Genomic DNA, 72,089 nt, shown 5'->3' with positions numbered 1-72,089 from the left:
GATGGTCGCGATGGTCTTGACCATCGCGACCATCAACCTGGTCGGTCGCTAAAGCTGTGGGTGTTAACCGACAGCTTAGCTAGTGATCAGGAGGCCGCACTAAAAACTACTAGCGGCCGTCCTCATTCAGAACGAGCGGTCGCTTCTTGCGACTGCCTCTGAATGAGGGCCATTATGTCTCTCCACTTTATCTCTCTCCAAGCCCCGTTGTTCCTGAAATATAATTCTCACAGTTACAGTGATTCTCCTTTGCACCACTGAAAGCAATATAACACTTAGGCCCTCATTCAGAGCCGCACTCAAAAAAGGGAGCGGTCGCTCTGAATGAGGGCGGGCGCTTTTGTTTTGAAAGCCGGCCTCCTGGCCACTCGCTAAGCTGTGGGTTACCACCCACAGCTGTAGCAAGTGACCATGTGATGGTCGCGATGGTCGAGACCTTCGCGACCACCTGGGCTTGCGACGAGACCCTTGCAGTAGGGTCTCGTCTACCACAAGCTCCAGGTAGCTTCCTGCTCTAGCAGAGCAGGAAGCTCCCTACTGACAACACTGGTGATGTCAGGAACGCCTCCGTTGTCCGGCCACCCCCCCACCCCGCCTACAAAACGGGACGAACTGTCGATCAACATAAATGGCTGCAGTCCATAATGGAGTTTTGGGTTGTCCCGGGGGTGCTCTCTCAATCAGGCGTGCCCTGCCCCAGTGTAAAAAAAATAAAATTTTCTTTTTTTTTCTTTTTGTGTGTGTGCGTTAGCAACTTAGCTGCGCTATTATTGTTTGGTGACACTGCTGGCCAGATCACAGTTTATCATCCACATATTTATGACTCTGCATTGCAAGTGGTCTGTCCGCACAAGGCAGCGGTGCTTTGTTGTCCATAAAGGAGATGTGCTGTCTGTGTTGTTTATCAAGGGGCTGCTGCCTCGTTCAGGGGTCCTCTACCCAGTGTAAAAAAAAAAAAAAAATTATCATTCCTCATAAAATAAAAAAAGATCTTTTTTTTCTTTTTTTTTGTATGTCTGAGCAACTTAGCTGCGCTGTTGTTGTTCAGTGACACTGCCGGCCAGACCGCAGTTTATCATCCATGTGTTGTGACACTATGAGTCGTAGTGCAGTGTATTTTTCTTATTCATAAAAAATCTTGTGACACTGTAAGTGGTAGCGCAGTGCAATATTCAACTTTTCACTTCTTTCCTCAATCATGAAGAAATTAATAGTCCACATGCTGACTACAAGACCACAACAAAGTTATAAATAACATGCATTATATATAAAACATAATGACATCACTATAAGTGGCAGCGCAGTGTGTTACTCTTTTCTTATTCATAAGAAATCTTGTGACACTGTAAGTGGCAGCGCAGTGTGTTTATTCTTTTTTTCTTCATAAAAAATCTTGTGACACTATGTGGTAGTGCAGTGTGTTATTCTTTTCTTATTCTTAAAAAATTTAGTTACACTGTGGCCTTCATTCAGAGGTGGCCGTACGGTCTACGACCGCACGGCCGCCTCGATGTTTGGCCAGTGCGCATGCACACGAGGGAGCCGGCTCCCTCGTGCGCATGCGTGAGACCCGCTACGACCGACAGCGCTGGTCGTAGCTGGTCTCTTCCCAAAGGGGGCGAGCTGTCGATGTTGATTGACAGCTCGCCCCATTTGGAAGGTTGGCCGGGGGGGTGGCAGCCCAACGGAGGCGTTCCCATGGGAACGCCTGCCGTTTGGGGGAGGCCCCACTGACATCACTGGTGATGTCAGTGGAGAGCTTCTGGCTCTGACAGAGCCAGAAGCTCTCTGGGGCTTACAACAAGTGAGACCCTACCCTAGGGTCTCGTCGTAAGCCCCGATGGTCGCGATGGTCTCTGACCATCGTGACCATCACCGGAGTGGTCGTTAGAGCTGTGGGTGTAAACCCACAGCCTAACGACCGAAACAGAGGCGGGCGGACACGATGCAAGCGGCCGCCCACTTTCTGAGCGACCGCTTGCATCCTCCGGCCGCCTCTGAATGAGGCCCTGTATGTGGTAGTGCAGTGTGTTATTCTTTTCTTATTCATAAAAAATTTTGTTACACTGTATGTGGCAGCGCAGTGTGTTTATTCTTTTTTTCTTCATAAAAATCTTGTGACACTATGTGATAGTGCAGTGTGTTATTCTTTTCTTATTCATAAAAAAATCTTGTGACACTGCAGGTCATTGATACCGCAGTGTAAAAATTCAAAATTGGTCCAAATTGACGTGTGTGCTTAATTTGTGTTTGTTGATATGGAGAACGATCAGTTGAGAGGAGAGCAGGAACCATATACTAGTGCTGGAGTTGCTGCCAATGCATGTAGATACTAGTCCATCTACATCACCTACTAAAGCCAATGACCAAGGGCATATAGGGCTTAAGTCAGGCCATCTAAAATCAAGAACCAATCTTTTATGGTGGTAAAGAAAAAAACATCAAAAGGAATGTTAGCTGCAGAAAGACATACAATTGGCAATATGCCTTTCACCACACGAAGTGGCAAGGAAAGGCTAAGGCTTTGGCCTTTATTTATGACTGGTGGTTCTGCCTCTTATGATGATGTAAGCACAAGTGAGTATGCTTACATAGAAATTGAGGATACTTCTGTGGAAATGCACCAGGATGAGCAGGATATTTGTGTAGCTGATGCTAATAAAGATGTTGTTGATGAGGCACCAGTGGAAGAAACAGTTGTTGCCCATGATAGGGAAAAGCCCATTGTCATACCTGGGCACAAAATAAAAAAATCCACTTCTTATGTGTGTAATTATTTCTACCCATATCCAGACAACAATTGTCAAGCCATCTATACCCTTTGTAAAGCCAGAGTAAGTAGAGGTAGGAACCTTAACCATCTAGGAATCTCCTCCCTTTTCAGATCCCTCCCTGCTCTGTCCCCATTGTCTTTGGCAGCTGTCTACTACATCTCCCTCCCTCCTCCTGTCCACACCACCCGTAGACTTCTTGCCTACCTCCGGCAGCTCTATCACTGCTCCCTGTCTCTTCTTCAGCTGCTGCTCCCTGCCTCTTATTTTGTACCACCTGCAGCTCTGTTCAGAAGCTAGGGAAGGGGGGCATGCGCTAACATCAGCATGCAGAGGAGACACTGGGGGAGAGGCAGGGAGAGGGGAGACCCTTGGGAGCAAGTGGCAGCAGAAAGAGGAGAGACCTGGGGAGCAAGTACGGGCAGGGAGAGGGGAGATGCAGGGAGTAAGTGCGAGCAGAGAGAGGGAAGACGCAAGAAGGAGGTGTGGGCAGGGAGAGGGGAGACACAGGGAAGAGGTGTGGGCTCGGAGAGAGGAGAAACCTGGGACAGGCTGTGAGCAAAAGAATGGAGGAGAGGAGACACAGGGCACAGGCTGTCGGCAGGGGATCTCAGGGAGAGGAGACACCGGGAAGAGCGAGGCAGAGGCTGTGGGCTGGGAGCAGAGACAGCATAGATTAAAGGGAAAAGTATCACAATTCCGAAAAGCTGACTCTGCAGAAAGAGCAGTTTTTCAGAAGTGATACTTTAGTAAATGAGGCATGATGAATGCCTCTGAACAGTTCTTTGAACTCGCAATGAATTCAAAACATAATTATCACCATTGATAATTATATAATGATGAATAGACCCCAAAAACACAATGGAGTCCATTCAATTAGCTTTGAATAACTCACACCCACGAGTAAGTGCGGGTATAAGCTGGACCTATGGTACCTCTAAACTTGCGGATATTTGCTTGCAGCCCCAAACTGTGCGAGTCTGATACGAATTGGAGGTGTAGCAGGCCAGCTACTCAGGATTCTAGCTGGAGGATGGCAAACAAGCAACACAGGATACGAATCGGAGGTGTAGTAGGCCAGCTACTCAGGATTCTAGCTGGAGGATGGCAAACAAGCAACACAGAATACGAATCGGAGGTGTAGCAGGCCAGCTACTCAGAATTCTAGCTGGAAGATGGCAGGACCAGCAAGGTGCGACAGAAACAACACGCTGCAACCTTGGAGGCCGAGGTACAACAAGTCACTGACTGAGCAGACAGGTGAACACAGGCAAGGCTGGAACACAGGCTGGAGGCAACAAGGTAGAGTACACTGCTGGCTTGAATTCACTGGACACAGACTGACGCAGCTAGACTGGACTGCGGGATGGAAATGCCGCGGGCTGTGGAGAGGTAGGCTGTGGCTGCAGAAGTCTCTGGTCTGGGAAGTCCCACCAGCAAGGACATGAACAGAACGAACCACAACAGATGACTCACCAGTGACTTCTGATCAGGCAGACAGGCAAAGAACACAGGAGAAATAATTTCAGCATGCAGGAACTGCAGAACAAGGTGAGACTGACTAGAACTTCTGAGCACAGGGACAAACACATACTCTGGAAGTCAGACAATATCACCAGCAGGAAGTGTATGGCTGGCTGTAACTTATCAGAAGCAGGGACCAGTCAGGGCAATCTCTGCAGAAAGCCTCCCTAATGACAGGATAGTATGCAGCTGAGCTCTGCACACAAACTGACAGGCAGAAATGCAGCAATAAGCTGCACACAGACATAGTTCCAGCTACCTACAAGAGCCGGAACTGGAATCAAGGCATGATGCAGTGTCCCAGTTGCCTAATATGGCCGAGACCTGCCACCAAGATGATACGCTTCCGCATATCATAATAATATCTAAGGGGCTGTTTACTAAATGAAGGTCATCACTGTCTCATGCCTCAGTGATGACTAGTTAATTGATTGGCTGGGTACTGCCACAAAATGGCTGCTTCCACTGTGTAGGCATGTCCCACAACTGTCCTACTTTTGAGGACTGTCCTGCAGTAACACCCATGGGCTGCAGTGTCCCACAGGGAAAGCAATCTCAAGGGGGAGAGCCTGGGGGCAGCCCAGCAACTATGGGAGTGCTGGTGCCCCAGAGTCATAAAGTTGGGGATGTGCCATGAAGTCATGGGCCTGATAAGGCAGAAGGCTCCCAATTACTAACTGCCATATATTGGGAGGTATGATGTAGGTAATAGGCTCCACTATACTAAAGGGGTGATTTATAGAAGTAAGTAAAAAGTTGCCCATTGCATATACACAAGAGTGTGGGCACACTTACTTTTCTAAGTCTGTATTGCGAGTTACACATATCTTAAAATACAAACAACATAAATGAAATCCAGCATATACTGGAGACATGTCAGAGCAACATGCAGCAATCATCATCATCATCAACTCTAAAACTGCATAAGGTACGGTTGGTAAGGAATGTATTTCAAATATACACATGACGCAAAATAAGACAAAAGACAAATGCTTAACTTGCCTTTGTGAGTTGAGTATGGGATCGGATGCCGGCGGTCAGAATACCAACAGCGGCATTCCAATTTTTATAACTATTATAACCCTTACCATAATCCTCCCTGTAACCCACCCCTCCAGCAGCATAACCCTCCCCTCCCGCAGCATAACCCTAACCCACCCCTCCTGCAGCCTAACCCTCCCATCTTGCAGCCTAACCCTAACCCTTCCCCTCCCGCAGCCTAACCCTCCCATCTTGCAGCCTAACCCTCCCCTCCCACAGCCTAACCCTAACCTTCCCATCCCACAGTCTAACCCACCCATCTCGCAGCCGTACCCTAACCATCCCATCTCTCAGCCTAACCCTCCCCTCCTGCAGCCTAACCCTCCTCTCCTGCAGCCTAACCTTCCCCTCTTGCAGCCTAACCCTAACCCTCCCATCTCACAGCCTAACCTTAACCCTCCCCTACCGCAGCCTAACCCTAACCCTCCCCACCCGCAGCCTAATTCTAACCCTCCCCTTCCATGGCCTAACCCTAACCCTCCCCTCCTGCAGCCTAACCCTCCCCTCCCGTAGCCTAACCCTCCTGTTTCACAGCCTAACCCTAACCTTCTCCTCCCGCAGCCTAACCCTAACCATCCACTCCTGCAACCTAACCCTCCCATCTCGGAGCTTAACCCTAACCCTCCCATCTCACAGCCTAACCCTAAACCTCTCTCTAGTGCCTAACCCTAAACCTATCCCCCAACCCTAATACTCAATGTAAGAATGTTAGCGAATGGGATTCTGGAGCCGGGACTCAGACTGCTGTTGGGATTCCGGCACCGGAATCCTAGCCGCTGGCATCCTGACTGTCGGGATGCCGACTACATCCCTCCTCGGTATGCCTTTATTGTACTACTCTACACTTGCACAAACCTTTCCCCAGTTTGTTCAAAAATGAAACAAGCGAATCCACTATATAGGAACCCACTGATAAAACCCATTATGAGTGTAAGGAGGCCATTGCCGAGGACAGAAGTACAGTAAGTGGGTGATAATGGATACATTTCTTTAGAAGGGAAAGGTTTCTAGGAATGATTTTTATTTGCCTACTCTTGAGAAAGCTCATGAATTCCAAGGACTTCTCTAGACTCCCGGGAGAGCAGAGAACCCTCCCAGATCCCACCGACTTGATGACGTGGATCACCTCATCATTACCTCAAGCCTATTGCAGGATGCCGATTCTCACTGCAATGGGCAAATCACATAGTCATTACCACTCAAACCCCCTCCCAGGGCATTTGCAACAAATTTAGGAAATTTGGATGATTTCTATGCGAACTTCTAATGGCATACTTCTTAACATTTTTTTCATTATTTAAAAGTAATATTTCAATAGTGTAAAGCAAATGCAAATGTGGAATCTCAAACTCAAATGGCAAACCTCAAATTTGAGTGGGAGAACCTCGAACGCGGACGTGAATTGAAAAGGGCGAATGGGATCACCTTTGTGGCCATTGAGCCAGTGGAATTTGTAAATCCGTAACCCTGGTATTCATCGTCCCCTTTAATATATTCTATCATCAACCTGCGTATCACTCCGTACCACCTTTGTTACTCATCATTCCCCTTCATTATTTCCCTTAGACAGCTGTTCATTGCTCCCTCTTCATTACCAGCCTTCATCACACCCCTGACCCTTATTATTCATCATCCCTCTTAAGCTCATGCCACCTGTCTTACCTTACATTGTCGAAGCGGCAGAGTCCTTTCCTACATCTGATCACATGATGCTGATGTTTTTCATTACTATTATGGTGGAAGTGTGTCTCGCATTCGTGGTGGTACCACAGCACCAAGATCCAGCTTATCAGTGACCAAATCCTCTCCCAGCTGCTTCTACCCTATAAGACAAAGAGGTACCAGGGCCCAGCCTGCTGCCTGCTTTTATACTTTTATACCCTGCCCTTCCCCATTGTCCATATTTGAGGAGGAGGACTTTATATTTTTGAAACTATGATATGTAGTGGGGAGCCTAATCTTAGCAACATTTCTCAAAGCTCTGACAAAAGAACTTGCATCCAGATGGCACAGTACAAGCAGACTGAGTGCCAATGCCCCTAGAATAATTACCCTTCCCACATGGGTCTATTTATTAAAGGGACCAAGAAACTTTCTCAGTCAAAAATGGGTGTTTTGCTCGAGAGAGGACTTCTTCTAAAATCAAGGGTCCAATGCTGGAGAAGAGTTTTACCCGGTTTCTATGATGAAATCTTCCCCCACAAGGACCATCTCAGTATGTAGTAGCAGAGGACATTAATGGAAAAAAATGCATTTTTTTTTAAATTGCAAAAAAAATTCTAATTTAATGTCAGCAATTTTTTTATGTTAATATTTAAAAAAAAATGTCAATATTTTTTTTCCCGATTATTTTTTATATTTTTCTTTTGTAATCAGTGGGCTCCAAGTTCTCCTGTGTATATGCTATGTCGCGAAGAGGCTTAATTCTTCTTATCATTCCACCCAAGGCTTATACTGTATGCTAGGAAAGAGAAGGTCTGGTGAGTGCCCACGCCCCCCCGATTGACTTTTCTATGGAAAGAGACTGTGAAGAGAGCACGTTACCTCCTTTGTCCACTGTATTTTGGACACTGTTCAGGGACCATGGCCCTAGATCTTGTGCCCTGGACAGCAGAATTGATCGAACCACCCCCAGTAGTTCCCTGCAGTTAGCGAGCAACTCTAATATACCCATCACAGTGAATTGGTAAAAAAATGCCACATTTAAGTGCTTTTATCATTTTGAACAGCAATTTTTACAATAAACTAAGGTCTGGAAAAGCGTTTTTACTTTTGTCGTATACCAAGTGCGCACGTTTTACATGGTGAGTCAGCTAATAAAAAAAAATATTCACACTTATAGTTTGTATATAGTTGTTTTCTCATTGCTAAGTAACCTGCAAACATGTTTTATTTTTCTACAAACATAACTGCTCGATGGAACATTGCAGTCTGTGCCACAGGTTAGAATGAATAATGTTACTTGTTCTTTTGAGATCATTGTACCTCCTAAAGAACCCTACAGTACCTCTAATGACATCTAAATACACAGTGACCTTATTGTTAATGACAATATAACATGAATATACTTTTTTAGTTCTTTTTTTTTCTTCATAAGCAGATTTCCTAAGCTGTGTCCAAGAACAATTTTAAAGTTTATCTTCTAGTTTATCATATTATCTTATTTTGCCAAAAATGCAACTTTTTAAAAGCAAGAACGGTCATAAAAAATCGAGAACACAATATCCTCCTTTATATTGTTCTCCAGGGCATCCGGTGACCTTACTGCCGAAGCTGTATTCTATTGAGGTGGTCTCGTGTATCGTAAAAAGTGACATTAGCGGATGATTAAAGACAACTGTTTCTTGATTAAATCTCTAGTTTGTTTAAATGGAGAGAAAAGTCAACATAATGCCTTGTCTTGCAATGAAATATACTGTAACCTGCAGAAACATTATACATGTTGCTAGTGCAACTCAATTTCGGTCTCTGCTACTGTAGGTCTCTAAACTTGACCAACTGGTGTTGAAAAGATTTTGACAGGACAATGGCTGTCTCTATGCAATGCATCAAGGACAGAGGGCCTGTGCTGAATGGATCTGCGATCCTGCACGCAGACTGGCATAGACTGCCAGTGATTGACAGCCTGTTGCCCTTTGCGGGCAGGGAATGGGCGGCGATGGCCTCCGTTTCCCAAAACGGAGGCATGTTGCCGCCGTTGGGGGGGGAGGGAAGAGAGCAGAATCTCCGTCAAATGATGGAGATTTCCTGGCCTCTTCCTTTCATCTGTGGCGGCCGACTTGCATGACCCCTGGGTCACCTTAGCCGGCCGATGTTTCCACAGAGTATCCAATGCTTCGTTGGACAACGCAGCTTGGATAAGTAATGCAGCAGGAGGCATGATACCTCCTGTGCATTAGCATATCGTGCATCTTAGCAAATTGCGAGCCTTGCTGAATCAGGCCCAGAGATTGGACATGCATTCTGTTAATATAAAATAAGGAATGGCTCCTAGTATAGGACTAAAATTTGATTTACATATGTGTCCTTCATTTTTGTTATCACCCTCCCCAATGGGGAGATATTTATGCTATTCTATCATTGAAGGGAAAGACATGTGCACCTAACAGGAAGTACACAGCATTGCAAGTGTATTTAAAGGAGATGGAGTTGGATAGTGACCTTACACACATGACTGCGCCAACTCAGGTTGTGTCATGGCACCCAGAGCGGCAGAGCGACAGTGCATATATAACCCTCTTCTTATAATTTGACACATGTACAATGCACACTTTTCACCCCTGGTGGATATGTCACTAATGTCAAGGATTTACACCTATGTAAAGTATTAAAGTATTACTGGTCTTTTTTGTGCAGGAGTCATGAGAAGGTTGTCTGCATTTGTGCTGGGGTAACTAGATGGATCTTTGTAATGTGCACTGTCACTAGGATGATCTCTGTATTGTGCAGAGCTTAACAGAATGCACTCTACACTGAGCAGGAGATTTTACATGGCTCTCTGTATTGTACTGGGGTCACCAGAAAGCTCTCTGTATTGTGCAGGGGTCACTCAAAGACTCTCTGTACTCTGCAAGGCTCACTGGAAATGTTAAGTCTATGTGTATGGTGTTGGCATCACTGAAAAGATCTTTTTATTGCATGGCGGGTCACAAGAAGGTTATCTGTATTGTGCAGGCTAGTAGAAGGCCCTCTGTATTGTTCAGTGGTCACTCAAAGGCTCTCTGTATTGTGCAAGGCTCACTGGAAATGTTAATTGGATTTTATTGTAATATATAATTTTATTGTGATAAATTTCTTAATAACATTTTCATGTTCATTTTTGTTATCACCCAACCCTATTGGTACAGTAGTTATGTGCAGCTTCATGCTGCTCTGAAGTTGAATGGAGAATTACATGGACATAATGGGCAGCATGAAACATTGCAAGTGTATTTGAGGGTAGGAGGGCCGCTTAGCACTGTCTAAAGTGATAGCAATGCAGTGTACATGATGACCACACCAACTCCGGTGACATCACAGCATTCACACCGGAAGGGTGGCAGTACATATATTTGGCCCTGCCTATAACATTAAGCCATTTTCAGAATATTACTCTTTCTAGTTTATCTCTTTTTTGCCTGAAACTTTTACTTATTATGTGTGTTTTTTTGGGGGGTAGGGAGAGGTTAAGTTTAGTAATTTTATTAATGAGATTTCATTTTAATAGATCAGACCTGTTCAACTGGCAGACAGGTATGTACATATGTGCCCTCCTTAAATTTTAAGAGTGTCCGTAACCTTCACATCATTCTTCCTAGTAAATTGCTAGGCTGCATTCTCAGGAGGATATTGGTTCAGCTCCCACAATGGCTGTCTGCACTGCATGTAGGCTGAATTGAATGATAACAGAGAATAATAGCTTGGTGAATATCTGAAGAAGTATTTTCCTGTTGTTTAAACCTGAACAAGGGTGTAGTGAGAGGTATATCGGTAGTCAGAAACAATGACAGCCTAATAGAGGGGGGGAATAAATGATAACTTCGAAGGTGTGACCATGTGTCCTGATTTTCAAATTGGGATTATACTGATGCCGCGTATCCACTAAACGATTTGCTCCATGAGCGATATCATTTAGTGTGTCCCCGGCAGTGGTGTGCTCTATGCCATTAACAACACTGAGCACACACTGAACAATATCATTAACGATATATCGTTCAGTGCCGGCACCCTCCCTCATCCCAGAACCTGCACAACGATATTGTCAGGTTTGGGCGATGAGCGTAGTCATCAACGACCAGCGGGGGCGCGCATGAAAACTGGACGATATAGTGAACGACTAAACGATATCGTTATCGTTCAGTCATTTAAAATATCGTCTAACGGATAAGCGGCTTAAGACTTTACATCAGTGATAGGCAACTGGCTGTCCTAGTGCCGCATGCAGACTTCCGAGCCTCCAGTTGGAGCTTCCTGATCCTTTCTGCATTGCTGTCATATTGGTTTGTTATAACTTGTGACACTTATTTAAAATGTCTGCTGATTTGTTATTACAGACAGGTGTGTTTCTTTGATTAAATGTATTCATTTAACTTATTACTCTGATTGAGAGCAATGCGAGACCCTTCTGGAGGGTAGAAGGGTGCCCAATGCAGCCCTAATGTGTATCAGGTTGCCAATCACTACTTTACATGATATGAAGAGACAAGCATTGTGTTGACAGAACTTAAATCTAAAAACTGAAACTAAAATATTTATATCCACTTCATTACAAATAGTTTCTAACGTGTTATTAAAGGGAGAGTATACTGTTTACAGGTATTTTTCCATATCATTCGATACGTGGAGATAAGCCATTCTGCACAAATTGCCTTATGTCACAATAAAATATGCATTTAGGTAATATGAATTGAAGCTGCCATACCGATTGCTTTTAATTTAAATAAATTAAATTAAATATCAGGCCCAAAAATCTATGGAACAGTGACCCCAAGTGGCCAAATTATTTTAGAAAATAGCAGAATATACTCGTTTTACAACATTTTAAGAGACTTCTCAAGGAGAATAGTAGTCGAAACAGATATAGTATATATTTTAAAAGCAATGTTTTAACATCTCATGAAGCCATAAGTAGCCGTAATTTGATACTTTAAAGAAAAGCCATCGAAGCCAAAGCTGATGATATATTTTAATGTTGATTCTATATAATGAAATGAAGTAGAGAAATTAGTTAAAATAAATGCCAGCTTATAACAAACAAAGTTTATTAGTTAACTTCAAGGAAATAACGACAATTTTGTTATCTTTTTTTTTTTTCTTCTTTCATTTACAAGAAACAGTAATAGCTTTAAAACTTAATATATACTGATTGCTGTCATTTAAACCGTGTAAAAACCTTATTCTCTGCTACTACAGTACATAATGTCCATTCAATTGTTTTTCCAGTGGCGGATGTTGTCAATGATTTGCTGTGCACTAAGTTTCCCATCTTGAAGCTGTCTTTCGATAAAATGTTGTAATTCTTCCCATTTCTTAGATCCTTTGTCCATACCATCGAGTACCATTGAGCGTGCAATTTCCATCCTCTTAGTTATGATGTCACTTCTTACCTGGGGTATTTCATCAAAGGAGTCCCAGTTGAAGGGATGTGGGATGTCGACTTTCAGTTCTCCTTTCCGTGTTGATACATATGTCTTTATGTCTTCACTGGCAGAATTTTGAAAATTTTGCAACATTTGAGTGATGAATTCTATAAGCGAGTTGTACTTTTGGATGACCAGATCAATCAAGTTATTTGCTTCAATGAAGAACTTCTCATAAGAACTGAGAAGCTGAACGTATGCTTCATGGACTTTCACATTTATAAACTGTGAATATTCCAAAGCGCCTGTCTTGGCGGCATTTGACCAATCGCTAACTTTTTCATCTATTATCATAGAGAACTTCCTTACTTGCTTCAGTCCCTGACCTTCTACATTGGTTGCTAGAACCTTGGCTTGCTCATAATACTCCTTGAAAAGTTTCTTCATGTTATCTGCATGTTCTGAGACATTTATTCCGTATTTTTCAGGCAGTTCCTTCAATGCATCAATGATGATCTTGAACAGTTCAAGGACTTTCTCTTCAATTTCATAATACTTCACAGACCATCCAACAATGTTTGGGTCTAAATATTCTTCCCGCAAGGCTTTGGCATAAATGAGTAACTGCTTTAATCTTTCTGAAAGTTCTTCGTATACGTTCTGGTAAAGTTTTTGCAGCTGGTCGGTGCTCTTTTTGAACCTGTCAGCAAGATCACTAAGGTATTGTACATAGTTGGAGTTTACAGCGTCACTGTACATTTGCTGAGCTTGAGCTTTCATATCCTGATAGTTTCTCGACTTCAAAACTACCATCAGTTTTTCCATTTTCTGTGAGACCTCTTGAGTCAGGGTCTTCAGCTGCTGGAGATATTTTTCCAGGCTTAGGTTTTGGATATCATTAAACAACTTGTTGACAATCTGCTGTATCTCTTTCAAAATATCTTTGATGGCCAGGACTACTTCTCTGCCTTCAATATTTGTGTTTGTACCAGGGATTTTGAAGTTAGCAGTATTAAAGTAATCAAGAAGCTGTTGAAACTGCTTCATATGTTCGCTGATAAGGGAATTTGCCGATTTCATGGACATGGCAAACAGTTCCTCACCTGTGTAACTCCTCGTCTGGCTTGGAAATTGAAAACGAGTGCTCTTTAGAAACGTAATAGCTGCATCGATCACATCTCTCACTGCATTTTGGTAGCCTCGTATTACAGTAATTAATTTGTCATAAAACTTGGCTCCCATTTCTCCGTCACTCATAAGAAAGGACATATCTGCAGGTTCCTGGTACCACTGTTGCGCTTTATTGACAACATCTTCATATTTACCACTGGCACCCCTGGCTGCCGACTGCAGCTGATATTGCATCTCGTCAATGTGATCGGAAGCAGATCTGTACGTTGATACAACCTCCTTATGTAAAAGTTCTTTCATCTTTAGGTTAGCTTCTTTCATGTCCATTTCTAAGTGCTCCCGGTGGTATTTGTTGACACAATTGTAGATGGCATCTAACATCTTAGGTAATCTTTCCTTCAAACCATTGAGCACATCCTGAGCAGCATCTTCACGCCAGTTAAGTTTGTTCTGAAGTCTTTCTGGTGTTTTTAGTGATATTTCATTTTTCAGAATTAATGTGTCCTTCCCTGGTGATGCCTGAAGGAAAGAAAAATAATTTTATTATCACTTTTAAAAAATGTGTGTATTTAATATCACCATTTGTAGACTAATTATTAAATATTAAATATTAAATTCTTATACAGCTATAGTCACATAATATGAATTGCAGTACTTATTCCAAAGCCCAGAAACTAGTTTGGTTGTTCCATTAGCATTTAAAGTCATGTAGCCAGCTCTCACACTTCAAGTTAATTAACATCTCAATACATGTGGCCAAGGCCTCTCTGGGCATGAGCTTCACAATAAGGTTTACAACTACCCCCACAAGTCTACTTCCTCTTCAAGCGAAGAATTGGATTCTCACACAGAGAGAGACCAGAGACTAGAGAGACACACAGGCGCTCACTCTGCTACACGCAGACCAGCGCAAGGATGGGCCTAAGTACACCAGGAGAGATGGCTAAGTATTAAACATACTAATGGCATGGTTAATGATTTGTTTCATAATGTAGTGATCTGCAAAGTAGATAGTCTATACGCGTATCTGTAGTGATTTGGGTTAACATGCAGTAGATGCTATAGTAGTTTTGTGGTGTTTTGTTCATAGTGGAGTTTTTGTCATAAGTATTATACACTGTATTATACACTGTTTGATATACTCATTATATGGTTCACCATGTGGTTTACACAATAGGTTCCATGTGCTTCTTCACCCTCCTCCTATTGAACCATGTGCTTGGGACAATAGTATGGCCTGGGAAAGCTAGGTTTGTGAATGCTGGCTGTATTCTGAAAGGATTATGTGGTTAGAATTAAGATGAAACTGTTTGATAGTTTATACCTTCTGAAATATTATAAATATAATGGAATCTGTAGAATGTGTATATTTCAGTTTGATGTCAGCTGGTGATTGTGGTTTGTTGAAGGAGAATGGCGACTGCCATGTGCTTTTCCCTATGGTGATAAGGCCTTGAACCATGTGCTTGATTCAATAAAGGTTGTGAATTACTAATATTGTGATCATACTGTAGTTATAATACTAGACTTTAATTGGTGTAATCGATTTGTATAGTTCAAATAGGTTTGTTATAGTTATTTTAGTTATGATCATTGATGGATATTACTGTTTTAGGATGATTCACAGAGTTATAGCCTCATGGGCATTTCCTCACATTCAAAATGGAGCTTATCTTTGAACCATGATGTTTGAAACAAAGGAATCCACGCAGTCTATCATCCCCCTTACATTTCTCTGCATACACAAACACACACACACACACACACACATACACACACAGACACACACACACACACACACACACACACACACACACACACACACACACCCTTAAGTATTATTTTAGATGAATGTGCCCCAACAGTCATTTATAGATTTAGTATCTGCGGTATTGCGAAAATAACTCTTATCCCCTATAACATATATAATCAAAGCACAACATATACACACACCCACCTCCCACCATGCTTTCTAGCAGCCATCTTGAATTATCTTTGTTTTCTCTCTCTCTCTCTCTCTCTCTCTCTCTCTCTCTCTCTCTCTCTTTCTCTCCCTCTCCCTCTCTCTCTTTCTCTCTCTCTCTACCCCCTCTCTCTTTTCTCTCTCTCACCCTCTCTTTTTTCTCTATCTCTCTCTGTAATTATGTCTGTATATCTTACATTGCATTTAAATAATACTATTTTATGCTATACTATACTGTATGTGAACTTTATGAGCATCGATGCATCAATTTGTTTGATTATATAAATACACTTTTACTTTAGTACATCTGGTGTGCAATGTCTTTCGAAATTAAATTGACGTAAATATTCCTGGGTAAGTTGTGAGTTAAGATATTAAGTATAATCTGTTAATAAATGATAAAAATAGAATATTTGCTTCAGATATATGAGATTAAAACAGGTACAGTACAAACAGACAGACAAAAGAAGGAAAGGAATGTACCACCCTTTTACAATCACTGAGTACAAAATATGTTTATCCTTTAACTAAACTTGCACTAGTCAGATACTATGACATAAACAATAATTTCAAGATACTTTTTCACAATGTCCATGACTTTTAACACAAATCTATGTAATAAAGTACTTCAATATTGCATTGGTTTCAAAAACCATATCTATGACTAAGTTATAATATAATATAAAGCATATTAGTAAAGATAAGGACACTCGCTAATATTGCCTACTCTTTGAGGAAGAGCTATATATGCTGAAATGTTTGCATAAATGGATAAATTGTCATTTTTAGCCTACGGAAGTAAATAGTTCCTTAATAAAACAAAAGAGGTTTTACATCTTTATCTCTCGTCTACTATGGTAGGACATCCAAAAAATATTATAACATGGAAAAACTCACAAGAGAACGGCTGTATACTTTCATCTTGATAGTCTTGGCATCTTTTTCAAGCAGAAGACCGAGGGTCCCAGTAGATGGGGATGATATGGATGAGGAAAGCCCATTGTCGTCATGTTTACATGATATCTGGACATCAGTGAACGTTGGGCTCCTAATTTCTATTTCTACTTTGTGGTTCACCATCCTAACAAAGAGAACAAGGCATATAGAAGCTAGATTGTTCAAACAAATGTTGATTTGTAAGATAAATACATTAGATTTTGACATATTTTAAAATAGAATGCGGTTGTAACTGGCATACTTAGAGCTGTATTCAATTAGCGGCGAAAAGCCGTTTTCATTGAAAAAAGTTTTGCCAGTGGAAACTTATCCCCGTATTCAATTCCCGAGACTTTTTCGCCGCTGCGGAAACTCATTGCAATGGAACCGGCGAAAAGTTTCACCTATGAATAGGTGTGGACAAAAAGTGCAGAATTGCGGTTTTGGGGTGCAAACTTCGGAAAAATCCCCTGCACCCTTTGGACAGTCCCCCAAAGGTAAACTGCATAAAAAAAAGTAAAAAAAAAATACTTTAGATCACCCAAAAAAGTACTTTAATTTTGGGGGAAAAAAGTCCAAAGTTGGGGGACAAACTTAAAAACGAGCAAAATAGACTCCAGGGGGGTCCCCAAGTATGCCCCAGGTGTTTTTAAGTTTGCAGGTGGTGCGGCAGGTGGATTTTTAACGTTGTTTAAAACTGCACTTTAGCATCTTTAAAATATGCTAGTACCCATTTTCGTGTACCCCAAATTTGCTGGGGCTACTTATTTTCAGCAAAAAATACTGCTAAATGCTATTCTTCACCACTTATGCAAAGACGCTAAATAGCAGTTATTGAGAGCAATTAAGTACCCCAAATACCTTCAGCAGGGCTATTCGGGGGTATCTACAGTGATCCCCAATGTCAGTGCATCTTTTGGGGGGTGTCAGGCTGAGTTCCCCAAATCTGACAGGACGTTTCGCTTGTTAGAGTTTTGCCGGGTGCCGTTTTCGCTGTTTTCTAATTGAATAACGGATAAGCGGGATGAGCATGATACTTTTTCGCATGGAAAACCAGCGATGTCGGCGAAAAGTCCGGCATATGAAAAGTACGGGACTTTTCGCACCTGATTGAATATACCCCTTACAGGGGAAATCAATTAGAGGTGAAAGTGATAAGTTTTCATGGGTATCAACTTCGTGCTTATCGCCCGATAGTTTCACTTATCGCCTGTTATCCGACATTAATTTATCATGCAATCCGATTAGAAAATGGGTGATAAGCGTTTCACCTGAAAATTGTTGCTGGTTTTACACTTGTTAAGTATAGGTGAAAATGGGGAAATCTGTCTGCAAACAAACTAATATTGGATAACAGTATAGAAGCCTATTAGTGGCCATAAAAACGTATTTGGGGTTCTTAAATTGTGTCAAATGGCTGTTATAACCATTTTTCTCAAACAGTGAAAAATAGAAAGCAAGAGTTTTTTTTCTGTATAATAATGCTCCACCTAAATTAGGGGTGCATGAAAATACCTGTAAAAAGCCACTTTAAAAAAAACCTTCAAAATAATGTATACCTTTATCACCAAACTGCAATCTTAAATACATCTGTCCCATTCATACAGCACCCCCAAATTTTTACACCAAAAATGACATGTTATTATTGGACAAATTAAGCTAATTAAAAAATTAATTTAGCCTAATTAGTCTTTAAAGAGGGTCTCTCAGTGGTTTTGAACCGTCCTGACATTTTTACCTTAAAATATGGATTTTCCACAACTTTTCACCTGTTCAGGAGGGGTGAAATTTTTTTGCGTTAAATCCTATGGTGAATTATTGCGTGTTAATTTCACCTGCAATTGAACTGGGCGATTACCAAAAGTGAAAACTTTTCACTAAAAGTGTAAACTTTTCATGAAAAAAACTTGTTATAGCGGCTAATTGAATTCCACCCTTAATTTAATGTATTGTTTAATTTATTATTTATTTAATATATTATTTAATGTATTATTCATGACTGTGTATACAACATTCTATTATTTTATATCAAATAATAAATAGATGTTACCTTAGGCCATTAAATGTAGCCTCCTGCTTCCAATTTGCACTAAGGTCCACATGTGCAAGATTGCCCTGTCCTAATATAATGAGATCTCTTCCATTCAATAAGCTGCCGACTGAAGCTGCAAATAAAATGATTTTTTTTTATCAGATCAGGTAAGCATCATATATTACCAGTGATAATGCTCCTCATTCTGTTATTTATATTCGTTGTTGAATAATAAGATAATTTGCAAGTTCACTAGTCATTTCTATTTCCTTTGCACACAGTATAGATTAATAAAAACATTTATAAATGTTTTTTATAACATTGTTATAACATTTATATTTTTCTAAATATGGATTCTTAATATCAACTAAGGAATATGAATAAAAAAATAGATTGAGAATCCTATAATTACTTTTATTTTGGCTAAAAATTAAATAACAACTTGCAACAAAGCAAACAGTACCATTATATTTAAAAAAGAAAAATTCCAAAGCATACGATGGAGCCTTTCTAATAGAGCAGAACATGGTGTCCTGGAAAATGCAGTACGTCTTATTGCAAAATTGGAAAGGGCATACCTTTTAGTCATGTGGATATGAAGGACTATTCTCTGGCTCAGCTCCAAGAGAGAGGTCTCTTCAAAGTATTCATCTCTGCTTGGAACCTAAGTTACGTTTATAATATTTTCTATGCAGCACTATGTTCTATGGTGGTGCTGCATAAATAAATTATAATAATTCTAATGACACAAATTTTTATAATTGTATTTCTGTTATGTTTTTATGCTGCACTACCTGTTTATTTCCATACAACAATCAACTATTTCTACAAAGTAAAAGAGAGAGACTCACCATCCAGGTCGAACTCCAGAAATCGAAGGGTGGAACTGCTGGTGGCATCTATGGAGCCAACAAAGGAGTCTAGATTGTTTGCCAGCTTGTTTGTCCATGTCAGATTGTATATTGGCGTGGTTAACTGGACAGATCCAGATAAAGACCCAAATGCTGGGATGTAGATTCCTGCTGGCAGTCTCAGTTTAACCGGCGGGATTACAACGCTCTGCGGTGGGATTTCAATTGTTGGTAGGTCAATGTCGGCTATTTTGTTGAACAAGCTGTTAAAATCCAAGTTGTAGAAGCTTTTGGGAAGAGTGTATTTGGACATTGTTACTTGATATTGTGGTATAGATAGCTCAACAAAAGGTATACTAGAATCTCTTTCTGCAGTGTACACCAGATTGATGGAGGTAGCAGGAAATTTAACTTCTGGTAGTGATGAAGGAAGATACATTTCTTGTGGCAGTGTCAGTCCTGGAATTGTCATGGTATAGCCATCTCCAAGGTTTTCAGATGGAAAAGGGTAGAAAAATCCGTTGTTATTTTTAGTGTAAATTACTGTTGTTGATGCATTTAGATACTGTTTTTGGTCAGCGCGTGTTGTAACATCAAATTTCAAGATATCCCACAGGCTTCTTTCATAAACTGGAAGGATGATAGACTTGAGGAAATCCACATGGCCCTGCATTGATCCTCCAACTTCCAGTCTTGCATCTGTCTGTTCATTGGATAGCTTAATGTTATGAGCCAAAACAAGGGACTCTATGACACCATTCCCTTTCATGCTAAATTCTTGTTTATCACCCTTAACATTCAGTGAAATGTCCTGGTTTAGTGATGGAATAAAGATATTAGTTTGGCTGACCTGAACGCTAAGATCTGACAGCAGACTCCAAAGTGCCAATTCTAGAGTTGCTTTACCACTCTGCTGTCCTCTTGATGTAAAAAGGGGAGTGAATCTTAAATAATTTTCTCCTTTATGTTCCCAAACTGTATATATGCGACTGGTAGATGTTTCAATGGCCAGATTCTCTGTGAATTCCATGTTTCCATAGCCATCAGCTCCAGAGTTGGCCACAAGCTTCACAGATGACCTAAGGTTATTGGAATTCAGGTACGTATTTCCATCACTGGTAAATGCTGCATAAAATGGCTGATGTGTCAGAAGGGTTCCCCTGATATCTCCAATTGTTTTTGTCTCCAAAGAAAAGTAGGATGTAAGACCTTCAAGATTAAGTGTGTGATCCAGTTGTCCTTTAGCTCCATTGCCATAAGGTGCATTTAAATCATAAGTCAGGGTAATTTTTGAGGAAACCGTAGGCTTTGACTTGGTGTTCCCAGTCAGTTCTTGCTGGAATGTACTTTTCAGCAGCTGTGTATCCATTTTGGCGTTTGTAATCACTGAGGCTTCCATATTTTTCTTTCCAAAAGATATAGAACTTTCATGTTTTCCTTCACTGAATGCAGTTTTTAGAGCCAGTGCAGTAGCTAGTTTTAGTCCTCTCTTCCTAGTAAGCCCAGTCGTGGCATCAATGTTGAATGCAAGAGCATCTAAGACAGAGGTGGAGGCCACACTTACTCTTGCAGATATATCAGACTGATTGTAAATTCCAGCACTTGTTGTGAGTGAAATCACATTGGACTTAAAGAAGAAATCATAAGTGAGGTTTCCCATTGCTGGAATGAAAATACTGTTCTGTCCACTCGGCAGTTTAATCTTGGGAAGAGAAAGCCTGCGTAAGCTGTTGGGAACATGTAATACGGGTAGTTCAGGTGAAGGTAGCACTAATTTGTAACTTGGAATAGAGAACCCAATTACTGGTACTACAAAGCTTGGTGTGCTTATTTCTTTAGGAACTATATAGCCGAATGCTGGAAGTTCAGCTGAGAAAGAAGATACTTCAATATTCACAAATGGTATCTTATAACCAGGGATCCTAAATGTTCTTGGTATTTTGCTGATTTGGTTGTCCACTCTGTACTTATCAATCTCTACTTTGGCTTGGTTATAGGAGTCCACCAAGAGGTTTAATGTTTTGTCTCTCCCAACTTCAAATTTCTGGTTAAGGTTCTTCATATTTGTATTTATTGAATCAAAAAGTGCATCTAGTGGTAAAGGAATGATATGCGTGTCTTTATTCTTCTGATATTGAAGTTTTATGTTTAGATCAAAATTCTGTCGGGTTGTTGTCAGCAAAGTATTTAGGCCACTTCGTTTCCACAGATTATATTCCTGAACTTGTGTTATTTTAATTGATGTGTACGGGATCTGAATTTCTGGGATGGAAATTGGGATTGTCAAGAAGTCAAGGTTAGCCTCCCCATTCATTGCCAGAAGAGCAGCAATATTTTCTTCATTATTGCTCAGTGAAACAGTATGAGACACTTTGTATTGGTTGAACCTTCCGTTAGCTTTCCATGACATTTGCTGGACATCAGGGTTGACAATGAAGTCATAGTTGTTTAAGAATTCAATCTTGCCAGTTAGCTTCAAAGGGAAACTAACTTTTAGATTCCCATTGTTAGCAGTGATCATTTTTATTTCAAAAGGTTTTGTTAAAAACTCAAAGTTGTTGTTTATTATCCCAGTGGTCTTTCCTAATAGTTCTGCAGTGTGAGTTGCTTGAAGTTCCATCTTCATCTCACTAACCCGGGCACTTCCTGTAAGGGTAGCAATACTGTTGCCAATGTCGGGTGCATCTGCTTTTGACATGGCTTCAATAGATAAAGAATTTAGGAATACTGAATTATATTTCAGGCTTTGATCAAGTTTTAGATATTTGTCAATGATTTTGTTGGTTCCCGACAGTTCAATGATGCCACCTCTTAAGTTGAACTTGAGGTCTGCTTGGTGGGTGCCATCATCTGAAAAGTGAGCACAGGCCCACCTCCAGTTCCCTTTATTAGAAGAAATTATTGAAATACGTCCAATGTCCACTGTTGTGTCAATGTTATTTTGGAGGTCAAGCTGACTTGAAAAATAAAGTTGTGGAATATTCAACCTGTGAGAATATTTACTATTCACATCGGCAGTAATTCTTTTCTCTACTTTCACTATAATGGTGTTTTCTAAATCAGCTGAGTTCTTCTCGGTTTTTAAGTTAGCCTTGGTTTGGACCTGCGTCTGAATGTGACTTGATGTGAAAGCAACTTCACTAAAGTGATCTAATTTGACATATTTGTTAGATAACAACACAGTTTCTTTAAGAACTAACTGTTCCATCAAGGGTGCAGAAATCCGACTATCAGCTCTGAAGGTAAAAGCCAAAGCCTCCACCATTGATGTTGCTTCTGCTGTCAGGGAAGCAACCATTTCTGGTGTTTTTGCAGAAACGGTGACATTATTGACCTCAGTTGAAGTCAAGATTGTAAAAAATGGAGATGTTACTTTGAATGAGCTGGAAAACTTGCCAAATGTTGGAATTGAAATGGTATGAGGAATTTTTGGGAGCTGAAATTCCGGTATCTGTATGTCAGGAAACTGGAAATTTTCCAAGTTTAGCTTTGGGATTTTATACTCTGGTAGCTGCATATTAGGTAGATAGATTTCTGGAATTGCAAATTCAGGAAAGCCCATGTCGCTCATCTGTAGATCTCTGAAAAATACATCTGGAGATGGCCACTTGTAGTCACTTGACATTATTTGATCGATTATTCTTACAATGTTCAGTTTGATTTCATTCAAATCAATTGTGTACGATGGCACTCTGTAGGTGTTTAAAACAGTGAATTCAGGTGTAACAAATCTTGTTGAAATTTCTATATTTTTCAGCTTTCTAAAATTGATTTCCACTGATTGGATTCGTAAATCAGTGAACGGTACATTGAAGGATGGTGTTCTGAATGTTGCATCTCTTAGAGCTCGGAGGCTTACTTCGAATGCAGGAATAACATTATATCCTAATTTAATCTCTGGCACAACGAATCCTTCTTCTACAAAGACTTTAACCTTTTCAGCCCATTCCTGGATATTGTTCTCTTCTGCAAAGCTGGTAATCTTGGCAGCCAGGAAGCTCCATTGATCTGTTATGAACATCACTAAGCGGCTGTAAGCCTGGCTAACCTGTTTTAGATATCTCTGGCATTCCTCTTTAATGTTCATGGAGTATATACTGTCTCTGATATCTTCAAGATGTTCGATTGTCCTTTTCTTCCATTCAATTAATACGGTTGAGGACATGACATCTTCATACCATTGCATAACTGCTGCAATTCTTGTGGCTCTTATTTGTTGAAGATACTCAACAGCCACCAATCGGACGTTATTCAGATATTGTCTTAAGGCTACTGCCTTTTCTGGCAGCTCCAGTGCCCTCAATTTTTTATTTATTTCCGCAGTCATCTCTCTGATCCAGTTGTTGAAGTCATCCACAAACTTTTCATAATTAAAAGACCTAATTTTTTTTACCATGATATCGAGATAATAATTAAAATCATCTATAAGCTTCTTAAAGTCATAGTCTCTTACTTGCTTGACTTTGGCATCAACAAAAGCAAGTACTTTTTTGTAATGCAATTTGATATCAATGGTACTCAGCATATCTGTTACAGTTTTAATTGTCTCCCTGACCTTCTGGTGGTTGAGAAGCTCAACAAACTTTTCTATGAGTACTTCAACTTTTTTGTCAATGTCATACGTTGCCACAACATCTTGGAGTTTGTCAATGACTGCATTTATTTTCTCACTTACTTCAAATTCCTCCAGCTGTGTCAGGATGAGGTTTTTTACTTGTTCTATAATATATCTGAGGTTCTCTAAGGGCAAAGCATTTTCTATCAGGTCTGCGTACTTAGATATATCAATAGATTGCAGCAGTTCTTTGACATTTTGTGCCATTTGGTCAATATCGATTCTCTGGATATAAACCTGTATTTGTTGTAATAATCTCCGTAGGTTAGCTTTGATTTGGTACAAGTCATCAATATTTTGAATCCAAGCCGACAAACTTTGTCCCAATTCGTTAACATTGATATTCTCCACTAAGACTTGTAGGTTCTGGATCATTGCAAGAATTTTTTCTCGCACTCTGTATTCATTGTCTAAGGCTTTCAGTTTCTCAATACATTTTTTTTTAAGATGCTCCAGGTCATAATTTTCTCTGATGTATCTGTATACTTCGTTCAAGTAGCTCTGCAAATTCAATTCCACCCATCTGAAATACTCTTCAATTGCTGCTTGAAGTTCATCCGCTGTGATTTTAAATTCTTTGGTTAAAGAAATCATTCTTTCTCTTGCTTCACTAACTTTTCTTTCTATGTCCAAATTGCTAATATAGTCATTGAGTTTTTGGCCAGCAGTGTCCAAAGCCCTCTTGTACCTTTGCACATATTGGTCAATATTTATGTCTTTTAATGATTTCTGTAGAGCTTGCAGGGTGGTAAGTAAAGTGGTCCTTATTTTCTCAAAATACAAAGACATGTTCTCAATAAAAGGCAAGCTAATGATATGCATGTCTTTATTCTTATCATACTTTATGTATCCAGAAACACCAAATTCTTGAGGACTGTTGACACTGCCTCTTAGGTTTAGAGAGTCAATTGGATTAAACCTGACAAATGACAGACTGACCTCTCTGTCCAATATGGAGAGATCTGCTAGAGCTTGCCCACTAACCTCAACTCCAATGCTGTCAGCATTATTATAAGCACTAATATCTTGATTGTATGTGTTTTGGTTCAGACGACTCTTCAGCTTCCATGAACTTAACTGCTCTGCAGGCGTGAACAGCAAGGTAATCTTGTAGTCTACAAGAGTTTCGTGCACATTGCTTTCTCCAAAGGAGTGGCTAGTGGATCCTCTGTAGTCATGAACCAAATTAAAGGATAGGGGCTCGGCTTTTAAGATAAACTTGCTGTAAAGCTGTCCGGATTGCTCTCCAAAAATCAAAAGTCTTCCATCTCCGTTGGTCTGAGAGTCAATGGTGATGGTGAATGGCTCTACCACTGAGCGAATCCTGTTAGTGAAACGCATAGATTTGGATTCAGAGTTTGTGTTGCTGGTAAGTGAGGCAGAAAGGCCAGCAATGTCCACTGCGAATCTATGAGTGTGGGCAGTGCCTTGAATATTTGCCACCGTGTCAGTGTTCAGGTTGGCTTCCATTTTACCGATGGTGAAGCCATATGAATGCTTTATTTCATCTTTGTTAAGTGCACCTCTTATATTGCCATTGAGATTCATCTTGAAGCCTTCTAGCTGTGCTTGACCTCTGTTGGTTAGCTCAAATGCACCATATTGGAGTTCATTATTAAGAAGAGCAGTCATCGTATAAGGTTGCATCTGGAAGTCAAATCTGTGCTTGTGGAATCTGTCAGGGCTTAAGGAGTTTTCCAATTTAGAGGTAAACTGTAAAACGTATCCAGCAATGCTTAGATCACTGCTGGTCTCCACTTTTATCTGCTCATAGGAACCCATTAAGTTGTTAGAGAACTTCAGTCCTTCGCGACTAACCCTAAAGCTCAATAAATTTTTGCTGTCCATGCTGAGAAGAGTAGCTTGATACACGCTACTCAAATAAAGTTCACTTAGGGAAGCCCTTCCATCAACAGAAAACTTTGCATTATGCTCTCGGCATCGCCCATTTGCCGTCATTTTCACTGCTGCTCCAGATACACCAATGGCGGCATTCAACTCACTCTCGAGCATAAAAGGATTATAGTTGACACTGGTAGTTGTACTGGTGGCTAGGCCATCCATGCTGAGCTTCAGAGTGCCCTTGTGTGCGCTTCTGCTTCCCTGGTTATTGAAAGTGATATCAGAATTTAATTCAAGAGCAGCATTATTGAGAGAACCAGACACAAGGGTGTAGAACCTGTTGCGCTTGTAGGTAGCCTGATACTCTGAGCGTACTGCAGCCCTTGCGCTTGACAGTGTGACCTCAAATTTATTCAGTCCAATCAGGTTGTTGTAATTTCCATTAGTATCGCACTTTAGAGACAACTCTCCGTTCCTATAATCTAAGGCCATGGTGTTAATGAGTGCTCCATCTTGTAGGTCGGTGGTTGAGGTGATTGTGGTTGCCTCTGTTAGATACATTCCTGACATTTTGTTTGTTGCTTTCAAGAAAGATGAATCAAACTTATAGTTAGATTCTATTTTTCTCTGCCTGGTCTCAGTGTTGCATGTGGCCACTAACAGTAAGTCATGGTTTGCAAAGTATGATGCCAAAGTAAACCGATCATTGCTCTCAGCCTCTATTAACATTATGTTATTATTAAATGATGACTTAACAGTGGCAGCTCCAGATAATTCAAATCCCATGACACTCCTGGCTTGGTAAGAACCAGAGCCTTTATACCAGTTTTTGCTTTTTAAATTGTACAATTCGCTGATTCTTATGCTTGAATCCAGTAGAGTGTGACGTACTGATCCATCGTAGGACAGGGTTAATGAGTTCATCGGATCGTAGGATGCCATTGCAGAACCTGCCAACATAGTAAAAACAATGAATAAACAAATATATGCTTAGTTTAAGTGACATTTTTCAGTTCAAATAGAATTAGAAATTGCAATATTTATTTGAATGGAATGGTAAATGAATATGTGCTGTGTAACAACGCTTATTGACACGGACATGTCGCTTTGCACAGCGGTTGTAAGTACTATATTCATGAAAGTGCAGCTTATTGACTTATTCACTTGGAACCAGTAACATCACTGAAGCAGTAACATCATTGGAGCAGTGGAGTCACTGAGGCAGTACTATAACATCATTGGGGCAGCAATGTCACTGAGCCAGTAACTTTGCTCAGTCAGTGGAGTCACTGAGACAGTAACATCATTGGGGCAGCAATGTCACTGAGCCAGTAACTTTGCTCAGTCAGTGGAGTCACTGAGACAGTAACATCATTCTGGTAGTGTAGTCACTGAGGCAGTACTGTAATATCACTGGGGCCGCAGTGTCACTGAGACAGTAACATCATTGGGGCAGTGTAGTCACTGAGGCAGTACTGTAATATCACTGGTGCCGCAGTGTCACTGAGACAGTAATATCATTGGGGTACTGGAGTCACTGAGGCAGTAATATTGCTGAGGCAGTGGAGTCCCTGAGACAGTAATATCACTGGGGCTATAACAGTGTGCTGGGTAGAACTAATTCTATTTAAATTAAATAAATATAAAATTTCACTTATGATTTTTGCTAATATAAAATAAATTACACAATAAAATAAAATTTAAAATAGTGCTTTAAATTAGCTCTAGATCAATTATTTGTTCTGTAAAGATAAATGAAAAAAACAATGAAAAAAAAATGATGTTTAAAAAAAAAACCTCAATTACCATTCATAAATATTTCTGACCCATAAATAAATGTCTATAAACATAAATATGATAAAGCTTTGAAATGGGATGCGGTCAATATCCCGGCATGTCCCTGTCAGATTCCCGGCGGCAGCATCCCGAAGGTAAGTAGCGGGGTTAGGATTAGGCACTAAGGAGGGAGGGTTAGGGTTAGGCTGCGGGAGGTGGAGGTTAGGTTTAGGCACTAGGGGTTTTGAGGTTAGGTTTAGGCACCAGGGAGGGAGGGTTAGAGTACAGCTGCCATCCACTAAAGGATCTCAAAACGACTGAACGATTATGACATTGTAATCGTGCCATCATTTGTCAGTCGCTCAATGTAGGCACATCAATCATCTGCAAACATGCTAAACCTGACGTTATCATCAGGTTGTACAACATATTTGTACGATGATAGATGTCTAAACAACCAGCGGGAGTGCGCATCGCTGGTCGATTACGACTTTTCTTTAAACAAACTGTAAACGATTTTCAAACGATTATTGAATGATTGAATGATATCGTTATTGTTCAATCGCTCAAATTAATCGTCTAGTGGATGTGTGCCTTTAGGGGTAGGGAGAGGGGAGGGTTACCATACAGAATGACTGGTGTCGGTATCCTAACCCCGCCTCCGCCGGGATCTCGAGCCCCTGCAGCCCGTCCCCCATGCCTTATAAATAGTTTGCTTTAAATTGACTTCATAAATGGTTATTTTGTGATGATTTTATAGCAATACTTTACTAAAATAATAATAGTGACTTTAGAAGAAGAACTTACCATCAATGTTATATGACAAAATATCCACACTAGAGTCTGCTCTCATTTGATACCTAGAACTGAGCTGGTATATGTTGCTAGAAGTGTTCCCACCAGTATAAGAGGCTGACCAATTGTAGTAGTTGCTGTTTATGTTGGATGAGAGATCCAAAACTCCAATTAAGGGCACTTTGAGTTGGTAATACTCAGGAATGGTGAAGGATGGAATCTTGAATTCCTTGGGCGCGACTCTTAATCCCATCGACTCCAGTTCCAGTGAAGGTGACCATATCGTTGAAACTACCTGGTGAGATAACTTTCCACCATAGGGTAATGGGATATTGATGGTAATACTGTCTTTATTGAATTGGTATCTGATTCTTCCGTCACTGTTGGAAATGAAAAATGTTTCCCTTGTTAAGAAAGTTTTAAGCAAATATAAATGTATTCTAAACACCACAAGTATTGTGCTATATTCCAGAGAATGGAGAGCTGTGTAATTTTGCCTTTTTTATTACACTGACTCAGACAACTCAGAAGTTTCTTACAGCACACTGCCATATTTCTCTGGAAGTTCATCCCACTTCTCATGTTATTGACTTGGATCATTTAAAAATCTGCCCTGAAAGCTACACAGTGTACAGCCAAACTTTTGAACCCCCACTATCGGTTTACATATCACACAGACAATTGGAGTGGGTCATCTGTTATGTAATCTAGGCTTCTGATTGGCCACTGAGGTACTAACTGAACATGTTTTAATGTGTATTTTTTTCAACAAATGGAAGATAGCAAAGGGGGTCAGAACCTTTTTGTGTGGACCCTGTGGGGTCTTAATCAGTCTCTGGGGTATTGTTTCTGGTATCATGGGTTCTGTCTGCCAGCAGTGAAGTGATTTGCAATGAGGCTTATTATTACGTCAGTTCTTGATCAGCAATGTCTCAGACGCTATATACAATTGTATTCCCTTTTATATGGAGTGTTGTAATTTTTTGTAACATTTTTACATCAATTAGGTTGAGGCTGAGAGCTTCTATCACCAAGGAGGTAATACATCCACTTGCCCCTTCCGCACCAGTCAGCATATTGGTTGTAAGAGACACCGAGCAGGCTTAGCCAGTTCCATGGCAGGTCCAGGATTTGGATTTAAAGCACCACTTACGTGTTGGCCCTTACAGATAACTTCCTGGGCTCTCTACATAGTGCACCTATACTGGCGAGTATCTGGCTATGATACAGTCAATGTAACTACTATTAGTGTACCTACTGGAGAATTTGGATAGATTCCCTATAGCGCTGGCTGAATCTTTCAATGTATATTAATCAAGTTTTTTTATATGCTGAATTGAAGTTTAATAATTCAAAAGGCTTTTTTTCATAGTATTCAAGATCTGCTAGTGACTCTGGACATCATTCAGAGCAGCTCGCTAGGGCGCGATCGCTCGCTCCGAGCGATTTTTTCACATCTGCGCATGTGTATAATCCGCAGTGCGCATGCGCAAGTCATTCGTTGCGACCTGATTTTGGTTGATCGTAAGCCACTATCAGGTCGCTGCTCTGAGTGACAGATAGTACCGTTTGTGGGTGGTAACAGGGGAAGGTGCTTGTGAACGGAGGAGAGGTTGTGCGAACGCACGCATGTCTGACCGTCAGAACGGCATTTAATGGGTGCGCATAATTAGCAAAGTAACGTTATTGCACACGTGACTTGGTTGTTTTTTAGCCTGAACTGCTCGCAGTGCTTGGGGTAGCTTAGGTCAATCCCAAGCGCTGTGAGCAGCTCCGATGGCCCTCGATGTCCATGATTAATCAGACACTTCCCGGAGATGACGTGTGCTGCGAGTGACAGGTGGGAGGTTTTATAGTCCAGCGTATGCTAACTGCCGTCGCTCACTAAGACATAGAGGGCGTCCTTACAGAGCAAAGAGCGATCGCTTGATTTGCATACCCGGCCCATTTTTGCAAGTGAGCGATCGCATCTTGCGAGCGGCTCTGAATCAGGTCCTCTGTCTTTGCCAGCTGAGACTAATTGTAACAATATTTCAACTGTTTCTATTTCTATATCACTCAGGGCAATTTAATGTATGAGTAATGCTGGCCATACACGCTACAATTATCGGGGCGATCCACCTGATATTGGCGGATCGCCCCGATAATTGTAGCGTGTGAGGGTTAAATATTGCTCGGTCGGGCATGCCGGATTGTCCAGCATGCCCGTCCGATGCGATATTTACCAGTAATCTGTCGGCTGCATCGGGCAGTGTGTGCCCAGCCGCGGCCGACAGACAGACATTTCCTGTGTTCCTTCCTACACAAAGAACAGGGAAATGTCTCCTCCCCCGGGGGCGGAGCACGGATGTCTGCCGAATACACTGTGAGAGAAATCTCAGTGTATGCCGGCGACATCTGCGGCTGGCAGGCTGCCAGATAAAATGCCTGTTGGTCTGACAGACATTTTATCTGGCCGTGTACGCCAAGCATTACAAACATGATGGCAGTCAGTTTATGTATTGAATAAAAGTGTATTTATATGGTATTTAATACAAACCTTGGGATATTTATTTATTAATTTATTAATTTTGTATTGTATGCTAATTCAGACCCGCTCGCTAAGATGCAAACGCTCGCTGCTGCCGATGGTATGCATTGTACGCATGCGTATGCATTGCAGTGCGCATGGGTATACCTTAGCGAAAGTTCACAATGCACTTGCTCGCTGCGCATAGACAGAGTGAGTGACAGGGGAAGCCGTTTGTAGGTGGTAACAGGGACTGGCCATTAAAAACGGGGGAGTGGAGGTGCAAACGCAGGCGTGCCTGAGCATCTCAGCGGTGTTTTAGAGGTGTGCATAATTATAAGGCAGCATCATAGTACATGTCACCTGGCTTGTTATTACACTGAAGTGCTCGCAGTGCTTGCGGCAGGCTATGGTCAACCTCAAGCGCTGTGATAGCATCTGATGTTACCCAATGTACCGATGGTTACAAACACTTCTTGGACATGACGTGCACAAGTGGATGTCTTAAAACAGGCTGGTGGGTGTCTGCATACACTATGTGATCGCTCTCTAAGAAATACTGGGCGTGCCAATGCATTGCTGTGCGGTAGCCCTGCCTACGTAATTTGCATACACATCTTGCGAAAGTATGCATCTAGCGAGTGGCTCTGAATCAGGCTCTCTATTTTATGTTTTTACCTGTTTAAGAATAATTCATCTGGGAAGCCCAATCCTTGTAGATTCAGCTCCATCAATGTGGACAATTTGTTACTCAGCGTTTGTGCGTATGGACTGTTTCTTGATAGCTGTTGCAGCCACTGTTTAGTTGCCTGAAATAAAGAGAGATACGCTGTTTACATTTACAGTACTTCACACACATTGGGGTCAATCCAATTAGCTGCGAGGGGTAAGAGTTGCCGTTGCAACGGCGTTAAAATGCCATCAACGGACTGGCACCTCGCACTCGCTCTGAGCCCGAATTAGCGGAATTTTGCTTGCAGCCCTATGAAGATTCAGCGAATCCAGGCTTCCATAAATTGCGGCCATTGCCGCAATGACTCGCGCCGGCAAGATCATCGCGGCTAATAGGATTGACCCCATTGTGTATGCATGACATTATGGTACACGTGTTTACCACTTTCCAATGACGTTATTGGATGTTTGTGCCATCTTCATTTTAGGTGTAGAGCTATGTATTTTAATGTTCCCTGGATATGATGCAAAACTGCTCTGTAGTTGTATCACGGAAACAGAGCAGAGCTGTTGCATCCAAGGGCAATAAACAACTTAATTAAAGACTTTGATGTAAAACACAGAAGTAAGCCATAAAGAAAAATCAATGTATTTAGTAAACATTGCTGCATATTAAAGAGTTCTATGGTGCATAATCCCTATAACATAGGCTATGAGGCTGTAATGTGCGAAAATCAACATACATTGTCAGTTTCATTTCTGAACCTATTAATACATAAACGTTGGACAAGCTTACCACTAGGGACTGTGAACCAATATGCCGGATGGTCATGTCAGTCTGTGCCACCTTATGATCCAGTATATCATTGGCGTAACCCTTTATGGTCTCTGGGTAGTTTGAGAGGTCAGAAAGTTGAATGTCTGGTAACTTAGAGATGATCTTTTTCACGTTGCTGTTGCTGGCGGTTTTCCAGTCCACCTCCACCTTGTCGTTATCTGAATCCAAAATAAAAATGTTAAAAGTCTTAAAGACAGCGCCTCTAGAGTTTGCAGTAGTTATACAAGTGCAGACCACGAATGTGCAATATCTAGAAACAGTGTTTTATGCGTATGGTACCCAGCGGTAAGCAGAACTATTCTTGGAAATCTTCAATTCTCATAACGTGTTCCAGAAACTGGAAGAAATCAGTGAAATTCTTCACAAACTAATATAATAAGCATCTGATCACTTATCCAGAGTATGGAAGCTACTAAAAATCCTGTATCAACTTGTAACTTCAGATGAGTACCGGAACCTTGTTTCTGAGTACCGGACCCTTTCTCCGTAGAAAAATAGCACCATCTACTGTAGATAACACCACAATGAGAGGAGGCTTCTCAGAAGTCAAAGGCTATAATTACCCCACGACAGGTTATATCAAGGATCGCATTTTGGATGTGATACATCACACCACTGACCCGTGCATAGCGGCTTTTATTAATGCAGTATGGATGTAGTTTTGAGATTAAATGGCAAAAGACTTTGCACCCTTCAGCCAGCGCATGCACTAGCCATGGGGGACCATGAGAGGGAACCTATTGGTCTACAGATGGCATTGCCTACAGGGTGCAAGCTCCAGAATTTTGCTTTCCAAAGCTTTATACATATGGCACATGTGGTCACATCCCGTGGGACGGGGGAGCTGTTAGCGCCCGGCTTTGGGAGACTTACCCACTCTTCCAGGAAACCGAGTGCACCACCCGATTTTTTGGTAGCCTCCCAGCCGTCCTGGGAGAGTGGGCAAGTATGCCGCTGTGCCCATGGCTTCACAGAGTGTTCAATATGTATACAGATAGATATTCTATGTGACAAACTTATTTCCAGGACCCGATTATGGTTTGTGAGGGCTCCAGGTCAACTAACTTGTGGGGGGCCACTAGTAATTAAATTGTCAATGAGATACAGTATGCTGGTGATGTAATAAAATAATGTAATATGTAAATACTCACACCACAAATGTATTAAACATACTGTAGTGCCCCCAGTACACATTACACCACACAGAGGACCTCATTCAGACCCGGTCGCTAGCGCTGAGCGCTCGCAATTGGGTCGATGTTTTGGTCCTGCGCACGCATGCGCAAGCCCCGGAGCGAGAGAGAAACTCTCTCGGTCCGGAGCTCACTACAAAAGGGCCGGCTGTTGATGTTGATCGACAGCTCGGCCCGTTTTGTGGGCGGGGGGGGTGGCTACACAAACGGAGGCGTTCCTGATGGAATGCTTGCCGTTTTGTGGGCGGCCGCACTGACATCAGCAGTGATGTCAGTGGGGAGTTTCCTGCTCGATCAGAGCAGGAAGCTCCCTGGGGCTTGCGGCTGCCAAGACCCAACCTTAGGGTCTCGTCGCAAGCCCCGATGGTCGCGATGGTCTTGACCATCGTGACCATCAACCTGGTCGGTCGCTAAGCTGTGGGTGGTAACCCACAGCTTAGCTAGCTACAAGGAGGCCGCACTAAAAAACAGAAGCGGCCGCCCTCATTCAGAACGAGCGCTCGCTTCTTGCGAGCGCCTGTGAATGAGGGCCAGAGACCCCAGTTCACATATGACACATTGCCCCTCCCCCATGCTGGTGATGTAGCTATATGTGGGAGCACAGCCAGTGTGTGGGGCCCCCTGGGCTATTTTCCTGGTTGCCCTGTTGGTAATCCGGTTCTATATATTTCTATATGTATCATGAGTATCTTCTGTTCTTGCAAGCCTATAAAACATTTACATATACAGTTGCGGATGTTAATAATGTCTTTGTCATATACCCATAATGGCGTGCATGCCTGAAGCAATATAGCTGAAAAACCGTTGGCCTGCCTAAGGAACTGCATTCATTAATGTACAATTGCGGACCGAAAGGAATTTGAGATCGAACATTTGAATTGTTTACAGGAACCTACCATATGTGAACACGAGACTCTGTGATCCCGATAAGGCACAGATTGTGGCAGAGGACTGCAGCTGAAGTTTGTAATCACTTAGAACCTTCTTAAGGTTGGCCTCTGCGTTAGCCTCCACATGCAGCCTTGGGATGGAAAGTCCTCCGCTCAACACAGCGTCAGTACTGCCGTCATAGCTAGAAGGGGACATGGAGAGGAATAGTCGTCATTAAACTTTTAAGTGTTTCAGAGCTGATGGCACGTCTATAGGTGGAGCACAGTGTAACTAGGCGAATGTCTAGCAAACATTCTCCTGGTGTGATTAATCAGAGCGTGCTTATCTTAGCCTCTGGGTTTCCCTGGCACATCTATAAGACAATCCACATCTACAGTATATGCTGCCTGTGCTACCGTTATCAAGTTACCAGGACAAATGAACGCACTAACCAAAGCTTTGATAGCTCTCAGGAGCCGCGAGCGCATAGCTGTTTTCAGAGTCCTACTTGTGTGATATGACACCTGGGAGTGCTGTAATGCGATTACACTATATTCAAATGCCATTTGCTGTGTTATAATTACACAGGCTATCTAATCCTGCAGTCCCTTCTCTCATGCTATAACTACCAAAAATGTGTTGCTTTCTCATATTTATAGCTACTGTACTTTTGTGCTATAAACTATATACATCAGTGACTGGCAACATGATACACTTCAGTGGCCCCGCGGGCCACCCTCTATCCTTCAAAAGGGCCGCACATTACCCCTAGGGGGAGATGTATCAAACCTTGGAGAGAGATAAAGTGTAGTAATTGCCTAAAGCAACCACAGCTTCAAAGAGTGTGCTAGATAAATGACAGAAGCTGATTCTCCACTTTATCTTGTTCCAAGGCTTGATACATTTCCCCCTTAAGTTGGGTACATTTAAGCGAACAGTCAATATATCCGTGAGTATCGGTGGCCTGTACACTTGCTGCAAGGACAGCCGGTGACTGACAGCTCAACTTGGCAGATCCATTGGCATAGTGTGTACCTAGCTCCAGTGTGCAGAGCTAATGTTAGAAAGGCTATTTATATGCAAAAATGGGTGGAGCTAAGAAAATATAGGTGGAGCCAACAATCAGGGCATGTTAGAGTAACCAATCCCTCTGTCAAATTAAAACTGTGGTTTTGCGCAATAGAATTTGTAGCTACACCGATATTCATCCTTGTAATGCCCAAGTGTAACACATTGTTATAATATAATACATAAGCAGTGTATGCTATCAATTACCTTAGCCTGCCTGTTAGAGTGACTTCGGGAATCTGTTGGTTGCTGAGTTCTGCCACAAGAGCGAATGATCTCCTGAAATCATTGGACTCATCATTGAGTCTCACGCTGGAACCAAAGTTGATGTTGGCATCTGGAATCTTCACATCGCTCGTAAGGATGATCTTGTTGCGGTTGTATCTCACGGTCACAGATGCCTCAGGTGACTTGGCACCTGGAAAACAATACATTTAATAGGGTAAGGGAATCAGATCTAAATAAAAGTAGTAAATAAAATGACACAGAACAATATGCAACAGGCATATGAGAAGGTACTGTACCTTCTGCTTGGGCAGAGACTTTCAGAGTGTCCACCAGGTCTCCTCCTTCTCTATTCAGGTTATAATTTGCAGTCAATGAATATTCTTGCACCTCCCCTGTTGGTTGAATTTCCAGCTCAAACCTTAGGAGAATTAGGACGCACCCGTTATTAGTGCAAAACATGAAGAAAACTGGTTAAAGATAAAGGGGGAAGATGTTTAAAACCTTCTAATGAGGACATGAGGACCTTAGCAACCAATCAACTTCTAGCTAATTTTTAGAATCTACTTGATAAATGATAAATAGAAGCTGATTGGTTGATATTTGCAATTTCTCCAATTCTCATCTTTTGAAGGTTTGAGTCTGTCCCAAAGTATTTTTCACAGTCAGGAAGATAATTGTTATTTAGCATTCAACTATTCTTTGCATATTTTGCTCTTTGCCTTGTAACATATGGAGAAATGTAATCATTATTGGATTATGGTGTGCCAGGATGACATTTAATTCTAGCTGTAACTGGCCAACTGTGGAGATGACAATTAGATATGTTCTATAAGGCACATATTGTATACCATACATACACATTGATCTGTGATATTGATACATTTTTACACTTTACAACCAAAAAACATATAACTCACCTGGCCTCTCCGGTGAGTGGGAAGTAGGGAGCAGCATCTATGGAACTGGCGTTAGAATATGCAATGTTCGTACAGTATTCCAGACCCGTGAACAGACGCTTGCAAAACGATTGCTCCTTTCTGTTTTCCATGATGGAAGCCATGACTTCAGTCTTCGATGCAAAGACCAAGTTAAGTTTGTTGCTAATTAGGGATAGAAGTAAAATTGTTATTTCTATCTATCTATCTATCTATCTATCTATCTATCTATCTATCTATCTATCTATCTATCTATTCATCTTTTCAATTCAAAGACCCATCTCATGTCTGTGTACTTACTTGATGCTGAAGAGTTTGGTTGGCATTGTAGGTGCAGGGATGGAGAATTTGAACTGTCCGTTGCTCACAGAGGCCCGTGCCTGAACTCCAGATTCGTGGTAAATGTTGGTATTCATCTGCACGGCATGCTTGGAAAACTTTGGAATCTGAATTCCTAACTGTGTAACAAACTCCACGGCCACGGCTGGTTTCAGGGACAGTTCTGCTTTCATCTGGAGAGGACCAAGACACATCATAAGCCTATATGTGGTCATTGCTTTCTAACTCAAAAAGTCTTTATTTAAATAATGTTATTACATTAAATATGACGTAACTAATAGTCTTTCAGCATTTAAATGTGAAAGTGCTATATGGCCTACTGATCAAGTGTTTTGTACTTGGTTTCATTTAATTGTGAGCAACATACATGGAGAGCTTCACAGTAACACTGGTCTATGGATCGGTCAAGTCTATTACCATGCGTGCTCATAGCAGGATGACGGTACGTGACTCAATCAGAATTTAAGTAAAAGTTAATGGGCTACTATGGGGCAGTTAGATAGAGGTGGGAGGAAACTTCTAAATTCAAAATGGCACCTTGCATCTTGTTTACAAAGATTTGGATGCGATAAAGTTTGCACTAGTTTTAGTTTTATTCTTTTCAGTTATAAAGTGAAGCAGAATTGAATACTTACATTTTTCATCCCAAATTTCATTCCAGACTTTGTTCCTGGAGTAATTATTCCAGACAAAGATACTTGGAGCTGGAGACCTGATCCGGTTGGAAGGTAGAATTGGTTGTCCAGGAAGATGTAGTGGGCAAAGAGATCAGTTTCCCCACCATTGGAAAAGGTTTGCATGATCTAAAATGGTAGGTACAATGATACAAGGTTAAACTAAATACATGTCATGAGTCAAGCACCCTGGCACAGTCTCACAATGTTAAATACTAAATGTGCCTGTGAATGTTTGCAGTTTGCAGGTGCAAGTTTGTCATAGAGGAGGTAGTTATACCCTTACCCCAAAATCCATGATATGAGGAGTCAGAGGGGTATATTTACTAAAGTGTGGGTTTTTAGAATTGGAAATGTTGCCCATAGCAACCAATCAGATTCTACTTATCATTTATCTAACACTTTCTAGAAGCTAATAACTAGAGTCTGGTTGCTAAAGGCAACATCTCCACTTCTAAAACCAGCATTTTAGTAAATATAGCCCAGAGTCTTAAATAAAGAGGTAACCGAATACTAATATTGCTCTACATTGCCATCTACTTCCAAATATGGTACTACAGCATTCTGGCTCCAGTATCTGTAGTGAATGCCTGTCTTGTCTTATTATGCATCTTGTTTTTAGTGACACACCGAAAATAGACTAGTAAACTCTAATTCACAAATGTATATAGTTGTGTAATATTGTTTTTCCTTCCTTCCTACTATTACAGGATTTTATTGGGACAAGGACCTCTTGTCTCAAGTGAAAAGAAAAGTCATGTCATACATCCCATCTTGTTTACCCTTGTTGGCTCTACAGTACAATTTACAAACACTACTAGATCCACTCATATTATCGGTGATACCTGTGCTGGCAGCTGCTGTGATGATTGGAAGCTTTTCACCAAGATATTCCCCAGCATTTTGAAGTCACTCAGTTTAATGTATCCCAATTCTTTCCCGAGGATTTCCAGGTATGCCTTGGCTTCTGGAGCATCGCTAGATCTCACTTCCTTAACCAGCTTTTCAACGTTCATTATGAATGCCTTTTTAAGATTCTATAATACAATCATTACATATGTGTAACAGTTTATGTTAAAACTATAGAGATCTGCATTCATAGAGACTCTAAATATAGATCCGTGCTTGGCAGTTTTCGGCATAGCCTTCACACTTACCTCATTCTGGCTATCTTGCCTGGAGACCCCGAACCACTTGTACAAAACCTCGGTGACTTTGTCTGGAACTTTGCCATCCACCCAATACAATGCCTTTGTGGCGCAGTCAGGGAAAAATCCACCTGTCCCAAACAAGGCATCTAGCGTTGGCTCAAAGTTCTTTCCTTCAATGTTGACCTGTATAAAAAAAATAAAACCCAATTGTATCAATTCAGTCTCAGTTTTTACCAATAATGTAGATATTGTTAAATGCCAAATGCACTTATCATAGTTACCAATGGACCTTTCCATAACTATCCCTAATTCAGTCATGCAGATTGAGTGTACAGGTGGCCCTACAAGGTGGCTGTTGGTAATTTTAGTCTACTACTGGCCATCTTGAGTGATCTTCTGAAGCTTCAAGAGGTAAGCATTTGCTGTATGGACCTACTGATATTATTCACTTACAATTATTTAATTGACTACATGCTGGTCTAACCTCTCACACTTCAATCGTGGACACCAGGAATTGACTGAGCTAAAATATTCTGGTTTGTTGTTAACATTCTAATGTTCTAATTGTCTCTAAGTTTTTAACCTGGTCTTTTTGTTTTCCTGCTTGTCTGTGTGTCCCTAGTTTTCAAAAATAAGTCAAACTCACTCCAAAACAGGACAACACTAGTTGAATAAAAAAAAATATTTATATACCCCAAACATATCCACAGATTTCCCAAACATGTTCAGCGTGGCTTCCAACATGGCTTCCTTAGGCATGTAGCCAGTAGAATCATAGATTATGTTTCCTTCCACTTTGGCTCCCAATTTGTCACCGAAGCCTGGAACATCCAACGTCTTGGAGATTTGGAAATTGTGAGAGAATTTTGTAAAGTCACTGACAATAGCTGGCACACCGCTTGACTTGAGGGATTCCTCCACTTTACCTTTCAACCTGCAAGATAAAATAGATCAACAAGTCAGGATGTATTACCCAGTACATTAAATTCATACATTAATTGTGAACGATGGTGGTAACGGGTCATGTGAAATTCGCTAGAGCTTTGCAGTTCATTTGCTCATCTGTGTCAGGTCCAGGCAGTATGGACCTGACAATTAATTTAAGAAGAATTTTCAGTTTTTTCTAAATGGCCTTCAAGCATCAAAATTTTGCATAGCCAATAAGAAATTTGGAATTCACTCTACAGAAAATACTTGAGAAATATTTGCCTGAATTATTTACTTACTCTTGAGTTTCTGGTTCCTGAGAGTTCAGAATGTTAACAATGTGAGAGGCTATGAAGTTCTTCACTTGGTCACTGTCGTCTTTTTTGAGAGTTCTTATGACTTTGCGGAGGTCTGACGGTGAGGGACCTCTCATGAGTAAGAGGTAGGCCGCCAACCTCTTTTGGACTGGAGAATTATTGTTTTGGAAGATCTGGACAAGTTCCCTTCGAACCTGGAAGAAAATTGGGAAAGTTAATGATTAATATGCAGTAGTTGCCTGCACAATGGGGTGCTAGGAATTTTGATAATCGGTAGCGGACACTTTTATTTTTTTTTAAGACCTAACCAACCTGCCAATGAATTGCTAAGGTACAGTAACTTACTTCATCTGTCATGGACATTTTGCGAAGCGCCTGGACAGCTGCCTTCTGAACATCGAGCGATGTTTCTTGACCCGTAGCACATTTCATAACTGCGGACTTGATCTGTGGATTGGCTTCTTCTAAGACGTTCCCCATGATCCCAATAGCCTGAAGAGCAAGAAAAAAAAACATACCGACAGTATGAGACGCTACTAGTCAAGAGAATATATTGCAAATTAAGATTCGTTGTAGTCAAATTTCATTCCGTTGACTATATCTCTGGAATACCTTAAGGGTTAGAAAGGTCTTGTCTTGATCTCCAGTACATTCATTGTCAATGAGAGATGACATGAAATCGGCCACATCCTTTAGCTCAGGAGTGATGGTTCTTCTGCCTTCATAGAAGCTGGTAACATACAAAATTAAGAAATATGAGATAGACAATAGCTATAGACTCCAAATATATTTCACAATGTTTAGTTTGGGAGTAACATTAATATTGATTACTTATTATTCCGTTCCGTCTTACTCTTGTGCTTAATATACTGCAGTAATGCTTGTATTTTGTTAATGCAAATTTTTACAAATTTGTTAATTAATTTAAAATAATGCATCACAAAACAATATTAGTACTAATATTATAATCAACGGGAATAGCTAGTTAACGGTTGTGTATGTGTAGAATAGATAGGCCTTTTGTTTGAATTAGCAGCCAGGGAAACAAAATAATTCAATTGTTCTAGAACTTCGTAAATTAAGAATTGTTGTAGAGTGTTCCTAAATTTTTAAGTTGTGCAAAACATTTTAACATGATTAGAGTGTGCTGTTTCTATCCAGAGTCTCTATACAGTACCTTCAATGATGGAGATATATGTGATTTTATTATACCGTATTTATCTCTTGTTTATGTTAGTTTGCAGAACATACTCACTTGTTTACAGTGTGGCTCAATGCGTAAAATGAAGCTCTGCTTTGCTGATACTGGGCCATATTCAAAAGTTCCCGGACGCGCTTGGTGCACGGTGAAGGCAAAAGCCCCAGAGCGTACGTAACTGTGTCGGTCAACACGGGTGAAATATTCCCAGTCCGCAGCACCTGAAGTATACCTCCGAAGCATTCAGGAGTCCCGCACTGGGTCAATGCTTGCAGCGCAATTGGGCTGGATTAATAATTAAAATATATATTTTTTTTAAATAGTGAACATAAGAATACTCAACATAACATTTTAAACAGTACAAACATATATTTAGTTTATGGATAAAAAAATAACTCTACAATACACTAAACACTTATCTAACAAATGTTCAAAATGTTAGCCTGTCATAATAGGTTTTCCGTAGCATAATGAAATGGTGACATCTTGTGGTGATACTCAAAACTTAATAATTGGTTAACTATAAAATGCACCTGAACAGAATATTTATTTATTTAGTAGGGGCGGACGGGGCGGTGTCAAAAGTGCACAATAGATCCCTAAATAAGCAATATCCATATGAAGCCACAGATGTCGGACAGTCCTGCATATTAAAAATCTGCCTAAAACAGGGTACATTTTAGATGCGCTCTGCTATACGCAATATATAAGCAACAGTTAGGTATAAAATAGGAGCATGTTTAGATTTTAGATTTACCCTTCATCCAAAAAAATAGGCCCTCATTCAGAGCCGCTCGCAAAAAGCGAGCGCTCGCTCTGAATGGGGGCGGCCGCTGTTGTTTTAAAAGTCGGCCTACTGGCCACTCACTAAGCTGTGGGTGACCACCCACAGCTTTAGCGAGTGACCAGGTGATGGTCGCGATGGTCTCGACCATCTCGACCATCGGGGCTTGCGACAAGACCCTTGCGGTAGGGTCTTGTCTACAACAGAGCTAACAGAGCAGGAAGCACCCTACTGACATCACTGTTGATGTCAGTAGAGCCGCCTACAAATGGCAGGCGTTCCTTCAGGAATGCCTCCATTTGTCTGGCCACCCCCCCGCCTACAAAATGGTGTGAGCTGTCGATCAACATCGACAGCCGCCCCTTTTGTAGTGACCCCCGGAGCGAGTGAATTTGTCACTCGCTCCGGGGATTGCGCACGTGCACTGCGAGTGCTGCGTGTGCGCAGGCCCTCACCATCGACCCGCTTGCAAGCGCATAGCGCTTGTGAGCGGGTCTGAATGACGGCAATAGTCTTCAAAGATGGACATCCTTGCAGAGCAAATATATGCTTCAGGACCAGAACAGGCAACCGCGCCTCGTCAACCACTGTGGGTCAGCAAGTTCTAGTATATATGGGGTAAACAAGGGGGCGATGGAACTTGGTAGTTTCATAACAGAAGGAGCGCCACACTTTGCCTATATATGCCTTGCACTACAGGGGCGTTTTAATGCACGAGGGTGGTCTGTGCGCAAATGTTACGGAAACCTCCTGACTGAAAATATGGTGCATGCGCAGAATATATGGCGCAATGCCTGAGTCTTCTCTACCTTCCGTGCATGTACTGTACCATATTTCCGGTGAAATCACCAGAAACATGGGGGGGGGTTGATGTACCAAGCAGTAGAGATTACTGAACCAGTGGAGATGTTGGCCATAGTAACCAATCAGCTTCTACCTATCATTTTATAAAATGTACTTGATAAATGCTACCTCAAAGCTGATTGGTTGCTATAGGCAACTTCTCCATTGGTCCACTTCTCTACTCTTTTCACTGCTTGATACATCAACCCCAGGGTGTGAGCCGCCACCACATAAGACATTGCAATGGGTGCTGGGTGGCTGTCGTTGCCCGCACTCCCTGTTTTCGAATTATGGGCCCATGTGCATTGCACACCCTGTGCCTATTATAGATTGGCCACTGTTGCAGTGTATTCAGACATGGCAATGTACTAAAATGATCAGAGCGATACAGACAGAGCTGTTTTGCTTCCCTGAGAATAATTTGTCACTGCCCTCATACTGTAGTTACCTTGACAGCTGTGTCAGTCTGGGCACTAGAGGACCAAGAGTCTCATTGCTCAGTCCCCTCAGCGCGGTCACCAGTTTGTGGAACAGGTTTGCTCTCTGCTGATTCTGCTCTGATGTTGACATTTTCTGCAATTCCATGAGGTTTTCCAGCACGTCATCCTCATTGGTAGAAAGGTGCTCTGCCGCCTCTAAAGCCAGGCCGGTGACCAGTAGCGAGTCTGAGGAAGAAGCATGGACATGTGTCACATCGACAGGAATGAGGCACCCCTGGCTCTCTCTCCACGGTCACCCATGTAGGCTCCACCTACTTGTTAACACAGTGATATAATGACCATATTACATAGTAACAAGGGACCCGCACCTGCAAATTCTCTGTTGTTGGTTTTGGACACAGATTCCAGCTTCAGTGTTTGGGTCACTTTTGCCATCATACCGTACTGATTCCTGTAATAGCAAAAATATAAAGTGAGTGCCTAAAAGCCGATATACAGTACAGTCATTTCCATGCTAGAATAGTCTCCAGTTTATTTCTGAAAGAAAGAAGTCGGCTTGATGTTACATAAAACTCACTTGTGAGAGAAGGGGAGGAAGAGGTGAGTTTCTACGCAGGATGCGTCTCTCACGTGCCTCATCTTCGGTTCCAGCGTGTACTGACATGACTGGCTGCTACTGAGCAGTGTGGATAACGGTGCATTCTGAGGAAACAGTTTTATATATGTATTAAATCATGTAATCATACTATATAGTATATAGTATACCGGCACTCAGGTACAGTTCAGCATATACCGGCACTCAGGTACAGTTCAGCGTATAACGGCACTCAGGTACAGTTCAGCGTAATTCCGGTGCCTTTCCCAAAGTAATGTATTGGTTGCAAAGTGGATGGCACTCACTTTGCAACCAATATATATAAAATTAACATAAGCTTCCCGTAACAAAGGTCAAAGCCTACTGTACTTACCATTCCCTTAAACAGAGCAACGGGGCTAACATAGTCCCTAAATGGTGCAAACTGATTACACGTTTTCAGATTTCGCTTAATTGTAATGTCAGTAGCGGCGGCTCCTTTTTTGTCTGTAACACTGATTTGACTGGAGCATTTCCCATACACAGTATCCTGAAAAAAAAGATGAAAACAATAAAGTGAATATACTTAATATGTATTTTAATGATTAATAGACGCCAGAGCCGTAACTAGACTTTTTGGTGCCCTGTGCCAGAGAGAGCATTGCCCCCCCACCCCATTTTTTTAAAACAGGGACATAAGATAGGGCACCTGAAAAAGGGCCATGGCCTCATGGGGAAGGGCCAGGGAAGAGATAGGGGTACTCCTGGGGCAGTCAGGAGATGCTGGGGATAAAAGAAAAGGAAGCTACGAGTGAGAATGATAATAAACAGAGACATTGACAGGCCTGAACAGCGCCCCCTGCCCTGCTGCGCCATGTGCCATGGCACAGGTCGCACTACCCTAGTTACAGCCCTGATAGATGCTGTACTTAAGGCAAACTTGCATGGGACATGACAGCTTCCAGAATGCGCTCCTTGCATACAGAGGGCAAGCAGGCATGTTGCACTGAGAGTCGTAGACTAACCATATACTGTATGACATAACACCATATGGACTTACTATGTTACTGGTCTCCTTGGTCTCATCAGGAACAAGCAGCGATGAAATAATTCCTCTCTTCATGTTTAATACATTCACAGGCTCCTCATTGTGTGGATATAAAATGACCTGCTTTCCTTCAATAACACTGAAATTCACTTCATACCTGAACAACGACATTGATAAACATTATTAATGTATAGTATAAAGCAGATTTAGGCCAGGGTGTGGTTGTCTAGTTGCTGTGGAACTACAAGTTCCAGCAGGCCCTCATTTATTTTTTTCTACTCTGGGTATGCATATCAGTTTGTTATCTTTCTAAATGAATGGGCATTATTGTTATGTACAATGTGAACAAAAGGCACCATGTTGTCTTAAACTGAACCAGTGCCAAGACATGCTGAGACTTGCAGTTCCCCCAACTGAATGATTTCTGGTCATGTAGAGAGTAGTAGATGGAAAACCTGCTGTTTCCTGTCCATCAGAACGTCTCGCTGCCAGCACTAGCACCTATGTTAAACATGAGGTCCACTTACTTGGACATAGCATTGGCGAAATCTTCGGAGTTCTTCGCCTTCTTGAAGAGCGATCTGCCTTCGGAGTCCACGCCAAACACCTCTCGCAGGGTGCACTGGCTTATCCTCAGGATGAAATTACATGGCTGCGGAACTTCCAACTCCACCTGTTGTAACCAACAAACACGTTTTCATACCAGTCTCAATGCCCAATTATATGATTATGTTTATGTATGGCCTGGTCCTCTCCAACAATTTACCTTGCAGTTAAAACTAGATCCACTCTGCGCGTCAGCTGTGCCTGTCACTCCGCTGGACGTACCAGCCTCATAATTGTATATATATTTCTTAAAATGTTTGAATTTTGTTGCGTCTCCTGAAAATATAGATATGTACATTAAATGAATATTCCAGTTTATTTTATTTACTCTACTATTTGTTCCAGATGTATTAGAATTATTACAATTGTATTAGAATGACACTAAATTGTAAATTAAAATAGCGTCATTGACCTGCTAAAGCCAACTTTCATTGGCCTTGCAGGGGTCTATCTTTAGGGCTGAACAAGATAAAAGTAATCTTATTTTCTTTTTGCATCCAAAATAAAAATGTCCCTGGGACACAGCATATAATTTTCACATTTTGGCTCAGCGACAGACTTCTATGGTTATATTATAAACCCCTTCACTATTAGAGAGGTTATGCATTCATTTATACGAATAAATGTTAATAAACATAAATGCTAATACATTTGTTTAATTTCATTTTGCATTTATTTTCATTGTGTCATATATGGATTTCACATCCTTTTTTTCTGTATCTAACTTTGCACTGAAAAAAAAAAGGTAATTCATAAAAATACACATATGGATATATTCAACAGAAGGTGAAATTTTGAAAAACCCTGTGGTGCGGGGTATTTCCACAGTTGCAAGGTTTTTACTATTCAATTGCCTGGTAGAAAATCAGTCGCTGGAAATTCTATAGGAATGACCATGGCTATTTTCTCACAGCCCCAGAGCAGGTCTAATAAAATTAAAAATCCCTATTTTTAACTTAAAATTTCGGAGACCACTTCAGAACCCCTTGGACACCCCCCTAATGACTAATTAGGCAACTGGAAATTTTCGGTTAACCTGAGTGATCCAATAATTACAAGTGATTGTTGGTTATTAAAACTAAAAATTGGCCTCAAATTAACCAAAATTTATATTTTTTGCTAATTTTTGCACCCCATATTTACTTAAAGCATTTATTTAAATGAAAAAAATTGTTGTATTAATTATTATCTTCTTTTTTATATTTAATTTTTTTTATTTGGCCTAACTAAAAGTAACCCAAAATCACCTTTTTTTCTACTTTTATTTTGCATTTTGTGTTTTATTCATTTCTAATAAAATGGAAAAGTTTACTGTTTTAATTTTTTTTTTTACTTTAAAATAAATAAATGCAGAAATCAGCAATATTATACATTTTTAAAAAACAATATATTTTTCTTTGGGACAGTAATAACCATTATTATGGTTTTCCAATATGTTTAAAAAAAGTTTTAGGGTGCAAGCTGTTCCCCATTTTTATTTTTAATTACCTTGTGGCAAATATTTTTCTATTGGATACCGCAGGTATCAGGAGTGTGCCTAACGAAGGTAATAGAAAATTGGTCGCAATGCTCACGTAAATGTTTGCGGTGACAACCTTGCCTGCAATTGGATATTCCCAATATTATTGATAAATGTAAAAAAAAATCAAAAGTATATTTTATTAATTCTGTATGATTTATTAAAGTTAAATATCAAAAATACACCAATCAACTTGAAAACTTGTTAGATTACATTTAATCCCCTTAAAATGAATAATTTCTCAGTCCTTTGGTCCAGTTTTGTTTCATTGCAATATATCAAAATTACACTAGAGGGCGCTATTATCCTTATGTTAGACAGGTTTTGCTAGTGGTCATTTGAAAAGAACATTAAATACTTTGTTCTCTAAAGAACAACATGTATCATTTCCAATGAGCGGCAAATGGCCTTCAATACAAAGGTTAAACACACAGTACACATTTCATGATCCCTGGAAAGATTATCAGCAATAAATAATTATCCACACTGATATGACAGGTATGAAGTCAGTTTTCGTGTCTGCTGTTTATCCTGTTGACCAGTAGTTAGGTAACATAACATAGTCCAATCTCAAAAACATATAGCAATTCTCAGCAATTCTGTCGCAACACTGGAAAATACCACAGCTATTCAACCCTATCACTACCCAAGAGCTAAAGAAAATGGGGGGATGAATTAGTTTTATTTTTTATTTTCCTTGCATGGACTGATACACCTCAATTGATTCACCCAAACTTTTTTTTATAACAGATTGTTTTGTAAACCGTAATTATTTCCTCTAAATCTGCATAAACAGAATCATTATATAGAAAACACATACACAAAATAATTCTATAGAGTATAAAGAAATAGAATATATTGGTCTTACGGGAGCATCTTGTATTCTGGCTCTCTGTTCCATCTTCCTCTGAAAAACATAATAACAAGAGCGCTCTCAAATTGCGTGCAGGAACAGACCCTTAGCATACAGAGCACCATATAAAAATATTAGATTTTCTGTTTAACGATAATTGCCAATGTTTATATTCGGATAGAAAAACACTCTGTGCTCTTTTATAACAAACTACAAGCCAAATATTAGTTAAAAATTAAAACTTATCCCAAATGGACATGTGTATAAATGATTTATTAAACCTATTGTAATGTACACACTAATGTAAATATGATAAGGAGGTTTCTTTGTAGCCTACAGACAGTTGCTGTGTCATTCCAAAGGGACATAAACACATCAGACTGCTGCCAACCAGTAACAAAGTATACATAACAAATTTCTTCCATCTGTAAGTACAATGCAGGTGTCTTAGGTACACACATCTGCAAATATATGATAAGCCATCCGCCACTTCATAACGCTGCTGCTATTTTACTAATGAACAGGCGCACAGTCTTTGTACATGGCAATTATAACAACTGATAGTAAAATACACAGTTTATGTGGCTATACTGTAATAGTATGGAATACACCAGCATAAGATTGGAAATCCAAAAAAATAAATAATGACAAAAACATTAATCTGACAGCAATAATAAATTTCAAGGTACATGTTCAAAACTTTAACACTACTGGATTATTATTATTATTATTATTATTATTATTAGTATTATTATTAAATAATAATAATAATAATAATAATAATAATAATAATAATAATAATAATAATAATAAAAATTATTATTATTATTAGTAGTAGTAGTAGTAGTAGTAGTAAACACACACACCTACAGTACATATATATGGATAGATACACACACACATATCTTTTGAAAAACTTTCTTGTTTTAGTATGTTCCTATAAGGAATATGTAATACTGTACAATATAGTCAGAATCTTAGGTATGGTGTAAATCACAAAATGTTTAATAAATCAGTAGCATAACTGCATTAAAACAAATCTGATAACAGCCACAAAAAATCATGTTAAGATTTACCAATTGCAAAACATCAATAGATAAATACAATATTATTCCTCACAAAACTGCTATTTTCCTTACTAAATATTTAATGGCAATCTAGAGCGCAATTTAATAAGCTGGCGCTGTATAAGTGATTGTTAATAAATATATCCACTTTTAATCTATGTCAGGCACGCCAGCTGGCAGCAGTAGCCACCACTCCTCACAGTAGCTATGTAACCAACGGTAAGTACGTCTGGTGCTCCCTGTAGCGTTGTTCCCCTAGGATAGCCAATACCTCACATAGTGACCCAGTACTTACGGGCAAAGGTGCAACTGCTGGCAAACAGCACGAGGAGCAAAAGCGTCCTACTGCCCATGATGAGCTATGCCAGCTCTCAGGAGCTCCGTGCCTCCTTCTCTGCCAGTCTTGGCTTCTCTGCTTTGTTAGAGGGAGAGAATGAGCCTCTTGCCTTGGACCTGAATTTATATAGCCAGGAAAACCAGCTGAGTTATTGTGTTTAGAAGTTCAGAGCGAATTGCAAAAGGTCCAAAGGGTAAAGTTTTGCCTGTGAGATTAGTGATGACCTGGGCCTGGAGCTGGAAAAACAGCAGGATAGGAGTGATAATAGCATAAGGATCCTAGAGTACACCTGTATTTCATTATTGCACTACATAATTACATATACAGGAAAAGTACTTTTTAAAGGGACTGGTCACAATTTAAAATTAATTTTAACTAAATACTTCCCTCCTCCCATGTAATATAATACCTTGGACTATTGCTGTTAGCCGGGATACTCCAACTGGACGTACAGGGGCTGGTACAAAGTTCCACGCAGCTCAGTTTTGTGGACAGGCCTTGTGATTTGTAGCACTGTGCATTCTCCGTGTCCGATGATACACACTAATGCGCAACTGCCGGCGATTTTGAGTCATGGGCAGTTCAGTGACATCTCCACTTTGTAGCAGACTGGGCGTATTTGGGTGGTAGCATGGCGTTCGCACATAGGCCAAGTGCCTCAGTTCATGTCATGGGCGTGTAAGCAAAATAATAGGGCGTACTGATTTTGGATGGATCTTTTGCCCCAGCTATAGGGATAGTGCAAAGAGCTCGCTGATAGTGAACGGCCACATCCATAAGGGTAAGTTTAGGGGCAGTGTGGCCGCATACAGACGAGTATCAGCATTTATTTACGTACACGCAGTGGGCCCCACTTGCGATCATCTTCCGTGCAACTCTGCACAAGCCCCCAATCTACAGACATCAGTGACTGGAGCATTTATAAATGGGACAGGATGTAAGGGAACACACTAATACCCTTTCCACCTTAACTGCTCTGGAACTACTCCACCCTCTATTTAAAATACTGAGGGCCCCATTTACCAACGAAGCTAAACACCAGCGGCATTTTTCGTTTTAGTATTGCAGTGATACAAACGAAAATGCCATTGGTATTTATCAATACTGACCCCTCCGGCGAGGTCCAGGTAAATCCTCCTCGTCGCCGACATTCCGTCTGCGCATGTGCATGGCACTTTAACCCGGCGGGGTCCCGGAAGTGCTTGGAAGGCTTTTCTGTAGCCAGAGAGGCACGTTGGGACCCCATTGCCGGCAATGGGGGCCGCATTGCTCTCGCCAGCTAAAGATGGCGAGGGCGATGCAGTGACAAACAGTGCTAATCTTTAATTACCGCTGTTTGATGAGTACAGAATGGATGACATAACCAGGTTTATGTGCAGTGCTTCTGCTGAACACACTGAGGATGGAGTCTACTTGAAACTTCTATTTTGGCCCAAGTTTGCTTCATTTACGATCGTGTTTGCAAGTATGATTCATGCTAAATCCCTGTGGAAAGTACTTGCGAGTTGTTCCGATGATGCATTGACAATGTATATGTGTGTTTGGCTGTTTTGTGTATCGAATCGTGTTTTTACACCCGTGTTTGTCTTTCGTACATCTCCGTGTTTGAAAATCAGGCAAAACACACCCGGGAGTGCAATCTCGGACAGACACGATTCTTAGTAAATATACCCTTAACTGTCATTTCATAGACTGTGCTACGTACATGACAGTTAGAAGCTGATTGGTTGCTATGGACTATTGGTTGCTATGGACATCTTCTCCACTTTATCTCTCTTCAAGGCTTATACGTTTCCCCCCAACGCTTAATAATTTTCCCTTGAGTGAGGTACTTAAATTCAAGATATTCCTTATGGAATTCTGAATCCATTGACTGTTTCCAATATCAAATTCCTTCAGTTCATTCCTGTCAATTTTTAATGTATACCCAGCTTTGGATGTTTGGCAAGATGATTGGCAGAGAATGATTGGCAAAGATTTGGCTTGGCTAAACTGTGCCACATTATAACTGATGAACACTCACCACCGGGCCCCATGGTGCCAGCGCGGACTGCCATGGTGTTAGGTACATCCCGGTTAGTGTAGTAAATAGATCCAAAAACTAATAAATGAATACAGGATTTTGGGAGCAAATCCGATATTTACACAGTTGAGCAATTATTGGTAAACTGTTCATGCATCTAAAGGCGCACATTCACTACCTATTTAAACAGAGCGATTGAACATTAACAACATTGTTATCATTCAATTGCTCGCTAATCAGGCACAAATCGGACAGGCAAATTTGGAAATGACCAGCTACGCACGCTCCCGCTGGCCGTTTCCAACATCAATCATCGCTCGAACATGCCGGTCAATCTGCCGATAACGACAGATTTGCCATGTTTGGGGATGATGGTGGGTGCCTACACTGAACGATATATCGTTCAGTGTGGGCACTGCACAGTACAATGAACGACTGAACGATAACGATATCATTATCGTTCAGTCTTTTAATTGTTGCCTAGTGGATGTGCCCCTTAAAGCCGCAGGTGGGTGTTTGAATACATTCCTTGGCGTCTGCGACATTTACATATTTTTGTACAGCTGCAGCTTACGGTATCACAGTTGCAATGGTATAAGCGTACATCTCTCAGTCAGGCCCCATGTTATTCATTTTATAATAACTACCCAATTATAATCCAGGGCACAATACAAATATGTACAAATGAAAAGACATTAATACTAACTGTATGCTGGAAGAAAAATGATATGCTGGTAAAATCACTTCAAGTATGCAATCACCATATGGTCAATATAAATATATCAGAAAGGTGTGTAGCAATTTAGCAATGAGAGCATAATAATAATAATAATAATAATAATAATAATAATAATAATAATAGTAATACCAATAATAATAATAATAATAATAACAATAGTAATACCAATAATAATAATAAGAATGCTAGTAATACCAATAATAATAATAATAATAATAATAATAATAATAATAATAATAATGATAGTAATACCAATAATAATAATAATAATAATAATAATAATAATAGTAATACCAATAATAATGATACATTAAAGAAACCTACTAAAATATAGCCATATTCAAATGGAATATTAGAAAAATATTTGCATATATATATAAACAAATCACTCTAGCTGCACTCCTCTCCAACCAATATATTCAAAAGTGCAGGTGCCTTCACATAAACCTCCAAATGGATGGATTACGATATGTAACAACACAGCAGGCGGCACTCATTGCAATAATGTAAACAGAAGACCAATTACGCGTACTTGGTCTTATGTATATATATATATATATATATATATGTATATATATGAAGAACATATACACACATCATATGCACAATTTCAACTAATGCTAAACAGCGTGATCTCATCACTTCTGTTAATGACAGCTATCTCGGTGTGTTACAGTATTCATTAACATACATGTGAATATTTGCCAGCACTAGCTTCCCTTAGTAGACCTTACACTAGACAGATAAGAGCTGATTGCTATGTGATTGTAGTGGGCTATTTTGCACTCACTGGAACGGATACAGAGCGAGCACTACGTCACGTTTTGTAACTATCTTGCGTTATTTTCCTCTGTGTATGCTCAGAAAACAAACATTAGCATATGCACCTATCCTGACTTCAGGGCCAGATTGTGGGCCACATGGGCCTGGAGCTTAACATTATCAAGGGCCTATTATGAGAAGCAGAGGAGGTGTGACCAGCAGTGACGTGCGGTGAGGTCAATGGCTGCGGAGGCACACATGGAGATGGGTCTGAGTCATACTTGCCTACCCTCCCGATTTGGTCGGGAGCCTCCCGAAAATCGGGTGCCGCTCCCGACCTCCCGGGAAGGCAGGCAATCCTCCCGGCCCCGGCGATGTGCCCGCACCCCCCCGCACTTTTAAGTAAAAACACCGGCAGCATGGGGGCCGGTGACGCGATTCGCGCTGAATCGCGTCATCGTGGCTCCGCCCCCGGCTGCACAATGCCATTAATCACGGTATTGTGCGGAGGGGGCGGAGCCACGATGACGCGATCGCGCTGTCACGCCCCATGCTCTGCCCCCAACGCCACTTCAGGTGCCGGACCCCGCCCCCTTTGGCCACGTCATGCCCCCAGCCCTGTAAGCCCGACAGCTCCCTCCCGGATGGAGGGAGCTAAATATCGGCAAGCCTGGTCTGAGTGCTGGGGGCCTGTCTCATCCCTACTCACTGTACAGTAACTCTATCAGGACATGCAAGTCAGAGATATTGCTATTATAATCTCTTGAGAAACCTAACTCTAATTAATTACACATCAAAATGCAGGTCAGTAACTGGTTTTATGCATAACTAGTCCAGGAAATCACTTTAAGATAAACTATGGCTACATCAACCTATGCACTAGATCAGGAGTAGGCAACCTGTGGCACTCCAGCTGCTGTGGAACTACATATCCCAGTATGCCCTACAATTGTTATTACATGCGCTAACAGCATAACTGTGGCAAGGCATGCTGGGATGTGTAGATTCATAACAGCTAGAATGCCACAGGTTGCCTACCCCTGACCTAGATAGATGTAAGCTATTCACTTTTCAATAAATGATCTATACATAAATATTGCTATATAAAATTCTCCATAATATTCAACTGAAGATTGCAGCAAAACACCTGTAGACTCCAATACAACTATAGAGTCTGAAAGAACAGTGGCCCCTGTAGAAAACATTATCATTATCACCTTACAAAACTGTGCATTCAAAGCAACTCTTATTTTATACAGCACAAAGACCTTTGAGAACTAGTGTTTCCAGGGCCGACTCTAGGGGTGTTCAAAGTGAGCGGTCGCACAGGGACGCCACCCATAGAGGGCGCACCACTACCCAACATCCCGACTTCAGTGGGACATTACTGTCCCACTGTTCCACCCGTGGGCTGAAGTGGCCTGCGGGTGGTTAAATCATGAGGTTGGGGACCCCCACCGCCGTAGCTGTGCGGTGGTGCTGGACCTCGGAGACTCTGAATGGATGCTGCGCGCATGCGCGCGGCATCCATTCAGTGATGGGAGAGGGCTGGGGGAAGCCCAGCTAGTGAGGCTCCCCCCAGCCTGACGTTATTTGGAGGCGGACACACCTCCTAATAACATCACGATCAGGGGCGTGGCCTATGGTAATGGCGTGAAGATAGAGCGCTCTGGAGGAGGGCGGCACAGGGTGCTCCGACTGCTAGAGCTGGCCCTGAGTGTTTCGGTATAAATTCCCTTTATACAAGCAGTGACTATGGCAGAGTGTGCAAAAGGAAGGGATCTCTGAATTTTCAAAACAGATGATAGTGTCATATGGAAAATAATGAGATACATTTCTTTATCTGTGCCATGTACAGTATGTGCCTTGGGAAAGCTGCCGTGCTCCAGCATTATATTCTCAACGACATTACTGTATCAGAGTAAGACACACTAGACCAATCCACCAGTGGTGTCCTCAGAGGTGGAGCGGCAGCGCAGTCCAAAATTCAAACAAGGGAGCCAAACCAACTGCCACCCATACTCTGCCAAACATCTCCGGCTGGGTCTCACTGGCAGTTGGTGTGGCTCCCCTATTCCCCTATTTGAATTTTGGACAACCCCACCTCTGGAGCCGCCTCTGCCACCCACTCATATAGACCTGTGTGTGTCAGTGTGGGGTGCGTAGAGCATTTGGTAATGGTGCATTTGGTAATGGTGCATTTGGTAATTTGGTAATTGGTGCATTTGGTAATGGGTGCCTAAATGCATCAGGTGTTTTTAAGAAAGTCTTTCTTTCTATGTACGAGTATATTCTTGCTAATGCCAACTGAGGTGAATTAAAACCTCTTGAAGGCTTTTCACTGTGCAGCATTTATACACAAAATAAACTAATTAGATAGCCTAGGTGAATAATGACATGTAATGCAATGCAGATGTAAAACAGTGAATCAGCAATACCAGCAAACAATGTCCAGCAATAAATCATGAATATGATGAGTGTTAAGATGATAATTTCATATCTGTAACATTTTCAGAATCATTAATGACACTATCTGCCCGCTGTATTATTCACACAGTGTCTATAATTGTCTTGAAACATGTTAAGTAATTTAATTAAAGATGACACTGTGACCGCCTGACGTGCAGAGAGCAGGTGTATGTTATTTCCCCCTCTCCTCTATTCCCCACATTTATTATTAGTATTTATTTATTAGAAAAAAATTAAATACACTGCGCTCTGATATTAATAAAGGGACACAAGCAAAGGCATATAATGTAAATAATATAAAAATTGGTAATTTATTTCACCATGATATATCATAAAAAACTCATATTAAATGTATATTGAGATGTAGAATAAATACACACATTAAAATGTAGAATTTAGGAGTTGATCAGGCTCCTGATCTACAGACACATGGCAATAGACAAAAATTAATTGTTGCAACAGTTGATAACAGTGGAAATGATATCTACAAACAAAACTGAAACAGTATATATTGTATTGTAGAGAAGTGTTTGTCACAACAAATAAAGCTAGGGGTTGTCCCGAGTGACGCACATATATATTATTTTTGTGTATTGCACATATTTTCATGTTAATTGCACATAATTGAGGGTGTTTTAGGTTAGTCACTGTTAAATACACCATTAAGAGCACATAGTATGCTCAGTCACTGTCACATACATTGTTGAGGGCACTAATTTACACAATGTCACTTTGGTATATAAGAAAATTATTAGGATAGAAATATTTGTAGGGTTAATAAGGTATAAGATTTACATTTGTAATAATAATATTATTATTTGTAATACATTTTTTTGGTGTTTTTTGGAATATTAATCTGTATAGGGAGGTGATATTTAGATATATTGTAATTAATTAAGATATTTTTATTTTATTATTTAATGTTAAATTTTCAACACATTTGAATTATATAGGTAATACATTATTAACTACTGAGACCTATATGAAGGAAATTAATTGTTGCAAATAATATAAATGAAAGGTAGTAATACAAATTTTATTCACTGAATAATGATTAAATAAAATTCTATAGTGCATTATGTTTTAATGTAAGGTTCTATTTCATTATATGCAATGTTTACAGATTAAATGTAATTATCAGGTAATCATTACAATAGCAAGTACAATCGTTTAATTAAATATATGGGATATATTGAGATATAATATAATTCCAACATACAGTGTTATTAGAGAACCCTGATTGGTGGATTGGAAAGGGTTAATCGTGTTTAAATATTACCGGGAATGGTTCTAACAGTCAGTATCAGGGACTGACGATATTATTGGATGGGTTTAACATGTGACCAGGGAACGGATTATGATAGGTCCGCTTGTAGAATAAGAGGCTGGAGAATGAGGCATTCTGGTTAGCCTTGAAAAAGCAAGTTTGTAGCGAAACGAGCGTTAAAAAATATGTGCGCCACTCGGGACAACCCCTAGCTTTCTTTGTTGTGACAAATAATTTGTTTGGTTGTCATCAGGCAGCACCCCCTATACAATATTATATTTATTCAGTGTTACAGTAATCTTTGGGGTCTTATCCATACACAAGTAAGTGATGTGACTGGTGCAGTAATCTGTTCTTTCCTTTTTTGACCCATTGTAGAGAAGTGCAAAGCCTAAAAATAAAAAATGCACCCTATAAATGGACACTATTAAGCTCAAATTAGGTTGACATAAATTATGTTATTAATATTAGAAGCATAGGTCCACAATCACAGGTAGTCAATCCAAAGATCCGGTATGGGCACCTGTAGAAATGTATTTTAATGTGCAGTCCCGTATACATTTGTAATGTATGAATATAGTAAAAAAATATTTTTGTTTATATCAATTAATATCTTTTTTATAATTAATTATTTTCCTTATGCTATATTATTAATTGATCTATTATTAGTCTTTATTAATTTGCACTTGTTCTTTGATTTAATTTGATTCATTAACATTTTTATTAATATAACGATTACTATCACTATAAGTATTATTAGTAGTATTATCATTAGTATTAATATCATAATTATGATTATCACTTGCTTATTCCAGATTGTTTAGCTACACTAGTCCATTATTATTATTGTTTCTGTCATGTTTTTACTGGGACATTAAGTTTTATGTATCTAATTATCCAAAGAAGTTTGGATGAATTACATTTCTTAATATTTATTAATATATGGTTACTATGGATCTGTTGCTATTATTTTTCTTGCTTTATTCTGATAGAAGAACTCATGGATTTTGCATGTAATTAAGATTTATTAGATACCTATGAGGATTATGCCACAAATGGTTAAAAACCAATTATCTAATCATCCAGTACGTGGAAGCCTGTGGCTATTTACTGTATATAATAGAACTGTGCAAGGAGAACATTCTGGCTTGAAAAAGGCTACAGTGTAGCCGAAACACGTTGCTGTTCTCCTGGATTAACCCCTGGACACTATTTCTGCATGGCCATCCTCACCAATTTCCTGTGAAAAGCTGCTGACCATTTTATTTTACTTGCGTGAGATTCCATGGATAAAGGCTGCTGTTGAGACAGAAACAGGCTCCAATTACTATACACACATGGTTCCCCTTTACTACTGGTGAACCAGCTGATTGTGTCTCACTTCACTACCAGTCGGAGACAGGAGCCGCTTGCCCTTCACCTCGTCACAGTTTCTCCGTCAGAGTTACTGAAAGGATGGAGCACAGCCTATCCGTGGAGCCGCCCTATATGCGGTCTGACAACCTGACTGCCCGGTGTGAATCAGCCATCTCTCCGGTCGGAGCACATCAGCCACATGCTAAGCCCGACCTTTGGTCCAAGCTCTTTCTAGCTTCATGGTGAACCCAAATACAGGTACTTTGTACTATATTCATACATTACAAATCTCTACGAGACTACACCTTAATATACATTTCTACAGGTGCCCATACCGGATCTTTAGATTGATTACCTGTGATTGTGGACCTATGCTTCTAATATTAATAACATCATTTATGTCAACTTAATTTGCACTTAATAGTGTCCATTTATAGGGTGCATTTTTTATTTTTAGGCTTTGCCTTCATATGCACTTCTCTGCAATACAATATATACTGTTTCAGTTTTGTTTTTAGATATCATTTCCACTGTTATCAACTGTTGCAACAATTAATTTTTGCCTATTGCCATGTGTCTGCAGATCAGGAGCCTGATCAACTCCTAAACTCTACATTGTAATGTGTGTATTTAATCTACATCTCAATATACATTTAATATGAGTTTTTATGATATATTATGTTGAAATAAATTATCAATTTTTATATTATTTACATTATATGCCTTTGCTTGTGTCCCAGTATTAATATTAGAGCGTAGTGTACATCATTTTTTTCTGTTTGTTAATGAGGTTGACAATAACCTCTTTTTCTTCACTGCTGCATTGGTATTTGACGTCTCTGGCTCAATAGCGCTAGGTTATCTACGTGTGGTTACCTGTATTTATTTATTAAACAGAAAATACGGGCCTGCTTCCTATTGATTATCACATGTTTGAGTATACGCAGGTATTAAATAATGTTTCTCCCTTTTTTGGAACTTGTTGCCTATTTTAATTTTTCTTCATTGAGGCTGACATCTAAACAAGGGCTGGCATGGGAGCCATACCCAAATAGGCCTTGTATACTGTAGCTTTGGATGACAGCAGCTAGGCTAACATTAGGTAAACATAAAATATTAAGAGCGCCTAACTTTGGTAGCTGTACATACATTCTTTCCAATTAATTTGATGGTGATAGGGTCACATTTGGTTAACCTGGTATACAATTCCTCATTGCATCTGAAATGCCTTGTTGCACCTGAATCTATGTATCAACAATCTTTTCTTCGGTTATCTGTAACACTCAGGCTGACCCATCTCTGCTGTTGCATTTTTTATTTTGCATAGGTTTCACATACTTTTGCTTGCATTCAATTGCTTTGTGACCTTTCTTGTGACAATTCTAACACTTGAATTTAAATTTTTCAGAATTTTTCACTCTTTGTATGTAATGCAGATGTCTCAGCACTTGATTCACAGGGCACATGTTCTTGAAACTGTATTAACTTTGCTCTAACTGTGGGCCTGATTCAGAGCCGCTCGTAAGCGGCCGCTCGTTCGCTCCGAGCGATGTTCTCACATCTGCGCATGCGTATGGGTCGTAATGCGCATGCGCCAACCAGTCAGTGCGGTCAGAAATCGTGTGTTCGCAAAATAGCGAGTGCCTGCTAATTTGAGTGACAGGATGAGGCGTTTGTGAGTGGTAAAAGGGGAAGGTGCTTGAAAACGGGGAGTGGAGATCCGAACGCAGGCGTGCCAAACGGTCAAAACGGGCATTTAATGGGAGTGCATAATTAACAAAGCAGCGTCATCGGCCACGTCACTTGGTTGTCTCTTAGCCTGAACTGTTCGCATGATTGCGGTAGGAAAATCCAACTGCGAGCAGTTCAGACGCCTTTCGATGTACTCAATTAATCTAATAAATAGCGGAGATGATGTATGATGCGAACGGCCAGGGGGCGTCTTTACAAAATAGCGAGCGCATATTTTGTTTGCTCGCTCAGACATACGGGCGTCAACAGACCGCAAAGAGCGAGTGCTCTATTTAAATATCCGGACCCTTTTTCTGAACGAGCGAGCGCAAATAGCGTCGGCTCTGAATCAGGCCCTGTGTCTGTTATTAACTTTGCTGTGTATGCCTCCTATGCCACAATCAGAAAGTTAAACTCAAGCGTCAAGTTTTCCAGCACTGCTGTAGCAATCTCTTCATGTACTTGCACTCCAACAGACATTATGTCAGGGTTCGGCCTAGGATTGGCCGTTACTCACCCCAGCACCGGCTTCCCCTGACTTCTCGTGCAGTCAGATGTCAGGTACGGAAATGAGTGACGCGCTGAGGATTCTACCTTAGGTGCTTTCTGGACTTCCATGTGTGGCTACATGTCTTGGTTCCCAAGGTTACCACCATGGGTGCCGCCATGTTATTCTTTCTCACCTGACTGTTCCCTTAACCAATGGTGGCGTAGTCTCGGTCAGCTAACGCTGACCTCCAATGAACTGCTACTGTAGGGTATACAACTCAGCTCTGGACACCTGGAAGTTGCATGTGCAACGTCGTCACTTCCAGTGTTTGCTGATTGTTATTCTGTTCCAGGTTCCTGTTCTTCATTCTCTAGTTGTTTTGCATTAGTATCCCGCTATTATTCTCCGATGCGTCTGGATTTGCACACTGTGTACACTGTACACACCTGTTTGTACAAATTCCGAGTCATCTTCCGGTGCGTCTCATTTCTGAGTCTCTGGCCATGACCTTGGGTATACCGCTCACTCCTTTACTTAACAAAATTGATATCTCTGGTGTAGATGGCAATATTATTTCATCAATTACTCTTCTGGTCTCTCTTCAAATAAGATGTCTGCACCATGAAGAACTGGAACTTCTAGTGCTTCCGAAAACCTCCTACGAGTTCATCTTAGGTCTGCTGTGGCTTCAAAGACACAATCCCACACTAAACTGGGCTACTATACAAATCCTAGCTTGGGGTCTTGGCTGCTTCCACCGAGGTCTGACCCGTGTACTTCCAGTGCATTTCCATCAAGTTACAAGTAAGCCTCTTCTTTATCGTTCAAGTGTTCTCTCCAACTCCTGTTTACCTGCACCTTTTCAAGATTTTTCTGATGTTTTTAATGAACAAGCTGCGGACCAGCTACCTCCCCATTGTGGCATTGATCTCCTTCCTGGAAAAATGCCTCCTTTTCACCAGATTGGACCTCTCTGAGGTGCTTACAATTTAATTTGTATTAAAGCTGGAGATGAATGAAAAACTGTGTTCAATACCTGGGATGGTCACTTTGAATATTTGGTCATGCCATTCGATTTATGCAACACCCCAGCTGTATTTCATGGACATCCTTTACAAATTCGTTGTGGTCTATCTGGATGACATCTTAATTTTTTCCAAGGATCTACAGTCTCACCGACTTCACATCAGAGAGGTTCTTACTCGATTTCAAGCTCACCATCTGTACAGGAAGATATCCAAATGCCTCTTTGAGCGATCCTCCGTGCCTTTTTTAGGGCACATTATTTCTGGGAATTCACTACAGATGGATCCGGACAAACTGTGTGCCATCCAGGACTGGTCTCAACCCCATTCTTTAAAAGCCGCTCAGTGATTCCTGGGATTCTCAAATTACTATCACAGGTTTATCTCCAATTTCTCCACCTTAGTTGCTCTCATCACAGCCCTCACTAAAAAAGGAGCCAATCATTTTCGTAGACCATCTACTGCAGTAGAAGCCTTTCAGCATCTGAAGACAGCCTTTTCCACCGCCCCTATCCTTCGTCAACCACAAATGGAAAAGTCCTTCATCTTGGAAGTGGATGCCTCTTCAGTAGGGGTAAGGGCTGTACTGTCTCAGACTGTGGAAGATGGGAAGATGCATCCCTGCGGCTTCTTCTCTTGAAAGTTTTCCCCAGCTGAAAAGAACTATTCCATCGGTGATCAGGAGTTGTTGGCTATGCGTTTGGCAGTGGAGACACCTTTTGGAGGGCTCAAAATTCCCCATTACGATCATCACAGACCACAAGAACCTGGTCTACCTCCAGTCTGCCCACCGACTAAATGCTAGACAAACTTGTTGGTCCCTTTTCTTTTCAAGATTCAATTTTAAACTTCAATTTTCGCCCTGGGGTCCTGAATAAGAAGGCTGAATAAGAAGGCTGAAGCACTTTCCCGATCTTTTTTTGTCTCCACAAGAGGAACAGGATCGACCTCAAATTCACTCAATCCTGGATCCTCTTGTCTGCACATCCACCCGACTCCAGTCTCCTCCGCCAGGTAGAATCTTTGTTGCACCATCGCTGTGGAAAAAATTGCTGACATGGGTTCATGCTTCTCTTTTCTCTGGACATTCGGGCATTCTGAAAACCTTCAAGCTCCTGCAGCGATCTTACTGGTGGCCTACATGTAAAGAGATGTCCGAGACTTCATTATGTCTTGCGCCAAATGTGCCCAACATAAAATTTCCTGCAGTAAGATTACCGGGCCATTACATCCCCTACCCATTCCTAATGCTCCTTGAACACATCTTTCCATGGATTTTATCTCTGAATTGCCACTATTCAAAGGGCATAACACGATTTGGGTGATCGTTGACCGATTCTCGAAGATGGCTCACTTTGTCCGCTTAGTCGGTCTTCCTTCAGCAAAACAGTTAGCCAAACTTTTCATTTGTGATGTTTTCAGGCTGCATGGTCTTCCAAAAGAGATAGTATCTGATCGAGGAGTTCAATTTGTGGCTACATTTTGGAAGGCTCTTTGTGCTTCTTGCGGAGTTAAATTACAGTTTTCATCGGACTATCATTCCCAAACTAATGGCCAAACCAAGAGGGTGAACCAGGAACTGGAGAACTTTATCAGATTCTTTGTGTCCTCCTCGCATGATGACTGCCTCGACTTCCTATCTTGGCAGAATTCTCCCATAACTTCAGATATCATTCTTCTTCAAATACCACTCTGTTCTTTGCAATATATGTTAAACACCCATGAGTACCCGATTTCCAAGAGTTACCTCAATTAAGACCAGCTAAGGTATAAAAACCTGGTAAGTTGAGTTAGTCAAGGGGGAATGTAAGGGAGAGGTTGCACCTTCAGCACTCTGCTGTGAATACTCTTCTCGTTTGAAATGCTGTCTCATGTTAGATGAATTATTGTTCCTGAACTGTGTTTGCCTTGTAAAAGAAGCCATTACACTGGCCCTGCCTTTTCAAGTATGGAATAAAAGCTTATTTGTTTGCAACACCTCAGTCTCCCATTGGTCGTCTGGAACTTACTCGCTACAGAGTGGGATAAAGTGGGTCCTGTGCCAGGGATCAAAAGAGACAACCAATGGAACAAACTTTATGTCCAAATTAATGCAGGGGGTGTTAAAGTTATTAAAAATTAAATCTGTCAGAACCTGAGTATATCATTACCAAACGGAAAGCTTAGTCAAAAGATTCAACAATACACTAAAGTCTATGTTAAAGAAGTTTATAGAGACAGAAAAATATGGGATGAGCTTCTACCCTATTTGTTATTTGCAATCAGAGAAGTGGCCCAGGCTTCTACTGGCTTTGTCTCTTTTGAGCTTCTTTATGGGAGGAAGCCGCAGGGTGTTCTCGACCTTCTGCAGGAGCATGGGAAGAACAACTAATAGAGGGCGAAAGCATCCTTCAATATGTGGTCCAGATGCGTAATCGCATAGACCTACTAGGTCCATTGGCCCGAGAGAATTTGGCAAACTTACAGGAGGCTCAAAAACTTCTCTATAACCCTAATGCCTGTACTCGAGTTTTTTCACCTGGAGATAAAGTCCTCTTGTTACCTACTCAGGGAAGCAAACTCCTAGCAAAGTGGCAAGGTCAATTTGAAGTAATTAGAAAGGTTGGTGAAGTAAATTATGAAGTCTCTCATTCTGACTCCCATAGAGATAGGCAGATCTACCATGTTAACCTGTTGACAGCATGGAAGGATCAAGAGGTGTTTTTGTAGACCCTGGTAATGGCCATAGTGACCTTAGTGAAGCAGGTCGATGGTCCCCCTCTGCGCATGTGCATGCCGGAGCCAGCTCCGGCGTGCGCATACACGATACCCGGCCAGCGACGGGCGCTCCATCGCTACGGGTCTCGCACCAAAGCGGGGCGGCTGTCGATTTTGATTGACAGCTTGCCCCGTTTTAGAGGTGGGCAGGGGGGTGGTGGCTAGCCAAACGGAGGCGTTCCTGAAAGAACGCCTGCCATTTGAGGGCGGCCCCACTGACATCACGAGTGATGTCAGTGGTGAGCTTCCGGCTCTATTAGAGATGAAAGCTCACTTGGGCTTGCGGGAACGAGACCCTACCACAAGGGTCTCGTCGCAAGCCCCGATGGTCGCGATAGTCGTGACCATCACCTGGCCGCTCGCTAAAACTGTGGGTGGTCTCAGAAATTTCAAGTCTCAGAAATTGCGTACAGATTCGCCATGTCAGGATAGCATAATCTGTATAGTGAACCATGCAGAGCAGGAAAGTTGCATACTTCCTTGCTCTCTGCCCAGCATCTAGTGCTGGCTCTGCTCTCCATATCCGTTATCCAGTGTAATTGCAGCAGGTCTGATGTGACCTGCTGCTCTCGGACGCCGGGGCATGTGTAGCGATGAGCAGGCATATCGGGCTCCCCGATATGTCTGTATTCTCACTGTGTACAAGGATCGCGGAGGGGACGGACAGCGCATAATGACGTCTGACTGGTAAGTGTACATGAATGGCTACAAAACATCACTATATATATGACATCGATGTGATGCAATGAATAGACCCCAAAGTACCAAACAATCATCTCCCGACTGTCACTTTACAGGCCGTGATGTTTATGTATCAAGCAGTGAAAATCGTGGAGAAGTGGACCAGTGGAGCAACCAATCAGCTTTGAAGTAGCATTTATCAACATAGGCGAAACTAGAGATCTGGTAATGGGTGGTCCCAGTTTTAGCACCATGTCAGATATTGTGTTACTGTTTCTTGGAAAAAAAATTCTATCACACACACCAGTGGCGTCCTTCCGCATGGTGTCACCCGGAGCGGAGAGGGTAGTTGTTTGTGCGGTGTAGTGGCGTGCCACCGAAGAGGGGGCATGGCCTCATCGGAAGGGGGCATGGTCACTCGGGAAGCTGGTGTGGCCTTGCGGCCCGAACCCCAGTGGTCCGGTGTGTGGAGGGTGCGCAAGGTGTGGGTGAGCCCTGTGCAGTGCTGGCTCCCTCACACTGTCAGGAGCCGAGTGCTACACTTAATGCTACAGTTCCTCACCTGGCTCCTGTCACCTTGGTGTCACCCCTCAACAGGTTTTTGAGGCCCCAGTCAGTTTGAAAGTCTTTTCTTACCTATATGGTGATTTCTCTGCAATTGGGAACCACTGAAGAATTTGAGCCTCACTGGGCAGCGTCTTCAGCCAGTATTCACTATTCATGTAGGAGATCACATTGTCTGGAAAATGCCTGTTTATGTAGAAATATAACCATATCATAACCAGATAATATATACTGTAGTAACAGAAGTTTTTGTGCAGGAAAAATTAGAATTTCCCTGATCAAACTTCTCTTTCTCTCCAGGCTCTCCTGTGTTACTCCTGACCCCCCAATGTCTCCATCCCCATCCCTAGGCCTCCCTGTGGTTCTCCAGGCTCTCTGTGTCTCTTTATCTCCAGGCCTTCATGTCTCTCCATCTCCAGGACCCCTTGTCTCTCAACAGGACCCCTTGGGCCTTTCCATCCTCAGGACCCCCTGCATCTCTCCATCCTCAGGCCCACCTGTGGCTCTCAGCCCCATTCCCCCAGCCCCAGTCTGCGTCTCTCTGCCTCAGTGCGTCTTTCAGCCCCATTCACCCAGCCCCAGTGTGCATCTCTCAGACCCATTCACCCAGCCCCAGTGTGCATCTCTCAGCCCCATTCCCCCGGCCCCAGTGTGCGTCTTTCAGCCCCATTCCCCTGGTCCCAGTGTGCTTCTCTCAGCCCCATTCCCTGGCCCCAGTGTGCTTCTCTCAGCCCCATTCACCCAGCCCCAGTGTGCATCTCTCAGACCCATTCCCCCAGCCTCAGTGTGCGTCTCTCTGCCCCAGTGCATCTCACAGCCCCATTCCTCCGGCCCCAGTGTGTGTCTCTCAACCCCATTCCCCCACCCCAGTGTGCGTCTCTTAGCCGAATTCCTCCGGCCCCAGTGTGTGTCTCTCAGCCCCATTCCCCTGACCCCAGTGTGTGTCTCTCAGCCCCATTCCCCTGGCCCCAGTGTGTGTCTCTCAGCCCCATTTCCCCGACCCCAGTGTGCGGCTCTCAGCAACATTCCCCTCAGCCCCAGTGTGCAACTCTCTGCCTCAGTGCATCTTTCTGCCCCATTCACCCAGCTCCAGTGTGCATCTCTCAGCCCCATTCACCCAGCCCCAGTGTGCATCTCTCAGCCCCATTCATCCAGCCCCAGTGTGCATCTCTCAGCCCCATTCACCCAGCCCCAATGTGCATCTCTCAGCCCCATTCACCCAGCCCCAGTGTGATTCTCTCTGCCCCAGTGCATCTCTCAGCCACATTCCCCAGCCCCAGTGTGTCTCAGCATCATCTCCAGCCCCTGTGTCACCCCAGCCCTATTTTAACTCCAACTCCCTCTCAGCCCTGTGCAGTCAGCTCCAACCCCCCCAGCCCTGTGCAGTCAGCTCCAATCTCCTCCACCCCCCCCTGCAGTCGCTGCCGACAGCACTTACCTGCTGCTTGTGGGAAGAGCTGCTGCTGGGCATGCGCAGCAACTCCCCCGGCTGACATTTTTTTTTTGGTTTTAGGTAAGCTTCTGCACATGCGCATTGCACAGAAGCTGTAGACTAGAGCTGCCTGATCAGAGCTGAGCTCCGATTGCGGCAGCCGGTGTGGGAGAGTGCTGGGACCGGCCCTCGACGGCAGTGGGCGGGCAGCGTGAGAGCGGTGGGCGGGCAATCCGGATCGGCGAACTGGGCTAATAGGTTGCCCTGTGCACCCCCAGACCACCCCCCAGTTTTGCCTATGTTTATCAAGTACAGTCTATAAAATAATACGTAGGAGCTGATTGGTTGCTATGGGCAACTACTCCACTGGTCCACATCTCCATGCTTTTCACTGCTTGATACATAAACCCTGTGTTTAAAAACTGCCAGTTACTGTATGTGGGTGAAAGCATCCATTTCTTGTGCTGCTGGAATTAAACAAATAATCATCACCAAACATCATCTATTGGCAGACACAGAAAGTGTCAAACTTCCACAGAACATGACTCAGATAGTTTTTGTACTAAACATCCCATAGGAATGCTGTTATTTTCATTTAGAGAAATGTTTTAAATAATACCATTGTTCAGTGTTGCAAACATCCAATGTATACGGGCGGAAGATCTACGGTGCCTAGATAGTAGAGCAGAGCGGTTCGGTTTTGATTTGGTTCTTTTTGCCATATTAGCACAAGTTCAGATTAGTTCTGATTTATCTTATTGGCCACCCAAAACATGTGAGAGCCAGATAGCCAATATGATGCAATTTTTTAGATCCAAACATAACCAAGTATAACCGAACCGCTCATCCCTACTAGATAGACAGTCAATAGGTGGACATCAGAACACCAGATGGTCGGCAGGCAATAGGTCGACTGGATCAAACTGTCGACAGTTAAAAGGTTGAAAGGGTCAAATGGTCGACATGGTCAAAAGGTTGACACACAAATTGTTCGCCCAGAAAAGGTTGACACATGGTTTTTCTTTTTAGGGATAGGGTTAATCACCCTTGGCAAAGGGTTAGGGTTAGGCACTAGGGGGAGGGTTAGGCACCAGAGGGAGGGTTAGGGTTAAAGTAACAAAAAAAAGTGCTGACCTTTGACCCTGTTGACCATTTGATCCTGTCGACCTAAGTCCATGCCGACCTTTTAACTGTCGACTATTTTATCCCGTCGATCTTTTGACCCTGTCGACCTATTGCCTGTCTATCTAGACTCAGGCGGTCTTTTATACCACACCCACAACCAAACACTGTGCCGTCTGACTGATCCATTTAAAAGCGGAGTCAAGATACTTCATGGTCTGCGTCCTCTATAGGGGGTTGCTCCACCCTAAGATAGATAATAGCATATGGTGATTTGGGGGATCCCATTCATTTTTTTGTTGGTTTCTCAGATGAACAATAGTCACGCAGAGTGATCTGACACTACATCCTCGGATGCAGCAGCAGATCACAGAAGCCGGCTGAGGGTGTCTATTTACACAAGACGCCTACTGCGGCATTAGCACAATTTAGCACAGCAGCTGCACCCAAAGAAACAGCAGCTTGGCTTTTAACGTACAACTGTGAATCAGGCCCAAATCTAATCAATAAAAGTATGGGTGGGAGGGACATTTCTGATAATGAATGCATATAGTAGGTAACTGCTACACGTGTCACAGATATCTACCACTAATCAGATTCTAGGGGGTAAATTTACTTAGAATCGAGTCTGAGTTTTTTTTTTAATCAACTCAATTATCATCTCCGAAACTCGGGTGATCTGAGGCTCCTGAAACTCAAGTAGAAGTGAGTTTAGCTGAGAGTGAGTTGGCCGATGGTGAAGCAGATCGAGATATCTTCCCCGAGTAGCAAGTTTTGAAGGAGATTACTCACCCGTGATTGCAGTGTTTTCTCTCTGCAAAACTCCCAAGCAAGCAGCCTGCACATACAGTATCAGTGAGATATGTGAATGCTGCTTGTGTGTTGTAGCTGTTAAAAATGGGTTAAATGTTTTACTAAAATGACGTAGGGTCCCCCCCAAAAGCATAACCAGCCCCGGATTGCTCAGTCAGTCCTGGTTCCAAAAATTACGGGGAACAAAACGAGTAGGGTTCCCCCGTAATTTAGGAACAAGGGCCAGTGCTGGCTTTAAATATAGGGGAAAAAAAATGCGTAGGGGTCCCCCTATATTTAAAACCAGCACCAGACCCAAACCGACCAGGGTGTAATGCCATAGCCAGGAGACCCTATCTCCGGGTCTCCATGGCCAAAGCATTCGCACCCCAAGCCGGTCAGCCGCTCATCAGCTGGTTACACGTGGGTCCCAGCCAATGAGCAGCCACTACATGTAAAGCAGCCTCTGATTGGCTGGTAGGCTGTGGGATTTCCAGAGGAGGCCCGTCAACTGGCATTCGAAAAGTATTGGTATGTGTGCCCACACATACCAATACTTGTCCATATGGGTTCGATTACTCATTTTGCTATGTTGCCAAGACCCCTGGATGCTACGGAGAGCAGCGCAAGGATGGAGGTGTGCATAGAATCTTTATTCCAGGTACTTCAAACGGATTCTACATGGGAGAAATGGACCGACCAGCTGGCACAGGTAAATATGTGTGAGTGAGATAGGTAGGTGTGTAATAAAGTTTTACTTTAGATGATGTCTGTGTTCTGTCTTTTTTAAACTATTTATTTTACAGTGGAGGTATGGGAGCCGGCCTCCTGCTGGCACTTGTAGTTCCACAAGTGCAAAAGGGCAGGCATGCTGGCACCTGTAGTTCCACTGTAAAATACAATAGTTTATAACTATTTAACACATTATTACCCCCATACCCACAGCCCAAGGGTGCGGGGAAGATCCCCGGGCTTCAGCCCAAGCTTGGGGTTTCCGGAGAGGGGGGAACCCTTTTTATTGAGGTCCGTACCTCCCCTGAGATTCTCAGCTTGGGCTGACCGGCTTGATGTGCGAATGCTTTGGCCATAGAGACCCGGAGATAGGCTATCCTGGCTGTGGCATTACACCCCGGTCAGTTTGCGTCCGGTGCTGGTTTTAAAAATAGGGGGATCCCTACGCTTATTTCCCCCCTATATTTAAAGCCAGCACTGGCCCTGCCGCCAGGTGCTGGTTCCTAAATCACAGTGGAACCCTACTTATTTTGTTCCCTGTAATTTTTGGAACCAGGACTGGCTGAGCAGTCCAGGGCTGGTTATGCTTTTGAAGGGGACCCTACGTCAACTGTTTTGTTAAAAATGTAACCTTTTATTTACTATTTACAGGCATAAACTTACATGGATCACACTGATCTGTGTATGTTTCTGCCATACTCGCAGCTCACAGGCAGGTGAACTGATTTCATGAATTTTTACAGGAGTGTTGTCAGTTCTCATAAGAGTTTATAAAGTCTCCTCTTAGTAAATTCCCGAATCCTATCTTCACTAGTGAAAAGTTACTTGAGTTTAGCCGATGGTGAAGTGAAGAGAGTTTGCTAACTCTCCAGTGGTTTCCTGTAGCAAAGGAGATTTCTCTCCCAAGTTTGTCATTAGTAAATTGCAAGTGGAAAAAAATGCCCAAATTCTCCAGAGATTGCTAACTTGACCAAACTCGAATCTTAGTAAACTTACCCTAGCTGTTGTTATTTTGGCTTACAGAAGTTACCGGTGCTCTCAGAATTTTACAAAGTGGATTGATTTATTGCGCAGGGTTCAATGCAAACAGTGTATGCAACATACAGTTGTTTTAATAAAACTTCTGTTCCTGTTCTGAATCCTTGTGATTATTATTGTGAATACGTTTTCAATACTGTTAATTAACAGAAAAGGATCCATCACAGCAATTAACAATTTTAACTGTTACTGTACTTAACATTACACATGGGACCTGATTCAGACCAGCTCGCTAAGCTGCGCTCGCTGGGAGCGATTGTCGCCCCTCTGCGCTTGCGTCTAAGTCGCAGTGTGCATGCGCAAACTTGCGTCTGCAATGTACAATTGAGCGCTCGTGGTACACAGACAGGACGCTACTTTGAGTGACAGATAGTGCCGTTTGTGGGTGGTAACAGGGGAAAGTGCTTGTGAACGGGGGAGTGGTTGTGCGAACACAGGCGTGTCTGACCATCAGAACGGCATTTAAAGGGCGTGCATAATTAGCAAAGTAGCAACATTGCACACGTGACTTGGTTGTTTTTTAGCCTGAACTGCTCGCAGTGCTTGGGGTAGGTTAGGTCAACCCCAAGCGCTGCCAGCAGCTCCGATGGCCCTCGATGTTCACGATTAATCAGACACTTCCCGGAGATGACGTGTGCTGTGAGTAACAGGTGGAAGGTTTTATAGTCCAGCGTACGCTAACTGCCGTTGCTCACTAAGACATAGAAGGCGTCCTTAAAGCGCAAAGAGCGATCGCTTGATTTACATTCCCGGCCCCTTTTTGCAAGCGAGTGAGCGCATCTTGCGAGCGGCCCCGAATCAGGTCTATAGTACATTAGCTATGATTATATGTTTACTACTGTTTTACATATGAATTAATATCAGGTCATTATGACTTTTAATATTTCTGGCACATGTACAGTATATTGGGGCAATAAACGACCTGAATGTTGAGCAAATACAGCAGTTACTGCATTGATAACAGTTAATTCATTACTGGCCAGCCCAGGAGTGGATATGATAAAAGCAGAGTACATTTTTACGTTATGCAGATTGCAGTGCTAAATGTTTTTTTTATGCAGGTTTTTAATCCAGTCCACATTAGGGGTTACATTTGTAATATTACGCTTTACTGAGCCTTTGTAACTACCGGTGATATTTTTGGTTTCGCATTATTAAAATGAAAAAAAGGTGTGTACACACGGTACGATAGGTAACGATCCGATGTCGTTAACGATTTCCCTTGAACTCCTGAACACTCCCGGACAAACAATATTGTGCTTATACATGGAAAGATTGTTCAAACGATCAAACGATATATATCGTTAATAACTGCAAAGCGTTATCGATATATAGTTTGGCAGCAAATATCCTGACGATGCATCTTCTATCTCTCCGTCGGCTGGCACAAAGTGGTGGAGGGGAGTGGCCAGGAAAAGTGACGACAAATCGCTTGTCGTCCATAAAATCATTCATCGTGCGTACACACGGAGCGATGCGTGTCAAATCGTGGCAGACAGGTCGAGATCTTTCTTCATGTTGAAGAGATCACCGACCACGACCAACGACCAGTGGGAGCGTGTATCGCATCGTTATTGTGCCTACACAAGGAGCATTTTTAAACGATTTGTTGTTCCAATCAGTTGAAAACAGCAATATTGTTTAAAAAATCGTACCGTGTGTGAGGGCCTTTAGACATGCCTGTCTTCTCTCCCGGAATGTGCTGTAGTGGAGGTACCACACCCGGCCACTCCCCCAGTGAAGTAGATGGACTGGGGGCTTGATAATGAAATTAAGCCCCACCC

General features: G+C 41.7%; 1 protein-coding gene across 1 annotated transcript; it reads right to left on the bottom strand.

The window, feature by feature from the left end:
* Window positions 1-12,059: 12,059 nt before the first annotated feature.
* Window positions 12,060-49,341, bottom strand: APOB (apolipoprotein B). Its single transcript, XM_088480285.1, has 29 exons — window positions 49,284-49,341; window positions 47,937-47,975; window positions 45,710-45,825; window positions 45,471-45,616; window positions 44,956-45,100; window positions 44,290-44,445; window positions 43,899-44,023; window positions 43,690-43,772; window positions 43,330-43,546; window positions 41,312-41,539; window positions 40,669-40,786; window positions 40,402-40,548; window positions 40,039-40,250; window positions 39,506-39,746; window positions 38,819-38,995; window positions 38,507-38,698; window positions 37,623-37,790; window positions 36,949-37,160; window positions 36,631-36,813; window positions 36,010-36,131; window positions 35,693-35,903; window positions 34,444-34,619; window positions 32,313-32,512; window positions 31,523-31,653; window positions 28,348-28,715; window positions 19,308-26,714; window positions 18,475-18,589; window positions 16,386-16,569; window positions 12,060-14,044 (listed from the first exon to the last, which is right to left on the bottom strand). The coding sequence occupies exons 1-29, from the start codon at window positions 49,339-49,341 to the stop codon at window positions 12,242-12,244; spliced, it is 13,680 nt and encodes a 4,559-aa protein (XP_088336411.1). The 3' UTR covers window positions 12,060-12,241.
* Window positions 49,342-72,089: the final 22,748 nt, after the last annotated feature.

This window comes from Taudactylus pleione, unplaced genomic scaffold (genome assembly GCF_031769625.1).
Source record: "Taudactylus pleione unplaced genomic scaffold, aTauple2 ptg000252l, whole genome shotgun sequence".
Classification (NCBI taxonomy): domain Eukaryota; kingdom Metazoa; phylum Chordata; class Amphibia; order Anura; family Myobatrachidae; genus Taudactylus; species Taudactylus pleione.
This window is presented reverse-complemented; position numbering and strand designations above follow the sequence as displayed.

Excerpts from the sequence above, each read along its gene's own strand:
- APOB (XM_088480285.1), bottom strand. The coding sequence starts at position 49,341 with ATGGGCAGTAGGACGCTTTTGCTCCTCGTGCTGTTTGCCAGCAGTTGC. Across the intron at positions 44,446-44,955 it reads CCAAGGAGACCAGTAACATA|GATACTGTGTATGGGAAATG; the intron begins GTAAGTCCATAT and ends CTTTTTTTTCAG. Across the intron at positions 40,251-40,401 it reads AAATGTCCATGACAGATGAA|GTTCGAAGGGAACTTGTCCA; the intron begins GTAAGTTACTGT and ends ATTTTCTTCCAG.